At 45.3% G+C, this 72,089-nt stretch overlaps 2 protein-coding genes across 2 annotated transcripts; both read right to left on the bottom strand.

The window, feature by feature from the left end:
• Positions 1-8,832: 8,832 nt before the first annotated feature.
• On the bottom strand, positions 8,833-14,696 carry rgs8 (regulator of G protein signaling 8; the record flags this gene model as incomplete). Its single annotated transcript, XM_080537184.1, has 4 exons — positions 8,833-9,024; positions 9,485-9,651; positions 14,117-14,178; positions 14,590-14,696. 4 exons carry the CDS (start codon positions 14,694-14,696, stop codon positions 8,833-8,835), a joined length of 528 nt encoding a protein of 175 aa, XP_080393310.1.
• Positions 14,697-36,825: 22,129 nt separating this feature from the next.
• Positions 36,826-53,336, bottom strand: LOC308162370 (thiamine transporter 2-like; the record flags this gene model as incomplete). The annotated part of the gene is made up of 5 exons (XM_080536527.1): positions 36,826-36,957; positions 38,258-38,399; positions 39,962-40,154; positions 43,306-44,086; positions 53,175-53,336. 5 exons carry the CDS (start codon positions 53,334-53,336, stop codon positions 36,826-36,828), a joined length of 1,410 nt encoding a protein of 469 aa, XP_080392653.1.
• Between the last annotated feature and the right edge of the window lie 18,753 nt (positions 53,337-72,089).

The raw sequence follows: 72,089 nt of genomic DNA, 5'->3' as shown, positions 1-72,089 counted from the left end.
TTAGAACCAGGATGTCCCATTGAGATGAAATGTGTTTTCCATGGAGGACAAGGCCACATACGAAGGTAGCGACCAGCCTAAAACGCACGACAGTCGTACATTCCAAACATGCCCAGCGCAACAACAATAACAACAACTTCTTTAACATCCGCCTCCATACAGTAGTTGTACACATGTCATCGTGCTATCAGAAAATAGTATTCATTCATATAATTACCAATTCAAAATTAGTCTAATGGAACCCTTTAGAAACGCTGTGACCTTTTGTGTCCAGCTAGACCGGGCGTCAGAGTGTTGTGGTGCAGGTTGCGCAACTTCTCTGGAGTGTTCACCAGCTAAAGAACATTCAATTAGGTGGGATAACCGGATACCACCCCGCCAACCCCCCCCCTCCCCATGCAGACCATAATGTCTGCTTTGTCTGCGGTGCTATCGACCAGTGTTTCAGAGAAGAGACTGAAAACAGGGAGGGAAGGAAGAAAATAAAGAGTTTTCGTGTTTGAGGTAGCAGAGGTTTCCGGAAGCTATACAGTAGATGTATTGTACTGTGCTGTCCTTGAGGGGTTTCCGGCTTCTCCTTAGAGGCTGGGTTGCTGAGGTGATGGAAACCACCCACATCTGTCATACTGTACCACTACTAAGAAAGATTCTTGTTACCGGAAGAGATCAGCGTGAAAGGAGAAAACATGTCACTCTCTATCTCTCAATTGCATCCTAAATGCGGCACTCAAAACTGGGACAATTTAATTGACATACAACATGACGCTTGGATTACGACTGCAGGGTTATTTTCACCTGCGGTGGTTCTCCACAGGGAGCAAGCCGTGCAGACGTATGACATTGGCACATAAATAGACACAGGAAGATGCGTGCTAAGATGGTCTTCGTGGTAATTACCAATTATTTTCAGCTATTGAGAAATCAAATCGTAAGGTATGCTTTGCCGAAGTCTAGGACCATGTTCTAGCAGCAAGTGGCTGACAATTCTGAAAACAATCCTCCCCCCAAAAAGCGAATTTATCCATCTATAAAAGTATGTTAACAACACAGCCCTGTTCTGTGCTGATTCCTTTAGTCATGCACACATGCAGACTAGGTATGACCTTACAGATAACAGTTTCTTAGAAGGCTCTCTAGAAACAAAGTCGACTATTGAGATGAGACTGTGATGCTAGTTTCGTATTCCATGATGTTTTTGTTGATGATTTTCCATGAAATGATCTTACATCATACAGCATGCTCCATTCTTAGACAGACCTTGCAACATACCAGTGTCCAGAGGGGTGTATTTGTACATCAACCCACCTCACGCTACGGAAACAAGAGATAGGCTCCTGCTCCTATGGGCCATTAGGCTCCAGGACCATCGGTTCTCAAGGCTACTTTACATTCTCTGAAACTGTTGTCTTGTACTGTGTAGCAGTGTTAAAACACTGTCATTACACACCAGATACTTCCTCTATTTGCTCATCAAGATTGAGAGGGGACACATTAATTACATTACATTTTCATTAAATGTTCAGACCCCGCTTGTATATGCTTATTTGAAGTATGAATTAACAATGTCTGTATATTTAAACATTAATCCTAAATCATCATAAAAAACTGGGAATGCATTGTATATAAACAAACGTTGAATTTGTATTCATCCCGAGATACTCTTTAAACTTATAGCAGTGGAGTATATACGCATTCACTAATACCAACATAATGAAGTAAAAGGACATTGAATATAACAAAAACTGCGATATGAATACAATCCTGAAAGTCTGGGTCTTTATTAAAGGTTCCGTCGTAGGCTCACTCCGCTTCTGTCCTTGTGTGACACTGAGTTTACCTCAGTACTCACCTGCATTAGGACTAAGAAACCACCTTACCTTACAGTACCTACTGTAATCTAGCCTCACAGTGTCTCCTTCAGCCTGGCTCTCCTCTGAGCTCCTACCAGGCTTTATTCAGCCTATAGCTCTCCTCCGAGCTCCTACAGGGCCTTAATCAGACTATAGCCCTGCTCTGAGCTGGTCTGAGGCCTTAGAAGTGTCTATTTACATTAGGACCCAGCTGAGAGTGACACATTAGACTCTGGGCTGCTCTATTCAGGCTATTTTCAGGCTTTTTCATTTGGCACATAGAAACAAGAGACCTGTCTCAGCGGTAATCCTTGAAGTAAATGTAGGTCAGGGGCCTATTGTTGGGTCGCAGGTTTGTGCTGGGTCACGGCTGAAGAAATAAAAAGGAAAGCACGTTTGGGTCTAAAATAAACATGTCACCCGCAGATGGTGGGTACTCTCCACTGTGTGCTCTGATAATGGACTTTCTGCCTCAAGAAGTAACTATGTCTTCCACTCCTTTCCACAGAATCTCTTACTCAATATTAGCCGTGACATCGCTAGCTGCAAAGTGCTTCAGCCGCGCACACACATGCATGCTATATTTATATCGAGAGTCGATGTTAACCAATGTCAATGTCAAACTTTGAATGTGAAATGCATTTTCTGTTTACGTTCTCTTACTAGATGCAACCTCTCTACTGCTTGACCATTAGCCGTCCTTCACTTACGGTAACATCCAATACTGTGCTGAGTGCTGAGTTCCAATCATAGCAGCGGTTTCCCTGGCAACCTGACGGAATAACAACCCAGTGATGTTGAAGCCATCTGAAGGCCATCATTGACAATAATGCCCGCATGAAATCCTGTTAATCTACCCAGTGTGTGTGTGTGTGTGTGAGTGTGCGTGGGTGTGTGCATGTGCATGTGTATGTGTGTGTGTGTGTGTATGTGTGTGTGTGTGTGTGTGTGCGTGTGTATGTGTATGTGTATGTGTGTGTGTGTGTGTGTCTGTGTGCGCGCGTGTGTGTGTCTGTGTGTGGGCGTTTGCATGTGTGCAAGCCTGTGTGCACATGCACGCGGGCGTCGGTGTGTGTATGTCCCGGAAACCTGGTCCTCTTGGTTCAATGCCACAAGAACAGCCCAGAATGTTTGCCGGTTTTTCCGTTTGTTTGTTTGTTTTCAGAGGCCTTCTGGATGTGACTCAACAGCAAGTGACGGGAAGTGTGGGTTAATATCACTTCTGCTGCAGGATAATGAGAGGAACAGCTGAATGCTTCTTGAAAGTAATTGCACTTCTCAAGGTTAGAGATGAATATGTATATATCTCAATCCTTGAGGTGTCAGTGAGTTTGGAGAGTGCAAACGGCTACAGGCTTACTGCTAAACAAATTGAAAAATGCTCTATGCTGGGATCTTATGACCCCCATTTTGACTGTGCAGAAATTCTATTAGCAGCCATTCGTTTCTTCATTTCATTTAATAAATATGCTGCGGACGTGCGAAACAATCATTATCATTAAATACATTTTTGGCCCGCCACCCCCCCCCCCCCCCTTCTTCGGGGGACTAGTTTTACTTTATTTTTTATTATTATTCAAATTAGAAACCAATGAAAGAAAGAAATGATCATGCAAATAGTAATAGTCACAATCATAGTCACAAGGATAACTAAATGACTTGAAAAACAGAAGGAGGAAGGGGCGAATAAGCCAGCCACCTTGACAACATAGAACAAACAAACAGGCAACAGAGAAGAGAAACAAAAAAACAAAGAATCGTTCAAGAACAGACGCAGACACGTGTATGGAAGCAGACAAACAGCAACACCGACAGACAACAACACGCTGACAGACAAAGAACAAAGACATAGAGAATAAACAATAAAGCCCTGTGTCCACAATATTCTCCAGTCGTTTCTGATCGAGTGCTGTGGTGTGCTTGGTGTTTGAAATGTCTCTTGGTTCTCGGCTCCATGCGGAGTGAGTCTGGGAGTCTCGGGGTCCTCGTCTGTCTGACAGTACCCAGGGGAAGAGGAGGAGATCCAGCCCCGGGGTAAGCAGATGCTGCACGGGCCTGTTAAACAATATTCATTGCACTGTTCCCTCAGGCCAGTCGATCTAACCACTCCGTCTGGGCATCTAGGCTATGACTCAGTTCAATCAAACCCAGTGGTTTTTTTCGCCATTGTCAAAATCGAATCAGAGCGAAAGGGCGACCTTTAATGTTTTGCTTATGTCCAGCAAGTGTTGTTGCTCTGTACTTATCCTTGTGAATGACCGGTTCCTTTTCATGGCCTATCGACAGGGGCTAGGGTTCAGTGGGCTCAGTGGCCCCTGTCATGACGAGTGGTCTGTCTGGTTTATTGGCGGGCACTCAAGTTGTTTCACAGCCAGCCAGCCTGCCTGAGCTTGAATAGGGGCCAATTCATTGATCACCAACGCCCTGTGGTGATAACTACAAGCTGGACAGGGCATGATTGCAGAGTGGTCTCCTGCAATCATGAGCTGAGCTCAGCCTAGGGATATAACTGATTAACTTGGCACTGGTTTGGTGTTTATTTCACACCACAATAGCTTGACCCGTTTAATATATGTTATATATATAACACATATAATATATGTTATATTATAACATATGTATACCTACTGTAACAGGTGCAGTATTTGACAGGGTCTGATGAAAAAGTCCCCGAGTAGGGCAAGGTCATTTTTCCGTTTTCAGCCTTTGACAATAACAATCAATATGTTATTAACATCTCTATGAGATATGTGTTTTTCCTCCTCTACGACTGTTGTTTTTCTCTGAGTGTGACGTGTGAAGTTGACAGTCCATTCAGACCACAGTCATCACAATAACAAAGCGAGGGTAGGTGGTTGTGTTTGCCATTGATTAGGAGGCTAGAGTGAGTCACGTTTGCTTTGTTTTCTTAAAGTAGAAAACATAAATGGTAAATGGACTGACCTATATAACGCCGTATACCAAAGTGCTTTTTCTACAACAGCATGTTTGGATGCTGGATTCTGATTGGCTAGCAACAGTGGTAAATACCCCAACTCCCTTCAGTTCAGCTCAGCTCCAACCGCATTTCTAGTATCAATGCGCCTCCCAATCAATCTGATTAACAACACCTGGCCTAGCCTACAATGCAATCGTTGATCTTGTTTATGTGGCGGAAGGATATATGTATTCTGAAACGATTAATGATTGTAAATAAATGAATTTAATGTTACAACTGTGTATTTTTTATATTATGTGGTACAGGGGTAAATGTCTCCACAACCCCCTTCCTCTCATGGTAAATTGCTTACATAACGGCCTCTCATTCACTAATTCACACAGCTATGGCGGGAAGCTACAAAGCAAGACTCCGGCCCGCTCATTGGGACCAATTTGGGGTTCAGTGTCTTGCCCAAGGACACCTCGACATGTGGCCAGCCGGTGTTCGAACCACCGATCTGCCAACCTTGCGATCATAGATGTCGGCTCTACGTCCTGCACCACAGCCGCCCCTAAAAACATGTTGCCTGGCCGACAGTTTGCTCTGAATATCTGTGTACTGTGGCTGTTGTGATCCAATTGCTTATAAGTAAATACATGTCATTGCAGAGGTGTTATTCACATACAGGTATATACATTTGTTTTTCATAATATATAATCATAATTTATAATATATAAAGTATATTATACGCTTTTATCCAATGCAACTTTATCCAATGCAACATACCAGGCAGATTCCCTGATATGTGAATGATGATTGATCCCCTGATATGTGAAGTTGATATTGACATTTCAGTCATTATACAATTATTTCTTTTCGTGATATATATTTTTATTCTTATTAAGATTTGATCACAAATCAAACACAATACAAACAATAACAAAAAATACAACACAAAACAGCAGAAAAACCAAAAAACTAAAACTCCCCCCCCTTCCTGGGATCCAGGCCATCTGCCCCGCCAGGTGGTTATTCTAGGCCTAACGAGATTGACATCACTAATGTTGACTCCTTCACCCTGTGCATCCGGGCTGTCCATAGTTCTAGGTACGTTAGAACCCAGACTCTACGGAAGAGGGAATGGGCAGGCTTCCAGCGTGTAGCAATTAGTTTTTTCACTGCTGTGCCTGTAAGCCCGGCTAATAACCCTCACATTTGGTCAGAGGTAAACCCAGATTGGATAGGTCGTTCATCCCAATCAAAAGCCGGGTCCAAAGCCGGGATGTCTGCCCTCCATATAGTATCTAATGCCAGGGGTCTGTAAGTATGTTGTGCAAAGAAACAATAAACATTGGAAACTAGGCCACTTGTGCCACTAGCGCTGTAATGAATTGTGTGCAATGGGTGTGGTGCAAGAAAACTTTGCAATGGGACCCACTAGCCTTCAATGCTGACCTGAATTGCAAAGAAAAGAAAAAGGAATAAAATGGTGAATCAAATTCTGTACATATCTCCTGGAAAGTACGCCTCTTTTCCATAAATTATTTTTTATTATATTGAGTGGGTACTTTAAAACTTCAGTTGGTGTTATGAATAAAAACGAAAACTAGATGACACAATCACTTTCACTTTCACTTTTTGACCCCTTCGAGTCACATAATGAGGCGTTCCGAGATTGGGGAGAGAAAGCACAGGAGAAAGCGCAAACAGCAGGGGGCTTAATGGACAGCCCTGCCTCGAAGTCCATCGCTGCTTCCACCATTTTGTGTTGTGTAATAGGTGAATTTAGATGTTCAGCTTCACTGTCAGCGATGCACTCCATGTGGATATTAGACCCCCCCAAAAAAGAAGCTTTCACAAGCAGATTTATCAAAGCCAATCTGAGCTGTACAGCTCCTTGTAGAAAGAGGCGAAGGCTGCGTTCACACTCTTGGGACCAGTCAGAACAGTGCCGTCTTTAGATTTGACACTAAAAATATCAAAGAAATGTTCATTGGCTCGAAGCCTCAGGGCCAACAAATAGCTTGGTCTGGCGGAATCAAAGTAATAGGTCTGCCTAGTTCTATGCATGAGAAATTCTGAACGGCGCCTTAGAATCGAATTAATAACTTTTAATTGGAGAGCAACATAATTGCTGTAACAGCGTTGTAGAGTAGCATCGAGAGCAGCAGACTTCATTTCTAGCGGTTCCAGCATAGCTGCACATTACTTTTTTTGGTTGATGCATATGGGGTGGTGTTGCTTCTAATAAGGCCCTTCACTGCCTCCCACAACATTCTCGGGTCAGGTACTGAACTCTCATTGAACCCCAAAAACTCACAGAAATTGTTCTCAAATTGAGACTTGTATCCTATCGTTTCATCACGCAGGAGTGAAGAGTTAACACTAGAACAGCTGTGCCTTTTTACCTCATAGGGCTGGATCCCTAAAATAACATTCCCCAAAACAAAACTATCACATCATCATCATCATCATCATCATCAAACAGCATCCCATTTGTTATGTGTCTGTGCTCCCATGTGCTGTGTCTACTGAACACAACACTGTCCTATTCAGCCAGCTCTTCACAGCTCTTCACACCCTAAGTGACTCACTGACTCACAACAAGGAAGTAAGAGGAACACAATGGTGGAGTGGGTGAAACCGTTGGGGTCTTGTCCCAGATACTGAAAGGGCACAGATCCCTTATGTTTGAAACACAAAGCATATCAATTTTGTATTGTTTCCTTTTGCTTAGAGTTTAAACTTTAAATTCATCTCAAGGGGTTTTTCTGTGAACAAGGATGATTTTTTTATGACACACACTTTGGATTTAAAAAGGGACATAGGGAATTCCTTCTCTCTCTACGGTGGTGTATGCACTGGTGAGGTATGTATCACTTTTTTGTGAATCACATGAAAACACAAATCATTGGACTCCAAATAATTTATTGTCATACCTGAAAATCTCAATGGATGATTACAAAACACAAAACACAAAGAGCATTTCTAGTCATTTCAGTACTTTGTACATGCAGTTTTCACGTGCGCACATTATGTTATGAACATTGAATTTGGAGAATGCTTTTGGAGATACTCATAGAGTACCATTAAAACGTTTGGACACACTTTCCCATTCAATTGAATGGGGAAGTGTGTCCAAACTATTGACTGGTACTGTATATATTATTGAAACCCAAAGCTTCTTATTTCTAATGTCTTATTCTCTATGTATATTCAATATAATCCTCTATTTACTTCTCCCAAAATATATATATATCTGTTTGTCATGTTAAAATAGATTATTTATAGCATATAACATGCTGTAAAATGTAATAACATTTCCACAAGACAGTTGATGACTTTTAAATAAGTCTGCAGTTACAATACATAAACAGAGGGAATAATACATAAACAACATCAACACCTTATCAAATAACAGTGATCACAGTACACGGTTGTGTTTTTTTTCTTTTCTTGTTTTTTTTTCTGAGTGCAAACTAGCTTAACACAGTTTGAAGAGGGTCAGGGGTGCACTTGCTTCTCTGTAAACACAGCAACTATCTTGATATGTCTAAGAATCCCCTAAAATGGTGGTTTAATAGGTTTTAACAATTGAAGATGAGCAAAAGTACATTTGGAACAACCCAAGCTAACCTAAAATGTGTAAAATCTGCTAAAATTGGGGTAAACTCGGCAATCTTTACCTTAATATTCCTAATACCGGTAGATGCAATAAGAAATAATTTTAAAAAACATGTAATATTACATTTCTCAAAACTTATTTGAATCAAGCTACAATAAATAACATAGTAGAGTATTATTAGTTAGGTATTTTTTGGTCTGTTTTTTGGTCGTAAACTTTTGTGAACAAATTGTGACAGCAGCTGGTGAAAGCGGGAACAGGTCGGTGACCGACCAAGCGTTCAGACTTTTATTCTGCAAAACGATTCCCGCTTCCACCAGCTGCTGTCACGTTTGCCTCACCCCTCTGATCCTTTTATATGTACTGTATGAGAAGTGTTCAGGGTTATAGGGGAAAGGGGTTGATTTTGGACTAAGTTGACTGTACATCTACCGACGTCACACAGACCTCCGTTGGTATAAGTGTGTTTTGTTCAGCAAGTCCTGGTAGATCTTGGATCTGAGGAAACGTGGGTACGAGTCTTTCTCCATGAGACTGTAGATCTTGGCCTGGACCTCATTCATGCTGGAAGGGGTGGGATTCTCCAAGCACTGCTTCATCTCCTCCCTAGTCCGGCAGTCAATGTTTACCTGCAAGTACACAGGGAAGACCAAGGAAACATTGAGGTATCTGAATGATATGATAATGATGATAATGATTGTGTTATAACTGCCATTTAAAATACATCTGTAACCACAGATTTGGAAGACATAGTAATCCATGCAATCAAAGTATATCTATTCATACAGTCTCTCAAACACTGTATCTGAATGCATGTATTTGTTAGTGTAATTCAGGGTTCCCACGGGTCCTTGAAATCCTTGAAAGTTTGTGAATTTGAGAAAAACAAATCAAGGTCTTAAAAGATCTAGATCAGTCTCAAACTATGCCGTGTTGGGTCCTTGAATTTGAGGGAATTGAGTCTTGAAAGTCCTTGAAAGGTGCTTGAATGTTATGTTTCAGAAGGTGTGGGAACCCTGGTAATTGTTAGTCAGTTGATCAACACACACACTAACATACACGCAAACATACACGTAAACATACACGCACCTCTCTTGGCGCCTTCACATCAATGAACTCCTTATAAATCTGGTTGGCTTTGGACACCAGTTTAGCAGGAGTCTTGATTTTTTTATAATCTTCACACACCATCCAGAACTCGATGTTCTCATCACTAAACTCGGTCTTGAGAAATGCCCGGAAGGCGGCCAAGCCATCTAGAACACAAAACATGAATCACACTGTTAGAGAGGGTTAGCACAAATGTTCAAGGCGGTCTATATATCGCACCATGGCACTTACTGAATTTTAATGAATTTTTAATTTTGCCATTTAGCAGACGCTTTTAATCCAAAGCGATTTACAATTACGAATTACAGGGACATTCCCCCTGGAGTAACTGAAGGCTAAGTGCCTTACTCAAGGGCACACTAGTAGTGGTGTGGTTTCAGGTGGGATTTGAACTCACAACCTTCCGATCACAAGTCCAACTCACTAGCCACTAGACCACCACTACCCCTACACCTACTGTATTATGCCTGGAACAGCAGAAGAGAGCCACTTTCCTTGGGACTGATGTGCTTTCCATGCAGAGAGCAGCTGGTCCACATGATAATGTGCTAATAATTGGATGTTTATCATATTACGATATTGTTAAGATGCAGGTCTCCCCTCTTTTTCTCAGAAACAGGAAATGCTCTGGGATTAAACCATAGACAAATCGCCCACGACCCTCCAACGAGTGTTCGGTCTTCATCAATCAAGATAAGTGATCAATTAGCTTGACATCGTTGATAACACAGAGGGAGGTCATGTTTTTGCTATTGTGTGTGCGTGTCATGTTGACATGCTGTCTCCCGTCGTTCTCTTGGCCTGCTATCTGTGTATTTAACATTAACCTAGCTGCAGCAGAGAAGTCCATCAGCTCCTCTCATTAACATGACACAGTCACACTGTGCCCTGGTTTGAGGAAAATCACCAGAAGGACACTCACTGCATGTAGTCAACACACAGCGGTGAACATAAACAACATGTCCTAGTGGCTTACGGAGAAGGGGGTTTTCCACCCAGTGTTTCATTTAGACTATGTCCGAATACGCAGAGTTAATCAAATGAAGGCTTAATGTGTGACGTTTGAGTGACAATTACTTTTAAATTATTTTCAATGTCTCACGTGTTGCAGATACATACTATTGAACAATAAAGAGAAGGGGACTCAATCTATTGTTACAATGGCCTTTTTCAAGGCAAGCCCCATATAATGCAATTCTAATATCTAATCACAATATCACATGGATTGGGTTACAGAAAACACAGGAATACTGACAAATGTGAGGTAATTTGTGATTAACAAAAAGTAATACTCTCAAGAATTGTTGTAGTTTTTTCTTCAAATGAATACACAGTTGCAGTATTGTCTTCTAGGGATAGTGAGGTGGGTTGTTGTAACTCACTCAAACAGACAGGCTTGCCAGCTCAGGGGAAGCAAAGTTGATACAATTAGCTGTGATACAAATGTGTTCTCCATGAAATCCAATAAGAAAACAATCAGAAGGCGAGAACAGAACCAAAGTGTCCTCATGGGAACACACCGTTCTGTTTCTGTCTCTTAGGTAACTGTACCGTGCTATATATGTTCATATCTTTGTTCACCCCTTCAATTGTGGTTAATGAAATTCGCTGACATCTTGTGAGGCCATTTCCTCTCTTTGTGCATTGGGATCTGATGGTTAGAACATTGAATTTGTCTCAAGGATAACAGGATGTGTCTGAGCTTTCATAACTTCATTTCAAGCAAATTGAGCTTGACTTTTAGTTCCAAATGAAGTTCATCCAATTCTTATGTCTTGCTTGAACCCGATGTGTCGCTCTTATACAACATAGTACAAACTGCGACACTTTAAATGAATGTGCAATAACACTATGTGCAATATGACAACCCTCGGGTACATAAGGTTGCAGATAATAGGAAATGTTAGAATAGGTATAGCATAGCATAGAGTACAGCACAGTGTTTTATTTGTACAATATAGTATAGTGGATAGTGTACATAGCCTTTATTTATGTAAACCAGCTCCTTTCCCTTCTTGTTTTTTTTTCTTGTTTTTTTCTTTCCTAGCACCAGGGGAGCCCCCCCTCCCAAATGTCGTTGTTTGGTACCTGTACTATAGCAATGAAAATAAAGACCATTCATTCATTCATTCATTCATTCATTCATTCATAGTACCTGCTTTATACATCGATGTTGTATAACAACTCGTTAGACAACAAGTTGGCCATGTTAGTGGTGGAGTTATTCAACGTGGGAAGAATCCATAGTTGAGACATTCATACATAGCTTGGTTGTAAATATATCCCATTGACATCATATTGCAATTGACCCAAAGGTTAGTGATGCATGCATGCACATCATCCCAAGATTATATTCGACACTCAGAGAGGAAGAGAAATATCACACAGTGATATTAGGAAATAACCACACATCACCATTACACAGGCATTTATTAAATGTTCCCTCTTTGGTAACAATACAACAAGACAACAGAAAAGGGGACATTAAGATAGATTTTTATTGGACATTGGCTGTTGTGACCAAATGTGATCAGTCAGAGGGCCAGTGTCCTACTCTGTGGAGGGAACAGAGCATGTGTGGCCTGTGATGTTGGGTCTTCTGTGTTAAGGGAACACTGACAGGCTTTTCTAAATGACGCATCAGATAGCCTGAGATCTTTTCAACAAATTACAACTGTGTGGGTGTCTGTGTGGGGGGGGGGGTGTGGGTGAGTGTGTGTGGGTGAGTGTGTGTGTGGTCCACAGAGGAGGTCGCAGCCATGTGTGTGACTCACCGTACAATGAGGAGTCCTCTCCAACTACAAAGAGAATGGTGCCCTTAAATAAGTGGTGTGTTTAGAGGGAGACAATACAACAGGAGGCAGTGAGAGCATAAACACTTGTAAACAATGTGTACATGTAAACAAATAAATTATGTAATACGGAGAAATGCAGGTGCAGCTGCTTGGTCGATGCAAATTACTGCAAATTGAACGGCTGCCCACCCCCTGAGTTGTGGAAGGAAAACATTGCATTTTAATCCAAAACATGAGGCAGCCCTCAGCCTTGTTTCGGCCAAGGTGTGTCTATGCAAACATGTTGCCCACTCAGGCTCTCAATAGACATTCGCAGAGTAACATTCCACAGTGGTGTAGTGACACTAAAAATAACAACAACAACAACAACAACAACAACAAATCGTCGAAAGTCGAAAGTGAGCTGACAGTAAAATATTTGTAGTGGGGTTAATGGGGAAACTCAATGTCAGTACCCCAGTAGAGGGGCAAGGCTTCAGGTTTACGGGACCCCTAAAGTGTTCCAGAGACTCTATTCAAACCATTTTTCCTCCTTTGGTTCCTACAGTATGTTGTTTGCGCAGCAAACTCCACTGGGCTTGGAAATAAATATTTCTCCAGCAGAAATAAATATACTCTTCTCTGTTAGCCTACAACATCTTCTAACAAAAAAAGATGGCTGTTGGCAACTATCAATGTGTCATCAATCATAGCCATGACACACAAGTATGTTTTATTCAGAGTTGTTTTGGATCAACATGCAATTGTCTTCTTCCACGACTTCAGGTTAGGGTTATGCAACCCTGGTTCTCTGAAAGAGATGATGGGCAACCTAGTGAGATATCTCCTATACGTAACCCGAGTTTCTCTTTCAGTCAACTTTGTTCGACGTCCCATAATGGGACATTTGCACAACGCCTCGATTGCCAAAGCCCGTACACAAAACCCACATGGAAATGTACCCGGTTCACCCTACGCAATTCCAGCGCTAAAGGGCCGTATGTCCCAAAGAAGGTGCAGTGACATCCCGGTGGTAGAATGCCACTAAAAGTCTGTTCTGACAGGGAGAAATTAGGCTAACAGGAGGGACGGCGTGAAGGAGCATGTCTGGTTGCTGGTGAGACAGTGTGTTCAATGCTCAGAGGAGTGGTGCGATCCATTATCGCCAAAGACATCGTTCCCCTGCTAGGGGGCTTCTACTCTACAGTGAATTCGCTCCCGGAATGAGTCTGCCTCATACATGTGTTGCTCTGGGAGACGACAGATGGTCGCTGCTCCGAAGCAGCGGTTCCCATGGTACGGCCAGCAGCTGCTTCCCTCCATGGTGGTTGACATACATCATCAAGTTCCTGTAGGAACGGATAACGTGCCTGTGGGCTAGCGACTGATATGGTCTAATATGTGACACGGTCTGGTCATTTGGTCCGCAAGTCGGTGTCCGATTTAATGTGTAGCGGGCTTTTCTTTCTAAAAATGTTAATAACTTTTTGTGTTGTTGAAAATCAACGGCACACTCGCTAGTCAACTAACACAGCTTGTTTTGTGAGCCTGCTAACAATCTAAAGCAGTGTTAACTAGGTAGCATGTATTACTCACCGAATCCATTGCGTTGCAGTATTTTGGCTTGACTAGTGACATTCCTATTTGTCCTTCTTGTAACATTGTACATCTCGTACATACAATTGTAATGTTTGTTGTTAATTGTCTGTAATGTTTGTAGTAGACTTGTAGTTGCACTGGTGGCAGCTAATGGGGATCCGATTAAAGAATAAAGAAGTATGATAGACAATCAATGATACAATAAAACATCCTAAACTATAATGGCAGTTTGACTTACATTTGTGGGTCAGAAGAACATCAAAGGAATCTGCCCACCGAACAATCTCATCTGTCGACAACCTAAAAGAGAAAATAAAACAGCAGGAATAAGCCTCCGAAACATTTGATTAGCCACATGGATATGCATTTTACACACGTCTGAGTCTGAAGGTCCAGCATGCTGGGTGACTTCTACATTTAGCTGACTGACCACAACAACTATCTCCTACTGACCTCATAGCAGTCCAACATGCAATGCGAAGGCAATGAACATTTTGATTGGTTTCTGACTTGCTCCCCCTTTCATCAGCTACCATCACATATAAAAAAGCCTTACTCTGGAACAGCTTTGCTTCCATGCTGTATAACTGGGCTCTGCAACAGCCTTAGCCAATAGCCTTAGCCAATAGCCAATAGCCAATAGTCTTAGCCAATAGGCTTAGCCAATAGCCTTAGCCAAAAGCCAATAGCCTTAGCCAATAGCCAACTTACTTGAATAAGCTACACCTGGAAGCGGTATCCTGGGCGAGGGGCAGGAACTCAGTGAAGTCGCTGTAGGATTCAGACTTATTGGACAGGCAGCCTAGTCTGGTTTTCATGGTTCTGGTTCTGGTCCTACAATTGGAGAGATACAGTACAGCGGTGTTACTATCGTCTGTTGGTTATGGCCATTATCACGGCATTGTCAGCATCAACACTGTCAAGATACAACATACAGTACAGGAAGTCACCAAACATTTTGACCAGAGAGTGACGCTATCCACCGCCAGCCTTGTAAATGATTTTAATCTTGCTTTTCTGTGAGCCACTAGCTAGCTGTATTTAGACTTTTTTTTTTTTCTTCTTCTTCTTCTCACTCCGCGAGCATTCAACGACAGCATGGCCCAGGTCGGCAATGGCACTCTATTTAACTGGACTTTAGTTAGTGGATGAGTGGAGATTGTTATTCACTACGGTTGACTGTTATTGAGTGACACATAATGTGTACCTCAGAGAAGACAGCAAAAACAGGACGACATCGTCATTGGCCCAGGAGTACACAGCCTCACACCGCAAACAACGACGGACACTGAATGAATTCAAAAGAGGTCGAATGAGTGAAAATTGCAACCCGTTAGTGATGACACTTCAAAGTGATGATGACGAATGACGATGATGAAAAAACGGCATAATGATCCAAAAATTTAAATACACCATACATGAGGGCACTTTGTGACGGGCAGACCTCCTGGCAGAGCTCAAGCCACCCTTGAGTCCTATCTGTGCACCTGCCCGGTGGTCAGTAATTCCACTTTACTAATCAGGCGTATTAACAACATGGCCAGAGGCTGATCAGTTGCTGTACTCACAGACACACTGATGGCCACTGATAAGGCTCGTAGGCTCTAAGTGATGGAAAGCAGGTGCAGCTCCATATGTAGGAGTCAACATACATACACATCAGCCAGTCGCCAGAAAACAACCATCTGGATAGTGAGCTAACACCAGAAATACTATCTATCTATCTATCTATCCATCCACCCACCCATCCATCTATCCGTCCACCCTGTTAACACTGAGGCATGTCCCTGTAATCTAACCGATAATGAGGCTAGAGTTCAATTTTGATCAGCTGTGCGGTGCACGTGGATGTGCACGTGGAAATACTATTTGCAGTTTCTGACTAGGGACATAGGGATGAAACACATCCACGTGCACCGCACAGGTGATCAAAATTGAACTCTTGAACTCTGCACACAATGGTTACCATGACATTTAACTCACTCGCGCTGTAGAGCTTTAATTGCCATTGACAAAATGCTGCTTTAGAGGTGTATCTGGTACTGGGGGAGTTGAGGTGACACAGAGGTGTCTCTGCTGGTAGGGGTTGAGGTCGTTCAGATGCCTTTTTTCGGTCGGCTATTGGACGACTTGTCGTCTTCCCACAGCATTATATGGCAGTACAGTGCCATCTCTGTGCCGACATAACTTCTCAGTGCAACGATGGCTTAACACGATTATATCTGACTCTTAGCTTCTGCTATGATTACGAAACCTAATGTAGGTAGAGAACAACACTCCTTTGAATGATGATTGAACACAACACACGTCTTTCACTATAGTTTGTTCAAAATTGGGCCAATCAGTGTCATTTCGTAAATGTTTATGGCATTGTTATGCCCCTGCCCAATTTGCTCTTTTGAGGTGGTGTGTCTGAGGAGGCGTGGCCAGGGATGTGCTGCTCCTGCTGATTGGACTAATGGGACACACCTGTGACTGATGATCTCCAAGCCCTTCCAAAGCTGCATGCAACATGGTGAAATGTTTGGTTGCCTATTTTCACAATGCCTACACCTTTTTGTTTAATCTTGGTTGATTACTAGTTTTGGTTGGACTTATTTTGCCTTTGTTGGGGTGGGTTTTGATTTGTTTTCTCTTCTCCAATGTTCATTTCTTTGGTTCTTTGTTTGGCAGGGCGGTGAGTATTGGTTTGCTTCTGTTGTTTCCTGGTCCACCCTGCCATAGAGTATTGAGGTAGTGGGAGATGCCTGTTTGGCTGTTTTGCTTATTCTTATTATTGGATATTTTGTTGATTCAGTGTTTCTTTGTGTAGGTATGAGGGCTGTCCATAAATACATGACCCTTTTTACACTTTCAGTGACTCTGACCTATGTTGTGGCTGGCTTTATGTATATGGCTTTTGTGGAACATTTTGGTTTGGACCCTTTTGTGTCCTTGGCACACTGTCAGCCGTAACACAACACATATTTCACTATAGTTGTCAACATTGGGCCATTCAGTGTCATTTTGTAAATGTTGCATATGTTTGGCAAGCTTCATCATTCGTTACTTGCTATAGTAAAGGAGGTCAATCGCTTAGAAAAAAATGAAATGGGCACACATTGCAGTAGCATTTATAGGCTGGGCTAGGGCGGGGTCATGCAATGCCCTGTGATTGAATAGGTCTTTATGCGTATGACCTTTTCTTTCTTCTTTCAGGACTCAGCTCTCTGCTTGAGGCTACATGTTACACAGTATTTTGAGTCAGTGTAAAGCTTGTCTGTGACTGATTGTTTTGATAGTTTTTTCATGTATTGATGATGACATTGTAATCTCACTCGGGTGTGTCCTCACAGGTGTTACCTATTCAATTAGCCTACCTATCTATTTAATGGCTGTCTTGCTCTGTTTTGTATATATGCAAGACTTGACAAAGGCTACGGCCGAAACCGTTGTCATTAAAACCACATTTTTGCATCTGGAACTAGTGTGGCTTCTACTGCTTTTTAAAAGCTTCATCATTCAGATGTTGCATCAAAATTGTCCCAGTGGTGTCGGAGAAAAAGTGTGTATGAATGGACAGAAAGAATCATAGACCCCACCGGTTTCATTACATACACATTGCTTTAAAAAATAAACGACTTGTAAATGCATTCAGTTCCCTGCAATTAGCTTGTTTGTGTTTGCAGATGATGTGCCTAAAAGGTTTGATTAGCATGTTGAGTTTGCCATTACATAAACAGTATGCAGTATAATATATAGGACAGCCTACGATAACAAGTCAAGTGTTGTGCTAGGAAGTGATGCATAACTTTGTGTACCAATAACATCCTGGGTTATCACCATCCACGCTTTCAATCTTTTTTTCATGCATTTTACTGTCTGTGGGAATAGGGCTACTAGCTAAGCTAACACTTTTCCTGAGAAACAAACATTTGACACATGACAGTGGAGGCGTCATGGCGGATTGTTTTGCTGTGTCTCCTGTAATTGGGAACATTGAAATGTACTATTGTTTATTCTACTGAAAGCACTTTGCTGGCATGAATAGCCTTTCTAATCATGCACACTTAAGACTCCACTTTGATTCCAAGATTCCATCTAGGCACTAACAGGTTGCTATGATGGTGTATATATGGGTTTGTATGAGTGGCTTTGTATGAGTATGTTAATGTGAGTGTCATTGTGAGTGTGTAGGTGTGTGTGTGTGTGTTTGGTGGTTTCAAAACAAAGAAAACAACACCACGGTTGTAACCGAGCATACCTCTACTCAATTGAGATAAATTGGCTCAAAAACAAGCTTGTTATTTTGGCTAGGAAAGATTCTACTGAATACAAGAGTGACTGTTCAAATGGGCTAATGTGTTTCCAAAACATGGACAGCAAGCACTGTACTGTACCCTTTGGTGTGAGCACATCACTCTATTATTCATTGACATTTGATGCATGTGTTCCTGCAACTTTGCAGGATGCTCACATGCTGTGAGGGATTAGTAATGATGGCAGAAGGTCAGACAGGTAACTGTGTATCGTATGTGACACGGTCTGGTCAATTGGTCCAAGTCGGGCATCTGATTTAATGTTCTGACTTTTCTTTCGAAACGTAAACACACTTCAGCGAATCGGTGACACACTCGCTAAGCAATTAACACTTGTTTGTTTTGTGAGCCTGCTAACAATGGAAAGTAGTGTTATAGTAAATTAGGTATCAGTGGAATCCCTTGCATTGCAATATTTTGGCTTGACTAGAGAGTTTTTGTTGTGATTTTCAACGACGTTGAAGTGGATTTCCATTTCCTCAAAATAAAACATTTTGATTGTGTGCCGACTTGTGGCCCATATGACCAGACCGTGTCACATATCATTTTGGGCATGAGTAAAATGTTAGTGTTATGCTTGGGCCAGAGAGGGTTCTGGGGGTCGCATCGTGTTACATGACTTCAAGTGTCTGGTTTGACCTTGGATAAAACAAACAGCATCCTGAGATTCAGGTTGAGACAGGTGATCAATCAATGTTGCTTTACAAAAATGAACAACAACAACAACAACAAAAACTAGACCTGCTGTGTTATCTTTTTAATAATCTAATTTAAAACGAGTTGACATGTGCATTGCACAGCAATCCATCTCGTCGTTCAGTAGCAGATCTGTATCTTTCAGTTTCCGAAAATTCTGCTGCAGGCATTCGAAGCAAACATGTGCCAAGCTATTTATAACATTCCCTGACAAAGCCAAGTAGTCAGGAGGAAGCCGGTTCATGTTCTATTTAGTCATGCAGCAGATAAACTCCTAGAGGGACTTGCTAAAAAAAGCCAAGTTTGCCTCATGAATTTTAAACACAGACAATGCGTGCGATTCCCCTTTTGAAAGAAGCCTGAGAGGTAAGAGGATACTAAAAGTGGAGTGCCTAAACATTCTCTTTGAGGCTGTTTTTTTTGCGCATTGCGGTTTCCCCTTTTTTTTGGTGTCCTCGTTTTTCTGCTAAAAATGGACTTGGGAGTGCAGATCAGTGTGTCTGTCAAGCGCACAGCAAGATGAGAGGGTGGCCCAGAACATCAGTCCAAAATGCACTTGTACTGCGCTGAATTGTTTCAGAATAACACACAGATGGATTAGACATAAATACCTTTCCTCTTGATTGGTTGTTGCAAACAGTGTCCCGCCGTGCAGAGCTCGGTTGCTTTCATCCGATTGTTGCAATGGCGGTAAGTAAAGATTGTGTTGCAACAAAGAGCATTATGTAGGCTATGTGTTGGTGTGTGTGCGTGCGTGTGTGTGTTGGTATCTGTGTGCAGTGATCTTCATGCCATGTGCACTCATCCCTTTCATCTAGCTCTGCAGCAAGCCTGATCAATTCGTCTGTTGATATGGTGTGTGTGTGTGCGTGCGTGCCTGCCTGGATGTGTGTGCGTGCGTGCCTGCCTGGATGTGTGTGCGTGCATGCTTGCCTGGATGTGTGTGTGTGTGTGGGGGGGGTGTGGTGGTATGTGTATCTGAGGCTACCCTCTGAGTCCCCTGGCTGAGAGATGTGGAAGCTTTGGAGGCTCTGCTGCCCACAGACAGGCGTCAGGCCATCTGATGTGCAGCCTCCAGCAGGAAGAGGAAGAGGCGGAAGGGCAGGGGGTGAGGGGAGGGGGTTGTGTTTGGGCTATTTCTGTCCCTCTGTTGCTCTACTCCACTGGCTCTGATCTGTTTGTGCTGGGCAGCCTAGCCCTCACTGTCTCTGTCTGTCTGTCTGTCTGATGAATGTCTGTCTGGTGAATGTCTTCCCAAGGGCCCAAACGTGATCAATGTGATGAGTCACTTCAAACGTGCGCCCCATCAGTCCCCTTCATCCTCTCTCTCTCTCTCTCTCTCTCTCTCTCTCTCTCTCTCTCTCTCTCTCTCTCTCTCTCTCTCTCTCTCTCTCTCTCTCTCTCTCAGACCCCTGGGTTTCTGGCCCTAGCTAATTTTTTGTTACGGATTTGTCCATCCACCGTGTCACCAAGGAAACGGCACCCCCCTAAATGGTTCACCTCACCTTGACAATAAGAAGACAGGACAGACAGGAGAGACCGCAATCCACACTGCGTTTGTTTACTGCCACCAACGTCTTATTAGCATATTTGACCTAATACCTATACATTAATCAAAGTTACTGAACCCCAGATTGAAGTGAATGCACCGTCAGATTAGCGTGGTGGTGTTCTCAGAGGCATCGCTCTTCTTCCTCCAAGTTAATCAAGCTAACTCAAATTGATCACAACCTTCCCTAATCAGAAGCCGTGGATGGACGGGCAGGTCCGCCAGCTGCTGAAGGCATGCGACGCCGCCTTCAGGTCAGGGGACCCACAAGCCTACAGTCTAGCCCGGGCTGATCTGAGAAGGGGCATCAAACTGGCAAAGCACGACCACAAAACCAAGGTTGAGGAGCACATAGTTGACTCTGACCCTCTGCGCATGTGGCAGGGCTTGCAGGCCATTACGGACTACAAACCCAACCACGCCTCCCCCCCGACCCCTCCCTCCCAGACGAGCTGAACAACTTCTACGCTCGATTTGACAGGGACGACCACGAGAGGGCCATCAAAGCCCCCACTCCTACCAACCACCTACCCCTCACACTCTCCCCCACTGATGTGTTTGCTGAACGGTGCAGAACCTATGCACGCAAGGCCGCCGGGCCTGATGGGATCCCCGGACGTGTACTCAGTGTCTGCGCTGAGCAACTGACAGGGGTCCTGACCGAGATCTTCAACTTGTCCCTGGCCCTAGCGAAAGTTCCCACATGCTTCAAGACCACCTCCATCATCCCCGTCCCTAAACATGCCTCTCCAGCGAGCCTCAACGACTACCGACCCGTGGCACTCACCTCCACCATCATGAAGTGCTTCGAGAGGCTAGTCCTGGCTCATCTCAAAACCTGCCTCCCACCCACTTGACCCCTACCAGTTTGCCTACCATCAGAACAGGGGTACGGACGACGCCATCGCCGCAGCACTACACCCTGCCCTCTTCCACCTGGACCAGAGGAACACGTACGTGCGACACGTTCGTTGACTACAGCTCGGCATTTAATGCCATCAAACCCTCCCAGCTGATCCCCAAGCTCCATGACCTTAACATCGACCCCTCCCTCTACAACTGGATATTGGACTTTCTGACCAATAGACCCCAGCATGTCAGACTGGGCAGGCACAAGTCCTCCACTACCATGCTGAACACTGGTCTACCACAGGGCTGCGTGCTGAGCCCTCTTCTCTACTCCCGCTTCACCCGCGACTGCAAACCGGTGCATGGCTCAAACACCATTGTCAAGTTTGCAAGTCGGCCTACAGAGAAGAGGTCCAGCACCTGGCTGAATGGTGTGCTAACAACAATCTGGCATTCAACACCAAAAAGACCAAGGCGATAACTGCACTGCCAAGGACCGGAAATCATTGCAGAGGGTGGTGAAAACAGCTCAACGCATCACCAAGACCCCTCTCCCTTCCATCACAACAGTCTACGAGAAGCAGTGCCTACGGAGAGCACGGAACATCGTCAAAGACACTTCTCACCCCAGCCATGGTCTGTTCACCCCCCTACGTGGTACCCGCACTGGGGCACGCTACCGCAGCCTCCTGGGCAGAATGTAAGGGCAGGCTATAGAAACTGATTTATTTTGTATCCTATACAATGAAACCAGTTCCTCTGCTTGCCTTTCTGTGCCCAACAAACAAATACATTTGAATATATACAATTGCCTTTCTGTGTTCAATAGCTGTCTTGACGTCTAGAATATCAAGACAATGTAATCACTCAGCAGGGGAGAGGCCAGTCTTTGACACCCTAAACATCCTCTCCCCACCATTGTTCCCAAGGGAGGAAGTGAGGGCTAAATTCCCCCATACCCTTCATCCCTCTTCCTCTTCCTCACTGTACAATACCACACCCCTTGTTAGTGATTGGTTTGACCTCACCTGAGGGCTGGATTGTTATCTGAGTGTCTTGACTTTTCTGAGAACATTTTCACTGTTAAATTTGCTCTGACATGCTTGTAAAACCGTTCTCTTGCAAGAGTATATATTAAATACATGTTCCTATACAATTTGAAATGAAGCAGGCTGCCTTTTTGATTTTATTCATAAATTAACTTAATTCATTCTATAACAAGAACCAACAGGACCACCAACAGCTTCTTTCCCTCAGCTGCAAAACTTTTGACTCTAAACTCTACACCGTCTCACTGATCATACAGTTACAGTTGTGTCCTGTGTAGATCATGCTGCACATAGCCCATCCCTGTGCATCATAGCCCACAGCCTGTATTTTTTGTATACTCAGTAGACATATTTATCATATGTATCATAGCACATCTTGCACATTGTATGTATATAATCTCATTGTATGACATGGTATGTCATTGCACACCACACTACCGTTGCACTACTTATCAATGCAATATAATTGCTATTTGTTGCACTTCTGGTTAGATGCACAATCATTTTGTTGCATTTTCTTGTACTATGTAATGACAATAAAGTGAATTCTGGTTAGACGCACAATCATTTTGTTGCATTTTCTTGTACTATGTAATGACAATAAAGTGAATCTAATCTAAAGTTAATCTCCCTCCAGACACTGTGGCCCTGTGGATCTGCTCTGATGCACGTGTCCTTCTCACTGACGCCGCTCACTGCTCACCTTGATACGCATCAGGCAAAGCCGTAGCACAGCTTGCCCCTCAGGCAATAATACCCTCTATTTTTACCCCTCTCTCTTCAAAAAGGTACGCTGATGTAGCGCTGGATTAATGTTCACTCCATGTTCACCCTTAAAGTACCTAGCCATCCACCTCTAACTGTTGTTTCTGCTTCTTGTATTCGTTTTAATCCCTTAATCTTTGGTTACGGTCATTTCAGTTTATTTTCCATTACGGATGCACTGATACCATGTTATTTCAGACCAAGTACAAGTACTTCCATTTGGGTACTTGCCAATGCCAATAATACCATTACAGTTCAAACAATGACTTTGAAAACACGTTTTATTTTCATCAGCTGTTCCTCACTTTCTGACTAACAAATCAAGTATCTGACAGGGTCTGGTGTTTTGTTTCCCTAGTTGGCAAGTTTTTGTTTTTTAAATTCAGAATATGAAAGTGCAGATTCTACATTTTAAAATGATGTGTTATACATTGAAATCTGAAAATAGTTAGATATGCTTATTTGAATGTTGGTACACTTCAAACCAAATACCGTAGAAAATCGCTCTTAATCAAAACAGACGCGTTTGCAATCATCGCGTTGGTAACTAGCTAGCAGTTAACAGGTTAGTATAGGGCAGGCTAACCATGTTAAACATTAGAATCTACAGGCACTGCTTAGACAACCACTTCTTTTCTATCTGTTGCTTCACCTCAAACAGCCTTTAATAGGTGAGTCAGTTTATGCTGCAAACCTCACTCCCAGTAATACAGACACAGATAAGGTCACCCAACGGTTAACTTTTCTCTTTTCAATTTAAAACGTATTTGCCTCAGAGCCATGTAAGATGATGCTCAACGAGCCGAAAGTCAAGAGGGCATTTTCTTTATAAAGAAAATATATGCACTGGGTGTTCATGTTAATCCAGTAGGCACACTCTAATTAAATATCAGCTGAAATCATATGCAGTGCTGTAGATAGTTTATAATTGGATATGTAAATTATTATTAGATTTATTAATAACGGTGCAGCATGTAGTTCTAGGCTTTGCTGCCATCTCTGGCCACACAAAACACTTGACACATAAAATCATTTTCTAATAAAATAAGTACCATGCCACCAGATTTATTTGGACCAAAACAGTTCTCTTCACCAAATAATTCTTGATCACGTGATCTCATTCCTTTATAGCTACCAATTCATTACGACCATTTAACACTATTTACTCTATATACTGGACCTTTAAGATGTATTAGTTTGACAGCGAGACCACTGATGTACTGCTGCAATATACAGTAAGTACATCTAATGTGTAGGACGTAAGGCTCAAGGAATACAGTTACAGGATTCAAAACAATAACAAAATGGCAGCTCTCTTATGTTAAACAAAAGCGAGGGATGAGGCTGGTGAAATGTAATCACTCAAATTTGTAGATTGAGCTATCAATGGACTGTTCATGAAATTGTTTTAGCCATGTATTACAAGCTAAAGCTATGCACTGTTTGTTTACCAATGTATTGTTCACAAACAATGGAATAAAACAAGCTTATATTGTGGGTTTCGATGGGATAAGACAGTTGTACTAAGCTCATGAGGCATTTATAAGCTCTGGCTATATGGCTATACACTATATAATTAATTTAAAAGTAAAATCATTGATGCACCAATCCCAGATTGGCCATTGGGCCTGATGATGATCTAGACCTAGATTAGATGTGATCGTTTGATCTTTTGTTCTTCGGTGTGGGTAGTCAGGGGTCACATTCTTAATCCTACCTGTAGCTTGTTATGTCATTGCTCTGATTTATTTGGAGTATTTGTTTTGCAGACCTCTCGCTAGACAGTACAGAATAAGCTTGACAACAAACATTTGTTTGCATGTTGTTTAATGCATAGATACATGCATAGATAGCTTGACTTAAGAATTATGAATCAGACCATTTTTGTAGTTGTTTTTGTGCGTCCACATTTGCATAATTAACATTGACAGCTAAAACAGTTGAAACCACATCCTTCAGTTTTTTGTTTTCTTTTAACACTGAATTGCATAAACTACATACAGCGGATGCAAGCAAATGCATCTGAATCTCCCTCTGTGAGTAAAGACTATACTCGGCGCCTCAGCCCCCGCGAAATGCACCGTGTCATCACAGACATTCAGAGCCCATGGTTTGAATATGTTTTTCTTATTGTTATAGTTTTTATGAATGTAGCCTACATGTCTCTGGGTTGGTAACCTACATAGCCTCGTAGTACACAGTACCGTAGCCTCGGGGCTAAAACCCAGAGGATGTCAAACAGCTACTTCCCTCAAGCAATCAGGCTCCTGGGGAAATGCACTGGAAGAAAACAAAAGACTGTCTACCTGATTAGTTGAACACTGCCTGACTACTACTTGACTACCTGTACTGTACCATATCTGTATTATATTGTCATAAACCTGTACAGCATTTTGCACTACTGCTTCTATTGTGCGACTACCATCACTTTATCACTCTGTTACGTTATTCTGCTTTATTTTCACTTACTTTACTTATTTAATTCATTCTATTATTGTTGGTTTTGTATCTTGCTGCAATGCCAATGTTGAATAACCTAAGCCTAAGAATGTTACTCTTGTGTACCTGTACATTGAATAAAAAATAAAAGCAATTCTCATTCTGTTGGTAGTCTACACATCTCTAGGTTGGTAGTCTACGGGCCGGTTTCAGAGACAAGGCTTAAGCCTAGTCCTGGACTAAATCACACTTTCAATGTAAAATCTCCATTGAAAATGCTTTTTAGTCTAGGATTAGGCTTAAGCCTTGTCTCTGAAACCGGCCCTATATGTCTCTAGGTTGGTAGTCTACATGTCTCTAGGTTAGTAGTCTACATGTCTCTAGGTTAGTAGTCTACATGTCTCTAGGTTAGTAGTCTACATGTCTCTAGGTTAGTAGTCTACATGTCTAGGTTGGTAGTCTACATGTCTCTAGGTTGGTAGTCTACATGTCTCTAGGTTAGTAGTCTACATGTCTCTAGGTTAGTAGTCTACATGTCTCTAGGTTAGTAGTCTACATGTCTCTAGGTTAGTAGTCTACATGTCTCTAGGTTAGTAGTCTACATGTCTCTAGGTTAGTAGTCTACGTGTCTCTAGGTTAGTAGTCTACGTGTCTCTAGGTTAGTAGTCAACATGTCTCTAGGTTGGTAGTCTACATGTCTCTAGGTTGGTAGTCTACATGTCTCTAGGTTAGTAGTCTACATGTCTCTAGGTTAGTAGTCAACATGTCTCTAGGTTAGTAGTCTACATGTCTCTAGGTTAGTAGTCTACATGTCTAGGTTGGTAGTCAACATGTCTCTAGGTTAGTAGTCAACATGTCTCTAGGTTAGTAGTCTACATGTCTCTAGGTTAGTAGTCTACATGTGTCTAGGTTGGTAGTCTACATGTCTCTAGGTTAGTAGTCTACATGTCTCTAGGTTAGTAGTCAACATGTCTCTAGGTTAGTAGTCAACATGTCTCTAGGTTAGTAGTCTACATGTCTCTAGGTTGGTAGTCTACATGTCTAGGTTAGTAGTCTACATGTCTCTAGGTTAGTAGTCTACATGTCTAGGTTGGTAGTCAACATGTCTCTAGGTTAGTAGTCTACATGTCTCTAGGTTGGTAGTCTACATGTGTCTAGGTTAGTAGTCTACATGTCTCTAGGTTAGTAGTCTACATGTCTCTAGGTTAGTAGTCTACACGTCTCTAGGTTAGTAGTCTACGTGTCTCTAGGTTAGTAGTCTACATGTCTCTAGGTTAGTAGTCTACATGTCTCTAGGTTAGTAGTCTACGTGTCTCTAGGTTGGTAGTCTACATGTCTCTAGGTTAGTAGTCTACATGTCTCTAGGTTAGTAGTCAACATGTCTCTAGGTTAGTAGTCTACATGTCTCTAGGTTAGTAGTCAACATGTCTCTAGGTTAGTAGTCGACATGTCTAGGTTAGTAGTCTACATGTCTCTAGGTTAGTAGTCTACATGTCTCTAGGTTAGTAGTCTACATGTCTCTAGGTTAGTAGTCAACATGTCTCTAGGTTAGTAGTCTACATGTCTCTAGGTTAGTAGTCTACATGTCTCTAGGTTAGTAGTCTACATGTCTCTAGGTTAGTAGTCTACGTGTCTCTAGGTTAGTAGTCTACATATCTCTAGGTTGGTAGTCTACATGTCTCTAGGTTAGTAGTCTACATGTCTCTAGGTTAGTAGTCAACATGTCTCTAGGTTAGTAGTCTACATGTCTCTAGGTTGGTAGTCTACATGTCTCTAGGTTAGTAGTCTACATGTCTCTAGGTTAGTAGTCTACATGTCTCTAGGTTAGTAGTCAACATGTCTCTAGGTTAGTAGTCTACATGTCTAGGTTAGTAGTCTACATGTCTCTATCTGAGACTGAAAGGAACGAAGTTAGCAAGGAAGGGAGAGGCGATGTACTGTAGAGGGACACACACCACACACACACACACACAGTGCTCATGTTTTCTTTGCTGATACTATAAACCTTTTAATAGAATTCATTCAGTAAAGTGGTAGCAATCCAAAAGTTATCCATGCAAATGCAGTGTTAATCAAATAAATTAACTTTAACGAGGCTGTGTAGTATCTGATTTCCTGGAGATGACGTTTGTAAATATATATAAAAAACAAACAAACAAACAATATCCATCTTTTCTCATATAAACATAAACCAAGGACAGAAACATACTGTACCGTAGATGACAAATCAACCGTCTATACTAACTGAGAGACAGAAAGCCAGCGTGCATTCCATCAGTGGTCAAGATGCAGGAGAGGGTCTCGCACGGACGCACACACACACACACACACACACACACACTGACACAGGAATCTACCATCTACGAATATGCCTCCTTTACCTTAAGCCTGGTGTGTGTGAGCGGGGGTGGACACTCTCCTCAGCGTGCCTTTTTGAGGAAGGAGACCGATGTTCATCCAACGGTGGTGTGTGTGTGTGTATCTGTGGAGCTGGTGTGTGTGTGTATCTTTAACGAAGGTGTGTGTGTGTGTGTGTGTGTATCTGTGGCGCTGGTGTGTAACTGTGACTGCAATGGCACTGCTCTGGTGTGTGTGTGTGTGTGTGTGTGTGTGTATGTGGCGATATCTGCTGTTTCTGTTGCCAGAGAGTGGGAACCACACAGCATGCTCACCGGTGTGAATGTGAGGGGGGGGGGGGGGGGGAGCGAGTGAGAGTGAGAGTGAGAGGGAGAGGCAGAGGGAGAGGAGGGTGGAAACAGAGTGAGGGGGGGGGAGTAGGGTATTGTTTGCGCAGGGAACTCTCTGAGGACTACCCTGCCGTAGCAGTTACTGTTATTGTGTTGTCGCTCCGAGGTTCTGTCTGGGATGTTTAACGGACGTATTTATTAATTTGTTTGAGCAGTGCTGGGGGAAAGAGGTTGGGGGGCAAAATAGCGGAGCTGAATGAATAGAAAAATCTACCTTTTCAGATATGCTGAAAAACGACACCTTCCCCCCCCCCCCTCCCCTCCCTGTTCCGCACTGTTCATCAGTTCTTCGCTGAGAGGACGGAAGGGAAGACAAATAGGTGTGAAGGAGAGGAGGGGAGGGGAGGGGAGGGGAGAGGAGGGGGAGAGGAGGGGGAGAGGAGAGGAGAGATACACTGAGGGGAGATCCGTAGTGAGCACGTGTCCTACCCACCATGTACTGTGCACATGTTCAACACGTGATTCGCCAAGTGGTTGCTGCTAGGGCGACGAAGAGGACAGATGCTGCGTAGAGGTCACAGGTTTGTAGGGTGTCGACGGCGACACCGTCTAGATGCTCTAACGCATGCTAAGCCCCGTTTTGTTCGTCTCACATGCAGGAGATAGAGGAAGGAGGAGCACTTCCGAGCATAGGCAACATTCGGATGTGGGCTTTTCAATTCCAGCTCAGCGGCCTTGCGGTTAGAGTGTCCGCCCTCAGAATCGGGAGGTCGTGAGTTCGATCCCCGGCCCGAGTCATACCAAAAGTCTATAAAAATGGTACCCGATGCCTCCCTGCTTGGCACTCAGCATTAAGGGTTGGATTGGGGGGTAAGACCCTGCGACATACCAGCGTCATGTCCAGGGGGTGTACTTGTACATCAAGCCGCCTCACGCTATGGGAACCCTGTAGGGCCATTAGGCTACTTTATTCCAATTCTAACAACAGTATGGCGGTTTTATGCTGCAGAGCAGACACCCTTCCGCTCATAAACAGAACAACACGGGGCAGAGAGCCAGGGTTGTCTCTTTGTTTCTTCCAGGTGGAGCTGAAAACACGTGACACACCGAATCCGACGAAGCTCTTCGACACTAGAAAGGAAGTAGTCCCCCAAAGGCACTCTGATAAGAACATTGGAAATATCCACGCACAAGGTCGACACTTTTGTGAGGTTGCGGCTCTAGAGCCAGCGAATAGCCTCAGTGTCTCTCGCAGCCTTTCATACCGTAGCTCCCCTCTGAGACGTTTCCCTCGCTCTCTCTCTCTCTCTCTCTCTCTCTCTCTCTCTCTCTCTGCCTCTCACTCTCTCTCTCTGCTGGAGATGACTAATGGACACAGAAAACCTCCCCGGCGATCACTTGTGTCAACACGCTTTTCTGTTAAAGATATTTTCCTGTACTGATGGTGAGGAGAGCTTGTGTAATGATGGACTCCTAGGAAGTATATTGCTCACTCTCTCTCTCTCTCTCTCTCTCTCTCTCTCTCTCTCTCTCTCTCTCTCTCTCTCTGTCTCACGTGGCTGCTGTCTGCTGTACCTGCACATGTCTCATCTCTCTCACGCTCTGAGCTTATGAGCTTGGTCCTTCCAGGCACAATGGCCTTAGAAACCTGGTCCTGTGTCCTGGAGATAAGCCTGACCAGTAGCAACATCTACAGGCAAGTCTATAATAAGACAAGAAGGTAAACAAAGAACACGTTTATTCGATGACATTATAAAGGCCACGGTGGACAAAGAGGTAATTGTAGGGTCTCTCTAAATGGCATATAGATGCCCCCATTATAGACACCCCCGCCCCACCGCCAGTCAATGGCAATGTCACATCCCTGGTCAACGTGATCACTCTTTAACCTTAGCACTACTTTACAATACTACCTTTGCACATCCTGTATGTATGTATGTATGAAGGGATGCACATGGTCAGCAACAATACTCAAATAGGCTGTAGCATTCAAGTGATGACTTGGTATTAACAGGCACAAAGTGTGCCATGAAAACATTCCCAACACGATTACACCACCTCCACCAGCTTGGCCTGTTGACAGGTGTGCAGGCGTTCCTAATAAAGTGTTCAGTGAGTGTGCATATATATATATATATATATATATACAGGGAGACATACTACCGTGATACCATCATCTGAAGAAGCATTTAATATATTTTTGATCAGCACCGGTATTGTACAACCAAAGGTATCAAAGAAAACAATTTGTGGTGAATATGTCTCTTAATAGAGAAGAAACTCTCACCACAAAGGGAGCTAAAGCATCTCCAAACAGTCCACCACATTTGCATAATCTTCTTTCTTCTATAAAGCTCTCAAAGCATGGCATACCCTCCCCTCCACTCTGAAACACTGTTGTAGCCTCCAAGCCTTCTCTTCCCAAGAGTCAAGGCCAAGAGTTGGATCAAGGTCTGTCAAATCTGTTCACATAGTTTTGTAACCTACAGGTAGATGACAGTACAGTGACATTTTAATTTACTCATATAATTTATTTTCCCCAAACTCTGTGCAATAACTATCAATAACTAATAACTACTCTGTACAATATTTAATCAACCTTTATACTCTATGAAATGGAAATGTTTCCAATCTTTTTTTATGGTCAAAATCGCCAGATTTGAGGAACTCTGCTACAAATACAGGGAGAGACGAGAGGTGAGGCAGTGACAAGCTGAGACTCACCTGATTGCACGACCCCTCTGAAACCGGATGGAGCGCGGGCAATGAACGCGAGGGGGGGCGCAGCAATGAAAAAACACCAGGGGCGGCAGCTTCACGTCTGCCTCACTGAGGGGCGTGTATTGAGCCTACAGAATTGACGCTGGCTGTCCCTCAATGTTAGCTAGCTCCTGCAAAAAACGTCAAGCACTGCAAAAATGGAAATAAGCGCTATATCTGACCTTAACAATGACTCCAAATTGGACTTTCAATCAAAATAGGGAGTGAAAAATAATGCCCTGAGCTTACAGACTTACTTCAAACGAAGGGACAGAAAATAACACTTGTTTCAAATGGACTGGTACTGCAACTTGTCCTGGCTGTCAACGGATAGCTAGCCATAACACTGTAGCGGGAACATAAATGTTTTTTTGCTCATTTACTTTTAATTTTAATTAACTTTAATTAATTTCCAAGTAAAGGTAAGACCATGCATTTGCCTATAAATCATGAATCGAATATATGACTAACCTTTATGCGTGTTTTACCTGTGTGCAAAGAATGCTGATATGAAATATGGAGCATACAGTCACCAATAGTATTGGGCAACCTGCCAATTGAATGCGGGAATTGAAGCTACCTCTATCAGGTTCATGTGTGTGTACATCTGGCTCTGATACTAGCCATTGCCTCCACAACCATAGACCTCACCACACGTCACAGTTGCTAAGATAACATGGGGGGTAGTGGTGGTCTAGTGGATAGTGAGTTGGACTTGTGATCGGAAGGTTGTGAGTTCAAATCCCACCTGAAACCAAACCACTACTAGTGTGCCCTTGAGTAAGGCACTTAGCCCTCAGTTACTCCAGGGGGAATGTCCCTGTAATTCGTAATTGTAAGTCGCTTCGTCAATTTATGCAGTAACTAATCGTGTGTTTAATCATGTCATTGATGTCATTTTTATGATGTGATAATAATGGCATCGGAACATAATGGCACAGATGACTGCAGACATGCTTTACACAAGGTGAGGGTTTATGGTTCCATAATATATTGCTGTAGGTTAAACGTGTCCCCCTGAACAATATCGCTGGATTTAAAATTGAGTTCATCATTCGTGTGTTATCTCCCCTGATGATTATGTGGTGTTGTACCTGGTTACAGAGGCTTGTGTGTTATGGCTTCTTTGCTAATCTGTCTGGCCTGGATTGAGGGACTGATGTTGCATTATGATTTTTTTTACATGAACGCCCTAGATTTCAACCTAGATTTCAACCTATTTTAGTACACCAGGCCCATCCTTACTCATGTGGAATATGTAAATCCGTCTCTAAGCGGTTCTGACAAACCTATAAATAATACAGGGAATGAGGGCTACGGAGAAGAGGCTTACTAACGTTTTTGGCGTGGCACAAACAAACAATCGAGATGGATTTTCTTTTTTTTCAGATCCGCCCAAGCGATCTGCACTCAGGTAGATGAGTTGATCTCCTATTATGGGACGGAAGAGAGAGGAGAGCTCCCCATTTAATCAGACTCAGTGGTAGATTTGCTCCCCGAGGCTCTCAAATCTCATCCCCCGGGTGGGCGACCGGTTTACCGAACGATACAGCCCATCCAGCTGTTCTTTTGGAACGGCTCTGCCGGAGGGATTTAAGACAATACACGTTTTTTTTCCCTCTCTGTGTCCATTTTCTGCAGGCTTCTCTGTCTTACAGTACAGGACTGGATATCCGAACGATTATATATAATACAGAGCTTGCCTGAGTTAATTCACAAATTCAAAAAAAAAAAAAACATGAATCTGTTTCAACTTTCTCCCGCCTTGGGTGTTACGTGAGGGTGTTTGAGAGGAGACGGGTGACACAGACACACCACGACAGCTGGAGAAGAAGCACAGATGGCTACATCGTGACTGTACAAACAGATATACATGAGAGAGAGAGAGAGAGAGAGAGATAGCGGGGGGAGACAGAGACAGAGAGAGAGAGGAGGGGGAGACAGAGAGAGAGAGAGAGAGAGATGGAGAGAGAGGGGGGTGGAGAGAGAGAGAGAGAGATAGCGGGGGGGAGACAGAGAGAGAGAGATAGAGAGAGAGAGGAGGGGGAGACAGAGACAGAGAGAGAGAGAGATGGAGAGAGAGGGGGGTGGAGAGAGAGAGAGAGAGGAGGGGGAGACAGAGAGAGAGAGAGACAGAGCGAGAGAAAGAGAGAGAGAGATAGCGGGGGGGAGACAGAGAGAGAGAGAGGAGGGGGAGACAGAGAGAGAGAGATGGAGAGAGAGGGGGGTAGAGAGAGAGAGATAGTGGGGGAGAGACAGAGAGAGAGAGAGAGGGGAGAGAGAGAGAGAGAGTTGCGATACCGTAGGTGGCTTAAATAAAACATGAGGACTATGTAAACCACTTTTTCTCTGCGCTTAACTCTCTGAGCCTGATCATATTCAGAGCGGCCTCCTCTCACGACTCTCTCCCCTCTGTTATTAGCTTAGTCACTGCCCCCCCCCGCGCGCCTTTGTTCTCAGATGATAACCCCTTGACATTTCAGAGATCTCACCCTGGCATTAAACCACTACCAGGCCGGGAACGGGTACAATATATCAGGGGTGGGCGTGGGTGCTAGGCTACGATCTGCAGGGCTGGGTGGATCCATGGTAGTCAGCACTCGTCCGTGGGTTCCTTTGGGGGTGTGGGTGGGGGGGGGGTAATGTGAAATACGTATGCGTGGAGGCAAGAGAAGACCCTACGTGCGTCAAAGTAATGGACCAACCATTGGGTGTAAGATGCCAATCTGATCGCCCACACACTGTTTTATTCATTAGGGTTAGGGAAGACTGGAGAAGCCCCCCTCCCCCCCCTCCGAATCCTCAATTTAGCAGAGGAATCCCCAAATATGGTCTTATCTTACCTCGTAAATATTGATTTTACTGGCAGTGTGTGTGTGTGGGGGGGGGGGGGGGGATCCTGTGTTTTCAGAGAAGGGGTAGATATAAATCGTTGTTTTGTTCCGTTCCGTGCGGATATGTATACATACGCCCTAATGCCATTCCTTTTTTGGGGAAGAAGGTTGTGAAGGTTGGGAACACTTGATACGGCGTACTTTTATTTTCGGGACTTCGAGTGGCCTCTGAGGTTTGCCACCGTGCAGGAGTTGTTGAAGGGCGAGTGTGTCGTCGTGACAATACACTTTCTCAACCCTGAGAGATTAATTCATGGTATGTCGAGATGAATACAGTATATAGATAAAAATGTATTATGTGATAAATGCCATCTAAGAGTTTTTAAGACTCACAGTAGACTGTCACACAATACCACAAAAGATGTTGGAAAACTACAGAGAACGGTAGAGAATGGCGCTTGTGGGTTCGATTCCCACTGGGACCGTATATACTGCAAAATGTACTGCATGCACTCACTGCAATGTAAGTTGCTTTGGATAACCGATGCTTCTCGAGCCTAATGGCTCATAGGGCAAGAGCCTATCTCCTGTTTCCGTAGCGTGAGGCAGCTCGGTGTACAAGTACACCCCCTGGACATGACGCTGGTATGTCGCAGGGTCTTACCCCCTAAACCAACCCTTAATGCTGAATGCCAAGCAGGAAGGCTTCGGATATCGTTTTTTGGGGGGTATGACTCGGCCGGGGATCAAACTCTCAACCTCCCAATCTCAGGGCAGACACTCTAACCGCAAGGCCACTGAGCTTTGGATAAAAGCAACCATCTAAATGGCATATATTATCATGATTATTCCATCTAATAGACCACTGGCTGTAAAGTAGGTGGGTTGATGGCTGCTGTGGCACACAGTCCTCTGGAGGTGACTGATGATGACAGGTGAGGACGTCATCGTCACAGCCAAGCAGAGGAGGAGTGTGTGGGGGGAGCAGGCTGTGTTTGCACTGGGAGCTGGTGATAAGAGACAAAGCTTCTGCTTTTTTCTTCCTGCCTTGGCTGGACATGGTGGGTGCTTGTCCTAACTTAACCGGAGCACACACACACACACCCTGATATCCACACAGAGGGGATGGGTGGGAATTTGAATGTGATACCTAAACACAACACAGGAAGACAAGTCACATTTAGCGTAGCAGACTGAAAGTAGCAGCAACAATCTAGAGAATATACATGCAACAATAATGGACCCAACCATTATTATGACCATTGCATGTACAGCAACTCAACAATTTCACTGACAAAATGTATTATTATTATTATTATTATTATTATTATACATAGGTAGACATACATAATTGCGCAAAACAGACGACATCAACACATTACTTCCCACGCGACAGCTTCCACCTTATTAAGACTTCCTCCCTCCATTCAAGACTGCTGATGAGTCGATTACACTAATTAAGTGTTGTCGATCAGACACGACCGTACATAGCGTCTACACACTTAACGTTCGGGATGAACTAAACCGTAATGAGTTCACCGTCGAGGTTAGGGTTAGTGGGTTGGGGTTATTGGGTTGCTTGTTTCACGTAGGACAAAACAAGTGGAGTGACAAGAATGAGAATGTTGTGATCATGCAGCTCATGAGGAGGCCGACCTCCCGGTAGGGACTGGCTATACTGAATCCTCTCTTACTGGGAAAGGCTGCTTTATGGCTGATGGAGTCATTAGCTGTTCTGATGAGGCTAGATAGACAGATACACACATATACACACACGTATAAGCATGCACACGCATCTAAACACACAAATACAAACACATGCATGCACACGCACACACACACACACACACACACACACACACACACCTAAACACACAAATACAAACACATGCACGCACACCTACACCCACACACACAGACACAGACACAGACACACCCACACACACACACAGTGTGTCATAGTAGTGTGTCATTGTCAAAGTTGTCACTCCTTCCACTTCTTTACTTTAGAGGACGAGGAACTGTTACCAGGCAACTAACCGTTGTAGAGATTCAATAGAAGAACGGCACAGTCCTTTGTCAGAAACCATCAAGTGGGACACTCATAATAGCAGTGTGAGGACCGTCTGGGTCGTACCCTATTCATGGTATGGGTTATGTAACCGAGAGGGATTGGGAAACTATGTTTCTGTTGGCCTTCACATCCGTAAACAGGCTTGCAATTACTCTCAGACAGAGAGAGAGAGAGAGAGAGAGAGAGAGAATGGTGCAAAGTGGTCAATTTCTGTTATTGCAGATACTATTCTATTTCTAAAAAAGAAAGAAAGGGAGAAATATAATTCTATTTTGTACCCTACCGGCAGCTACTATAATCATCATAGTTCTTGGTAAAACATTAAGCACTTTGAGCTGCAATGTTTGCAGGAAAAGAGCTATACCAATAAAGGCTATTATTATTATCAAAGTAATGACATTGTTGTTGTTAGCAGAAATGTTGCGCAACAGCATAGCCTATCAGTGAGCCTTTTCAGACGAGGGCTATCTCTATTACATCTGTTAGTGTACCTATTGCAGTATTAATAGCCTGCCGAGAGTTACATTAGAATACATATCAGGTTTTTCTAACATATCAGGTTTTTCTGCAGCAGGCTAGCCCCGTGTGATGAAACCGTATCATGTGACCCTGCATATTCTATATCTGCAGTCGTTGCCCAGCACACACGTTTTACATGGATTTTATTCAGAAATGGCTGCAAAGTGACACTGCCAATTGGTGCCATTACAGAAGACTGGAGGATGAACACTGGCCCTGTTTGTACTAGTATGGGTATAGTGCTCTCTAGTGGTTCCTACAGGAATTACACTCTGTGATACTGCTGCAAAAGTTCAGTCATTTTCCACATCCGTACTGAACACCCAGGGGTTAACAATGTCTCAGACAGCATCATTGGTGAGACATGCACGCTGATTGAGTCCTCCATTCGTCTGAGTCCTCCATTCTGACGTGAGATTTGGGGCGGGTCACTTCTCTCTGATAGTGTCCCCTGGCGTGCTCTCCTCTAGTCGCCTGTGTTTCATGTGAAGCACGGTGTACAGTCCTCTGATCAGGAACAGCAATGCGATGGCCACAAAGAAAGACGCATAGATGAAGAACTGAAAGAAAAGTGTAGAAGATATTTCTTAGTTAGAGAGGCAATTGTCTCATGCATGTGTGGCAAAATGGTAGGCTTGTATCTACAGGAAGAACAAATATTTGGAGACTCATGGAGCTTTCCATGCCCATGGCAATACTCTAATAAGCTATGAATACTCTGATCTGTGAAGTGAGTTGTGAGGTAATAGTGAGTTGTGAGGTAATAGTGAGTTGTGAGGTAATAGTGAGCTGTGAGGTAATAGTGAGTTGTGAGGTAATAGTGAGTTGTGAGGTAATAGTGAGTTGTGAGGTAATAGTGAGCTGTGAGGTAATAGTGAGGTGTGAGGTAATAGTGAGCTGTGAGGTGAGTGTTACATGTAAGGTGATGGTGAGTTGTGAGGTAATAGTGAGGTGATGGTGAGTTGTGAGGTGATAGTGAGCTGTGAGGTGATGGTGAGTTGTGAGGTAATAGTGAGCTGTGAGGTGAGTGTGAGTTGTGAGGTAATAGTGAGTTGTGAGGTGATGGTGAGTTGTGAGGTGATAGTGAGCTGTGAAGTAATAGTGAGCTATGAGGTGAGTGTTACCTGTGAGGTGATTGTGAGGTGAGTTGTGAGGTGAGTGTTACCTGTGAGATGATGGTGAGTTGTGAGGTGAGTGTTACCTGTGAGATGATGGTGAGTTGTGAGGTGAGTGTTACATGTGAGGTGATGGTGAGTTGTGAGGTGAGTGTTACATGTGAGATGATGGTGAGTTGTGAGGTGAGTGTTACCTGTGAGATGATGGTGAGTTGTGAGGTGAGTGTTACATGTGAGGTGATGGTGAGTTGTGAGGTGAGTGTTACCTGTGAGGTGATGGTGAGTTGTGAGGTGAGTGTTACCTGTGAGATGATGGTGAGTTGTGAGGTAAGTGTTACATGTGAGATGATGGTGAGTTGTGAGGTGAGTGTTACCTGTGAGGTGATGGTGAGTTGTGAGGTGAGTGTTACATGTGAGGTGATGGTGAGTTGTGAGGTGAGTGTTACCTGTGAGGTGATGGTGAGTTGTGAGGTGAGTGTTACATGTGAGGTGATGGTGAGTTGTGAGGTGAGTGTTACCTGTGAGATGATGGTGAGTTGTGAGGTGAGTGTTACCTGTGAGGTGATGGTGAGTTGAGTGTTACCTGTGAGGTGATGGTGAGTTGTGAGGTGATGGTGAGTTGTGAGGTGAGTGTTACATGTGAGGTGATGGTGAGTTGTGAGGTGAGTGTTACCTGTGAGGTGATGGTGAGTTGTGAGGTGAGTGTTACATGTGAGGTGATGGTGAGTTGTGAGGTGAGTGTTACCTGTGAGGTAATGGTGAGTTGCAGGCTCTTGGTGTTGATCACTATGGCTGTGAGGAGACTCTGTAGCACCAGGCCCAGAAAGCTGTTCACCCCAAACACCAAGGCATAGCGCTCCCTGCTCAGGTTTCTGGCTATCTGAAAACTGAGATAGGCGGGAAGAAAGACAACCAGTACATACAGTACCCTGCGTAAGTAATGGGACAGTGAAGCTGTCAATGTTTTCTTCTCTTGGCTCGACGCTCCAAAAGTTTGGATTGCTGGTATAAAGCTTTTATTTGATGGTGTTTCTGTTTCACCATTCAGAAATGATAACACTTTGGATTTGCATAGTCTCACAGTTTCAGGTTACCCAAAAGTAATGGGACAATTGGTTTCTGGTAAGTCTGGTGTGTTCCCTTACATCATTGGTGCAGGCTTAAGAGAGCTGTCGCTGTCTAGTGTTGATTCTAGGCTTTGCGTTTGCCTTTGGAGTCTGCTTTTGGTGTCTGCCAACATGAGGACCAAAGCGGTGTCAATGAATGTCAAGAAAGACATTATTATGTATTATAAGGCTGAAAGAATATCAGAAACATAGCCGAAAACGTTAGGCTTGCCAAAATCAACAGTTGGAGGAACATCATTAAAAAAAACTAAAAAACACTTCTGATCTGAGCTATCGCTAACAGGCTGATAGGCCAAGGCAGAATTCTACAGTGGATGAATGAGGAATGCTCATCATTTAAAAAAATCCCAAACCAGCTGTCCCACTGATCAGGAACACTCTCCAGGAGGGAGGCATGAACGTGTCAGAGGCTACCATCTGGGTGCGGCTGTGGTGCAGGAGGTAGAGCCGCCGTCTAATGATCGCAAGGTTGGCAGATCGGCGCTTCAAGCCCCGGCTGGCCACATGTCGAAGTGTCCTTGGGCAAGACACTGAACCCCAAATTGCTCCCAGTGAGCGGGCCAGCAGCTTGCATGGTAGCTTGCCGCCATTGGTGTGTGAATGGGTGAGAGGCCATTGTAAAGCGCTTTGGATAAAGGCGCTATATACAGTAAGTGCAGTCCATTTATCTGCAGAACACGTCACCAGCTGAACCACAGAGGTTTCACTGCAAGGTGCAAACCACTAGTTATACGGACAGAGCATCGCCAGAGAAGATACCCGACCGAGGGGTTGCAGGTGTCAGACAGTTATTGCATGCTGCAGGACTGTTGACCAAATACTAAACACGAGTGCTTCATTTGGACATTTGATGAATCTGTTCCATCCCGTTTGGGTACGTTGAAACAGGGGGACTGCGTAAAACACTTTGTATTTTCTGAATAGTGAAACCAATAATCAAATAAAAGCTGAGAATCTACTATTTTAACCACATTATTTGATATCAAATGCAGACTTGAGTGGAGTGAAACATTTTTTCACTGTTCCATCCCTCACACAGGGCACTGTAGATTGACGGTTTAGCAATTCTAAAACCGTGGTGCTCAGTGACAAATAACGTAAAAAGGAGTGCTTTGAAACAGATTGATCTGATGGGTTAATTAATCCATTCATTGGTTGGTGTTTGCTTCACTGGTTTGCTAGGTACATTTGATTGCTTTATGGATCGGATGGTCAATCAATGGGTTGTTTTACTCATTGACGACTTGATTCGTTGCTGAATTACTTACACATGTACACTCAGTGGGGCGGTTGCTATAACGTGGAAGTGATTTTTTACGTACGTGCAGATGGTGATGAGCTGCATGTAGACAGCTTTAAAGAGTGCGTAGCAGCTGTAGCAGACCCAGATGTTACTGGTCAGGGCCATCAGGTAGAGAGACCCGGCGATCACAGCAGAGAACCCCCCCAGGAGCAGCTCCCCCCAGACGGACCAGTCCAGGGCCACATGACCCACAGCTATGGAGGCTGCTGCCCCTAGAGGACACAGTAGGACATTCATGGGTTTCCATTTTCAAGTTTCAAGTTGTAACTTCATTGTTACGTCACATTACACAAGAAAGGTACAAATATTATGCTCCGCTTCCTGACATTGCAGCACAAGACAATAAGACAATAGGCATAGTTCAAGATAAAAAGTGACAATAGTATAGGATATAAGTGACAAATAAGACAGGATGCAATTAGCAGTATCCAGACAACTAGCAGACAATAAAGCACTAGGCATAATTCAATAAAAAAAAAGTGACAATAGTACAGGCTTAAGTGACAAATACGACAGTATACAGTTAGCAGTACAGCTAGTCATAAAATAGATAGTTCAAGTAGTATGGTGATGCCAACTAGACACACTCTACACCTGTAGGGACACAACTTCCTTAACCAGGTACATAGGGATGTAGTGTTAAAACAAAATGGTGGTGGTAAACCCTGAACACCATGGTCTGAATAGATGAGTCAACCATTATTCACACCAATAAAAAAAAGGTGGGTAAACTGAGTTATACTAGGGGTTCACCCTCCACTAGGCTACGACATAGTACATTAACACAGTCCATCACTTCAACCGCAAATCAGAGAACATACGCTAGTTTGTCTATAGTCCGCCACGGGGTGGTCTTTTGAGAAGTTGATACATTAACAAAGAGACACTCCTCTGGCCCCGATAACACACATTCGGAGGCATGGAAGCCTGCCCACCTACCCTCTCAGTCTAATGGAACATTGCCATGTGCCTTGTTTTAATCCTTTCACTTAAAGGCTATATTTCATCGGCCCATCCCACCACGGTGGATCAATACTAATAGCGTGGCATAAGCACCACTGGCCCGCTCTCCGTATTAGGGACGCATTTAATCAATCCTGCTTCCCCTGATGAGAGTTACGAGGCCTAATGGAAGAGATCTCTTTCCGCGGGACGGGCGAGGACCCCGCTATCAGAAGTGGGTCACAAGACCTAGCCGCTAATAGCCTAGCATTGGCGCTAATCCCTCTATGAGGGTTAGATAATGACATCAATTGAAATCAAATACGCGGGGGCACATGCCTGGTAATTATTGCGGACGGACAGTGCCTTAATCCTGGCAGGCCTTATGAAGAAGGAAATGGAAGATAGAGAGCCAGCCATCTATCTGTAGTACTGCCCGCGTTGAACTACAATAGTTGGGCCTATTTTATATGGGCAATGTTCATTTGACGGTATATGCAATTATTCCGACGAACCATTTGACACATTAGCCATCTGGGCAAAGAAACCTTGATTATGTGTCGGGCGGGAAGCATTTACAATTGTAAGACATGAAGGTGGGAGGTAATTTGCACAGAGTAATTGCTTGTGGTTCCCAGGGAATACAGGAATGTTTTTGCACTGTAATCGATGGAAATGCCTTCACCAGTGGCTAGTTACAGCTGGTCAGATCCATCGGGAGAGAAAAGGAGGCTATTAGACAGTCTAATTAATGCTGCTGTTGCGGTCTGCTGTGTATTGGGGGTTGTAAAATAGTGGTAGTGGAGTCACTTTTACCTACCTTTTAGAGGAAGGTTACAGTGTACTGGCTACACCTAAACACCTCTAGAATTGAAACTGGATGAAGATGAACAATACGATTAGACGCTGTCCCGTACTATGCTGTGCTAAAGGTTAATAACATTTAGATTCTTTGAAATTCTTCTCACTATCTTTTATTATCTGTCATAAAGACAGGTTTTGTTACTCTAAGTGTGATACATGATATTGTTTAATAATGAACGGTTCTTATAGATGTTAATATCATATAGCAGGGGTATCCAATTACAATTCAACAAGGTCCAGTTAGAGAAGATTTCCTCAAGCAAAGGTCCGGAACATCATAACGTCTAGCTTGCGTTATGATTCAGTAGCCTAGTAGTCCTATCAACGTCTGTATACTATCAACAACTGACTGTGAAATCAAGTACAGTTCAATAATATTTCAACAATATGTATTGTACATGTTCACATTGAACTGGAGGGGTTATAAATAATAAGTACTCTAATAATACATAAATACATTAAATGTTCTTTTCTCATTTCAGACAAAATAAGGGCAGACATAATACACCTTTTTGAAAAATGTGCATCTTAAAATAAATTGCTTAATAAATCAAAAGTGTAGCTCGAGCTTCTCTTTCTCTTCTTCTTTTGTTAACTCCATTTCACATCTTAAGACTCCCAACCGATGTTGTAATAAACAATCTCAACACTTCTACAACAATCTCTTTGAACAATTGAAAGAGTTTTAACACCTCCTTTTCTTTCGTTCCCTCTTACATCCCACTCCCCCACTTTCTCTTGTTCAGTGAGATAAACGAGCTCTAGCTTGTCCTGCCAGGAGTTTAAATCTCGTCTGGAATGGTGTCTGTCAGGGCCATTCTCATACACATGTCTAGGTGCACATTGGTGAGCCTGGAACGATGTTTGGTTTTAATAATGGACATAGTGGAGAAAGCTGCCTCACAGCTGCATGTGGACATTCACATCACCGCTTTTCATAATCGCCACGGTCTCGGAAAACATAACATATGAGACATACTGGTGAATGATGAACAAGTAAGTCCGTTTGTCTGTCCGTTCTTGATTAAAAAGCTCTGTTTTCGCTGTCTCCTTTTCTCTTTTTAGAGCACGCCATGTGAAATTACGTTTCTCTGACTCCCTTATTTCTCGGACTGTCGTGTCTCGTCTCGTCTTTCCCCTGTGTGTGTGTGTGTGTGTGTGTGTGTGTGTGTGTGTGTGTGTGTGTGTGATAAACACAGAGAGATACCTAGTCTCTCTCTCTCTCTCACTCACTGCTTACCGGAATGCACATGGGCTGAGTAGCATCACGTGACACGATTTCCAATGCATGCAATAAGTCTGTGAGGAACCTCTACACCCGCCAGCCAAAATCCCTTGCACTCGCAAGACAAAAGGTACAATTCTCAATCATTTATCGATTATAGGCCCAGGTCCGGATAGGGTGGCGTCTGGTTCCGGACCTGGACCGAGGTCCGCCTATTAGTGACCTCTGTCATATAGCCTACCTTATTTATTAGAAAGGTAGAAGAACGGGTACACGGTTCAATCCCAGAAGTTTCTAGGCCCACAATAGATGGAGTGGTTGTGTTCCCGTACCTGAAAGGGTGGCGACAGCTTCCACACCTCCGTTGTAGGCCGTGGAGTTGTCATGGGGATCTTTGGACGCCCACAGGATCTGCACGTATTCCTTGACCTGATAGAACCCGCAGTGCCCCATCGCCGACCACACGCAGAAGAACAACACCGCCGCCGAGGAATAACACTCCTTCCAGTCGCACGCCAGCCCTCTCAGCGCCCCGGCGACCTCTCTCCCAGCCCTCCGGCTCCTCTTCCCCCAGGAGAGAGCCCCGCCGGTCTCTCCTCCGTCCGAACCGGAGGACGTACCCTCCGCACCCGGGGGGCGGCGTCCGTTGTCCGCGTGGCACTCCCGGAAAAGCAGGCTCTTCTGAGGCATGGGCAGGAGAAACGAGGCCAGCAGCGCCACGCAGAGGGAGACGAGGGTAATGACGTTCAGGCAGTAGAGGGAAACGTTGGCGAAGGACAACAGGAGTTGGCCCAACGCGGTGCCCGCCGCGTACCCCAGAAGTACCGCCCCTCTGGCGTAGCTGGCGACCCTCTGGTAGTACCGCGGGTGGACCATGCTGTAGAGGTAGGAGAAGTAGGCCACGTCGGCCGCCGTGCCCACGCTGATGACGAATGTGGCGCACTGCGCGGAGGCCACGCCGGGGCCGCACAGGAACAGTAGGTAGGCCAGGAGGTAGGTGAGCGCCTGGAGGACGATTACCGGCTTGTACCTCAGGATGTCTGTCACCAGGAAGACAGGGATGAGGAGGAAGAGGCTGGAGTAGGCCCACACGGGAATCACCTGCCTTGAAAGCTGCGGCGGGGAGAAACGAAAAGAGTTTGGTCAGTTTAGCAGGTCAGCAGACTGCTTTCCACCCCCCCCCCCCCCGCACCAACCTACGGACCTTCGGGGACAAAGCCTTCAGTGTGGCAGCACCCATCCTCTGGAACTCTCTCCCCACAGTGATTCGCAATGCCCCTACCCTGGTCACTTTGAAATCAGCCCTCAAAACTCATCTGTTCACCAAGGCCTTTGACCCCTGGTATAGTTTTGTCGCTATCACTGTCTCTTTGTTTTTTTTTCTGTTGTGTCGAAAACATCAGTCACCCTGTTCCTCTGCAATAGACCTGCAGGTTGTATGACTGCTCTGTTGCCTCGCTTCGGGTACTCTAATGGATGTTCCCAGGTAATCATTTTTTCGATTATATTGTCCTCTACTGCTGAGCACCAAAACCTTAAACTTGGCTGAAGCGGGTTGGACTTCACGTTTGGAACCTTGATAATGTTACTAGGACCAATCTTAGGCTCGCTTGAAAAGACATTCATGAAGCATGAGAAGAAAAACTGCAACTTTTATTTCCCTCAGATTTCACTACTTGACTGAGTGTGGACTAACCTGACATTTAGGCATCGAGGTTGGCGCACTAACAACAGCACACTGGCATTCTGAGTCTTTGGCTTTAATCCAAGTGTTCAGTAAACAACACGCATACCTGCACTCTGCAGTAGGGGTGGGCATCGACGATCGATAATTGATCGATAAGGATCTTGGTCGATCACAAAATAAAACATTTGGTCGATCACAAATTTATTTTATTTTTTTATTTTTTTGTGATCGACCAAATTTTTTATTTTGTGATCGACCAAGATCCTTATCGATCAATTATCGATCGTCGATGCCCACCCCTACTCTGCAGTCATGCCTCATTCACCTCACACATGTAGGATATTTACTTTACGAATTCGGTTTAAATAGATCACGAGTAAAACTTCTGAGTCACAGACTTTATTTAAACAAAAGTTACATACAGCTTATAGCATTACTCATAGAAGGTCAGCCGTGGGAAAGAGCCGCTGGGAAAGAGAAAGAGCTTTCTTTAGCTCACAAATGTATACATACCCCCAATGATATGCTAATACAAGTATATGACAGGGCACCTATACAGTCCTATCACATTACTTAGAGATGGTCAAGGTGTGAAAGGGGGTTAGGTTACAGACAGTATCACTCAGGTTAAAGGGCAGGGGGCAGGTCACAGGAAGGGAGGCCATCTTGACCATGTGAGGACAAAGACATGGGCCAACTGTGACCATGTGGTCTAGGACAATGGAATGCTAATTCATAAACCCCCCCTTGTTAGTAGAATTAATAGAAGCAATATCACACAGATTCTTGTACAGGATATCCTCACTTGTCAGTAAAAACACACTGAGGACCCTATCAGGAGCTCTCATTCAATGTCACTTCGACTATGCCGTAACATCATTGTAACCAGGGAGTAGCTAAAGGACTGTAGAATTTAGGAAGGGCTGGTTATCTAACTAACTCGGAGCTAAATCGGCAGTGTAGGAGGATACAGGCAGGGGGCGCCAGCAACCCTTTAGACTAGCAGTACTAGCATTAGCATTAGCATTAGAATTAGCATTAGCATTAGCATTAGCATTAGCTAACAGACAACTAAACACACAGTAATGTAGCAAAGATGAACAAACACATTTATTTAGACAAATGATATATACATCCCCGTATATACTCCCTCCCAGCCGGCCACACACACACTCAATCACTCACTCACACGCAGGGCCTGGCCTGAAAAGGCTTAGAGTCCCGGACTGAAAGGAGCGCGTTGAGGCCTGGTTGGAGCTCGCATGTGCTTCGAGGAAGGCAGCAGACAAAGGGGGGGGGTGACGTAGCAACTCGAAGGGAAAGGGGCTTCTTCGTAGTCCACGACGAGGTGTGAATGGCTCAGGTCCGGTGGTCCACGGTCGGTCGCAATCCACCTCGTGAAGGCGACGGCTCTGTCCAGCTTGGGTCTCGCTTGGTCCAACGTTAGCAGCCGGCTGCTAGCAAGGCTGGCTAACGGGGACACAGCTAAACTGGGCTAGCGCTGCCAACTCAACGAACTCCGAACTCCCGCGGTGCTGCGGGTAGCCCGTGATTCACTACTAACAGTCAATGCCAAAGGCAGGTCTCCTCCGACACTCAGAGTCTCCCGTTCTCCTTGTGGACTGTTGAGAGATGTTGAATTGCTGCTGTAAGGTTTGCCCTCTGTCACAGTGGTAAACTCAATAATCACTCTTCAGGTCTTCAGCTTCAGCACGGTGTGCGTTTTACTGACTCCGCCATCTTAGATCGACTTCTCGTTTCTCCTTCTCATGTCACTCTCGTTACTCTCATCACTCTCGTCGCTATATATACACCAACCGAACATACATCCGGTCACGTACGCCAATCAGACATCCGGTCACGTACGCCACTCAAAACCACGCCCACTAAACTGGCGCTTACACAATACTAAACAAATCTAAGACAGAACTTATACAATTACAATAACAATACATACACCTTCATGAAAACGTACATGAACAGTATGGAAAATAATAAAGGAAATAACAGGGGCAAAATAGGGCTGATTCGGGGAAACTAACTGGCTCTAAATTGTGGGCCTTCATAACAGCCGCCCCATGAAACCCTCGGTTTCATTTAACTATGGAAGGCACACTGGCTAGGCTGCTCTAGCAGCGTGAGGTATGAGGTGATAGTGTCCTTGGTAATTTAAGGGAGTTTCTCCGCGGCAGAACGGACATGCCGGTGTCGTCCATGAACCTCTGCGGGGTCTTGATGACCCGCGAGGACCGGGCGCTGACCACCGGCATGATGAAGTGCTTTATGTGTTTGGCGAACTTTGACTTGCCCGGCTGGGCGTCGAGGGAGTCCGACGTCATGTCTTCGTCGTCCACGGTGTCCTCTTTCACGTCCTGCAATAACAGTTGTTGAGTCAGGTCCATTTCCACCTGCTTCGACAACGTTTTACGCCGGGATCTGGGTCTTTTCGACCCGAGGAATTTAAGGCTTGAGTTGGGGACCTGTTTCATGTTTTCGCTAACATCGTCTTCGACGCCGTCCGGACTTGCCCCGCCTTCGGGCGATATAGCCTGACGTCTTAACCTTTTCTCTCTCGGTTTCTGCTTCTGTTTGCACCACTTTCCTTGTAAGTTCCTTCGCCTTTTCTTGCCGTGTTTGAACGGACTTTTACGGATGCGTGGTTTCGTGTCTTCGGCTACGGGGTCGTCCAACAACACCACAACTCCGCTGCTCTCCGTTGGCTCCGCCTCTAGCTCCGGCTCTGGCTCCTCCTCCTTCACCTTCAGTTGGGTGTAGGCCATGGCCACAGGTGCAGGCAGAGCTAGCTCCAACTCAGCGGTCAGCGGAGTATCGTCCGGCTCTGGCACCGCCGGCGTCTTCCTCCTTTGAGCTGACCTCTTCCTCACCGACAAGCTAGTAGATCTTCTCCTGCTGGGTTTCGAGACAGGGCTGGTAGATCTTCTCCTGTTAGGTTTGGAGACAGGGCTGGTAGATGTTCTTTTCACGCCCTGGACCTCGATACGCACTGTCTTTGCTTTAAGGAGGTCTATGGCGTAGACGTCCTCCTTTGACCGTTCGTAGAGCTTCTCATTCTTGTAGGGCGCAACGTCTAGCGTCCTGGTCTTCTGGACGTTGTCTAGTAGCGCCGCATTCATGGAGTCCACCCTGGTGTGAAGGCAGTTGATGGTCTGCACTTCTTCGGTTCGGACATGGAGGCATGACGTAGCTCTCCCGTCTCTATCTCTCCACTCGGTAGCGCCTTGGAGGGCCCACCCAAGCGCAGTCTTAACAGCCATCGGGCAGCCTCGTGGTCCTCTCAGCGGAGGACGGAGCGACACGATCAGTGCAGCGTTGTCCGAGCCGATGAGAAGGGTTGGCTCCGCTCCTTCTATCGGATGTAGGTCTACTCGCCGTAGGTGGGAATATCTTGCGCGTAATCTCTCCAGGGGGTAGTCGTAGCGGGAGAGCGCTAGCTGGTCTGCGGTGAAGACATTCTGAAGCCGATATCTGTTCGACGGCCGCCCCGCCGGGGAGATAGAGAAGTTGATTCTCGCCCCGGTGACCTCTTTAAGGTCGCGACGTATCGTGCGCAGAGTCATCTTCTCCTCAGTCCCTTGGAGCCCCAACTGGCGCACTGCCTCCTGGAGAAGGATGGTCCGCTCCGACCCGTCGTCTAGAACGGCGTACGTGTCGTACACAGCGTTGTTGTGGTGAAGTCGGACCTTCACCACCTTCAGTAGGACCTTGGAGCCGCTGCTCTGGGTTGGGTCTAGGTAGTAGACAGGTGTTTCCTCTTCCGGTGCGCTACCGGACCTAGGGCTTCTGGTGCCCTCCGTGGACCTGGCGAGGGAGACCTCGTGTAGGATGTTGAGGTGGACCTCCTCACAGCGGTTGCACTTTCTCCTCAAGGTGCAGTTCTTAGCCAGATGGTCGCGCCCACAGTTCCAGCACCTCTTGTTCTCCTCGAGCCACCTCTGCTTGGCCTCGGTACTCAGGTTGTTGAAGTCACTGCACTCATTGAACCAGTGCTCGCTGGTGCAGTACGGACATGGCGGTGGACCTCTCCGTCCCTTTTGAGGGGGTTGAGAGGAATCCTTTCCCTCAGGTCGGGTGGTCCTCTCTCTCCGAGGCTCCTCCTCCGTGTGCAGCACTCCTACTGGGCGTCCTCTGTTCGAGCTCGGCCCGTCCCAGCGGTCTCCCTTCTCCCTCTCCTTCTTCGGCTCAGCGTAACCCATGGCGTCTACGTTGGTGTCATGCACTTCCTCCAGTAGGAACACCGCGAAGGCAGCCATGCTCAGACCCAACTTCCCGGGGTTACGAACGCGCTGCTGTCGCCGGAACCTCTCCTGCCGGAAGCGTGGGATCTTGCGGAGCAGCCGCTCTACGTTGGAGGTGCTGTTGATCTCGCTGGCGCCAGCTGGGCCCTGCGTCTTCAGCATTCCAACCAAGGTGTGCACGCGGAGCGCGAAGTCATCTAGCGCCCGTTCATCCTTGATGGGGGCCTGCTGTTCGAGGGCTTGCAGTTCAGCAAGGGCGTGGTTCCAGGGACGACCGTAGCGGGCATCCAAGTCGGCGAGCGCTCTGGTGTAAGGTGTCGGTGCGGAGGCATGGGCCAGAACCATGTTGTGGGCTCTGGGGTTCCTCACATGCTGAAGGAGAATCGCATATTTGTAGGACTCTGAGCAGGAGTCGTCCAAGAGCGTGTCTAGGCAGATGCGTAGTTCCACATACTGGCTCCTGTCCTCGTCCTTGAAGAAGGGGAACTTGGGTCCCTCCACCTGGGGAAACATCCTGTAGTGGATGATCGGGGCTGGAGTGACGGTCTGGGTGTCCGGCCTGCATGCATTTTGGTTCACTGGAGGACCTAGGGGTGTGCTACGCTCTTGGGGAATGGCTCCCCTCCCGGGCAGCGACGCTGGCTCCCTCTGGGCCGCGTAGCGGTCGGGTCCCTGGTCCTCTTCCTTCAAGGTGGTCAGCTGGGCCTGTAGTTGGACAGTCATGGCGGGGGTCATGGAGCCATCGGCGGGGGGTTCAGGAGATGGCACTCGAGAGGGCCGTGCGGATGATGCTCTGGAGCTACGGGCCGACGGAGCTCTGCTGATGCACACGTCGCGCATGGTCTGCATCATGGCGTCCATCTTCTCCGCGTGCAGTTGCTCTCTCTCCATCTGTCTCTCCGCCGCGCGTTCCGCCCCCTCCATCTGGAGGCGCTCGCGCTCGAACTGGATGCGTTCCCTCTCTAATGCCTCCTGGCGCTGTCTCTCCGCCGCACGTTCCCTCTCTAACGCCTCCTGGCGCTGTCTCTCCGCCGCACGTTCCGCTCCGTCCATCTGGAGGCGTTCACGTTCTAGCGCCTCCTGGCGCTGCCTCTCCGCCGCGCGTTCCGCCCCCTCCATCTGGAGGCGTTCACGCTCGAACTGGAGGCGTTCCCGCTCTAACGCCATCTCGGCCTGTTGGCGCATACATTCTGACAGCGCGGCACTACTCCCTCTGGAGTGCATGCTATCCGCCCCAGAGGCAGAACTGCCCACGGAAACCCTGGACCGGGAGGAAGCCACTAAACGGCAGGAGCTAGGTCTCGAGCGCGCCGTACTGGGAGGCAGATCGTTAAGGCTGAGGCCCTCCCTCTTCCGCCCGCAGGCGCTGTCGGACCGGGCCTCTCCTTCCTGCTCTTCCGTTTCTACGGCAAAACCCTGCTGTTCTGCCATCTCATCCTCAGGCTGGTGCTCTTTGATGGCTGTCTCGGTGCTAGCCACCCGCGCGCCGGCGGACACCTCGGCCTCTCCGACCACTGTATCCCGTGGAGTGCGCTCCTCACTACCACTCAGTGAGCTTTCGAGCTCAAGCTCATACTCCTGTAACCTCGGAGGCAACCGCGGGACTCTCTGTGGTCGTGGCTCTGGCTCAGGGGGCGGAGAAGGGGGGGTAACTGTCTTGTCTGGTTGGCTGCGCTCAGCCATGCTATCACTACACAACCTATCCGGCTCGAAGGACCAATTGTAACCAGGGAGTAGCTAAAGGACTGTAGAATTTAGGAAGGGCTGGTTATCTAACTAACTCGGAGCTAAATCGGCAGTGTAGGAGGATACAGGCAGGGGGCGCCAGCAACCCTTTAGACTAGCAGTACTAGCATTAGCATTAGCATTAGAATTAGCATTAGCATTAGCATTAGCATTAGCTAACAGACAACTAAACACACAGTAATGTAGCAAAGATGAACAAACACATTTATTTAGACAAATGATATATACATCCCCGTATATACTCCCTCCCAGCCGGCCACACACACACTCAATCACTCACTCACACGCAGGGCCTGGCCTGAAAAGGCTTAGAGTCCCGGACTGAAAGGAGCGCGTTGAGGCCTGGTTGGAGCTCGCATGTGCTTCGAGGAAGGCAGCAGACAAAGGGGGGGGGTGACGTAGCAACTCGAAGGGAAAGGGGCTTCTTCGTAGTCCACGACGAGGTGTGAATGGCTCAGGTCCGGTGGTCCACGGTCGGTCGCAATCCACCTCGTGAAGGCGACGGCTCTGTCCAGCTTGGGTCTCGCTTGGTCCAACGTTAGCAGCCGGCTGCTAGCAAGGCTGGCTAACGGGGACACAGCTAAACTGGGCTAGCGCTGCCAACTCAACGAACTCCGAACTCCCGCGGTGCTGCGGGTAGCCCGTGATTCACTACTAACAGTCAATGCCAAAGGCAGGTCTCCTCCGACACTCAGAGTCTCCCGTTCTCCTTGTGGACTGTTGAGAGATGTTGAATTGCTGCTGTAAGGTTTGCCCTCTGTCACAGTGGTAAACTCAATAATCACTCTTCAGGTCTTCAGCTTCAGCACGGTGTGCGTTTTACTGACTCCGCCATCTTAGATCGACTTCTCGTTTCTCCTTCTCATGTCACTCTCGTTACTCTCATCACTCTCGTCGCTATATATACACCAACCGAACATACATCCGGTCACGTACGCCAATCATACATCCGGTCACGTACGCCACTCAAAACCACGCCCACTAAACTGGCGCTTACACAATACTAAACAAATCTAAGACAGAACTTATACAATTACAATAACAATACATACACCTTCATGAAAACGTACATGAACAGTATGGAAAATAATAAAGGAAATAACAGGGGCAAAATAGGGCTGATTCGGGGAAACTAACTGGCTCTAAATTGTGGGCCTTCATAACAATCATGGTACTATAGAACCACAAAGGCCCATAAAACAAGACTCCAGACAGCCCAAAATAAACTGGTTAGGCTTCTGCTAGGCCTCAACCCTAGGACACATCTAACCGCTGCTCATTTTTTGAGCCTTGATTGGCTACGAGTAGTTGACAGAGTGCAGCAGCTTGCACTGGGCCTGGTCTTCAAGATACGCTACACCACAAAGACACCCAAGTACCTGTCAACATACTTCCAAAAAGTGAACAACGTCCACACATACAATACCAGAGGAAGCTCCACGATCCACGTTAAACCGCGTTGCACCACAAACAAGGGGTTAAACTCGTTTGCAAACTATGCAGTAAAAATGTGGAACGCCCTTCCTATAATCTTAAAGGAGTGCAAAACACTGCCCACCTTCAAAACCACTCTCAAAAAACATTTACAGGAGGCTGCAATCCGTAACTGGACCCTCTAAATCAAAAATCAGATTAAAAGACCCGAACTACCCACTGTACATACTTTGTGTTTTGTCCCCCGCCCCCACCTGTGGTGTATGTCCCCACCTGTCCTACCCGCTGTACATACCTAATGTTTTGTTGTATTGTTCTTCCCATGATGGATGTATATTTATCTTGTAGATAGTACTAGTTATTTGTCTGTATTATCTTGTAGATAGTACTAGTTTTTTTTTGTCTGTCTTACATGTAACGATGAATTGAGAATCAAGGACCCCAATTGAAATAAGCCAGTGGCTTTCTTGGGTTTTTATCCTGTTAGTTGACCTTGTATGTAATATGTACTTTCATGGAACTACTTCTGCAAATCTTCTAATAAAGTTTTCAATCAATCAAAAACACACGAGAGGGAGTGCTGTTATACTGAATATCAGAGGCCGCAGGCCGAGTACCGAAGACGATCACAGCCGTGCTGATATTCAGTATAACAGCACGACCTTGAGTGTGATATTGCTTTTATACAACAGTTCTACCGCGCCATTTATTAGTTAACAGTAATAAGCGACAACAGATTATGATTTGTTTGTTTACTTAATCACTTATTTTGCCTCCGCCAACAAAAAATAGTTCTGCAACTGAACTTCAAATGGACTGTTGCCTAGTAACCCGAACACAAACATCCGCAGGCTAGCTACTTTGTATTAACGGTCATTTAATAGAACACCTGTGCGGCGGAGTGATACATATAGTTAAAAGTCCCAGTGCTGTTAATACTGTATATCGGCACTCATGGAATGCCTCTTGTCCAATCAAATGACTTGGTCGGAACTATTGTATAAAGAACTATACAGGTCTATGTGTGTGTGTAGAAATATACCACACACACACAAACACAAAGTGTCCGGTCCGGTACCTGTTGAGTGGTGAGGTTCTTGTATGGTCCGGTGAGGTAGTCGGTAAGGAAAGGCTCGGAGGGTATCATCATGACGCAGAAGCCGTAGACGCAGAGCAGTGCGGTGGGGCCCACCCAGCCTCCGTGGTGGAGCCCACACTTCCAGCTCCGGCAGAGGCTCATTGTCTCTCTCCTCCGGCTCCCCCAGGGACGTCTCACCGCGCCGGGGTTGAGCTGAGTCTAATTCGAGGTTGTTGTAATCTGACTGCGATATGGAGGCGGAGATAAGCCCAAGGTGAGATCGACTGTGAAGTCACCTGCTCCCATTGTTGTTTTCCCCGTGAAGTTTGTTCTCAGCGAGCAGCTAGACTGTGTGTCTGTCTGCAGAGCCAACATGAAAAATGAGGTGCTGAACCCCCAGGGTGAGTATTGTAATATAAATATATCACCGTCTTTCTACGTGGTAAAAAACGCTCCAGACGCAATGTGACATATAAGGGATAGGGGTAGGTTGTGTGTGTATTAGATGTTTATGTATGTCACGTTTTGTGTCTACGTGTAAGTATATGCATGTGGATGAGTGAGAGAGTGTGTGTGTGTGTGTGTGTGTGTGCGTGTGTGTGTGTGTGTGCGTGTGTGTGTGTGTGAGTGTTTGTGCTTGTGTGCGAATAATTCAGGTGAGAGAGAGGGCAGGGGGGGCGAGAAAGAGAGAGAGAGAGAAAGAAAGAGAGTGAGAGAGTGTGTGTGTGTGTGTGTGTGTGTGTGTGTGTGCGTGGCCTACATGTTAAGTGTTACGTTTTGGTATAATGTTCTAGATTAAGAATTGGGTTGGATCCATGTGCGGTGCAGCTCAGATTAACGGAGGTCCACACAAGAGTAAAATAAAGGTTCTCTTTACTGAGATAATAACGTTTCAACAAACAAGACACGAATACCAGTCAAAAACAAAGGTGAGCAATCAAGGGCTCCGAAACGCAAGTAAATAATGATAGCAACACAAAACAAAACTTGCGACTAAGTTCGAGGAAAAATAAAGGAGAGCAAAACCCGCCTCCATAAACAGTCACAGCAAGGGCTAAACAAACACACTATATAAAGTCAATGTACCTGGGAAGGAACAGGCAGTAAAGTCCTCCGGGACAGGTTATACAAAGTCAACAAGGGATAGGATATTCCCTAGGGTAGCAAAGGGTTCTCAACACGTAGACAACAATGAACAACTGACAAGGGAACATGGGACACACCTATATACACAGACAAACACTCACAGGTGAAAATCATCAGATAATTCGTCCAGGGCTGGAGCACTGTCGCTCTTCGACCAGTAGAGGCGATGGGGAGTCCTCTTCGCTGACCCCCCTCGTAACAGTTAAGCATCTCTTTCAGCTGGGTGAGATGTTATAGACCAGGTAAGCCCCTGACTGATTGGTCTCTGAGTTCTATACGACCCTGATAGTGCAGACCAACAACAACAGGTTCTCTAGGCTGTGATTACACACCGCGCAATCTCATTAAAGGCTCCAAAACAACTCATGCGCTCGGTAGAGCCGCTCATGTCCTCGAAGACGATTTTGATAATACTCCTCTCATACGCCTCAGGATCAAAAAACATTTCATTCTGATTTACTCCAGTAATGCACTGTTTGTCAGCCGGTTTATCTGTGACATTTTCAATTGCGTAAGACACTGTGTAAGCAAAATGAAAAGCCATTAGAGTTTAAATTGCTTGTCGTTGAGGCGGCGACACACCTGTCATAGAGGCCAATTCGCACGTTTACATATGGACCCCGATTTATTCCAGTCGGTAACCAATGAGAGGAGGATCAGACTGTAACAGCAAAATGTCAAGCGGCTTGTGTTGTTACTGTAGGGCAGGGGAGGGGTGGGGGGCGGCGGCTGGTGGAGGCATAAGAGAATGGGCTCATTGTAATACACGGAACGGAATGAGGAATGGCGGAAATCCTCCGATTTCTGCCTCCACCAGCCTCCCCCTGCCATAGGGTGTCAATCAAGCTCACCGTGCCTGTGCTTGGACTTTCCCTTCCAACGGATTTGACTTGCCGGGGGGGTGTTATATACCTCTCTCTATCTCTTTTAGAATAAACAGCAGGGTATTCTCGCCGTTCTGTATTCTGTTCTGGATCTGTTTCCCTGGTAAGGCTGGCTGGCTGGGGAAGGCCAAGGATTACAGACTCCGTCTCCACAGGAGGTAAACAAGATGGCAAGGTTCTACAGCATCTGGTTCACCCACTCCTAGAGGCATAGTTTATCTCAAGATTACAGTGCTCCTTCGACCGACAAAACAAGGCCTGCTGAGAAATCGTTCACCCGTCTAAAAGCGGTAGGATTTCTACTACCAGTGGATTCTGAGAAACAGTTGGGTTTTTTATTCCAAAACCTTGCAACAAACAGCATTTTCAATCACAGTTTTACAGTCTTGCTACTTTTTTTCTTTCCCCACACATTGGCCTACTGTTGGTACCCCTCCACCTGCCAGATTGACTGAAACCAGACCCAACCGATTCCTCAGCTCAGGCCCAAACCACCCCCGCGTTTCTCCCGTTCCTGTATCCCCGCTGCTATGGCATACGCACGGGCATGCTGGAGACTGCAGCATGCCTTTGAAACAAACAACGGGTGATATAGTTAGGCTATAATGTTGTTGTGGCAGCCAGATTGCCATGTCTGAGGCAGGAGTTGGCTGGCTTCCCCCCGCTGAACAGCACTGAGCTGCACCGATAAGAAACTTGAGAAAAGAAACGGGAAGAAAAAAAACAACAACATGTTTTTGCACTTTTAACTCAGGCTTGTGCAGTTTATAGAACTAGGATTATTCTTAGAACCTAGAGCCTCTGTTGTCATTACAAAGGCTAGCTGGGGGGGGGACCAAAACAGACAATGCAAGGTATTGTGAAATTATATGCATAACAATAGCCTGAAAGAGAAGCCAACTTCCGACTCTAAACATCATTACGTTGTAGGCAGATCACAGTGGATGAATACCAGTTTGTCTTCTCCTTCTCCTTCTTTTGATCAAGCGGGGCAACTAAACATGTCTTGTTGTGAGAATCAGCCCAAATCCCCAGTAATACAACCTACGCCAGTGCTGTTGAGTGCTTAACAAGTCCAAGATGGCGGACTCGATGTTAAAACAACATAACCATCCATCATGACGAGAGCCTTATCGATCTGGACAGAGAATGTTGGGTCTAAGAGGCTTAGCAAACAGGAAAAAAAAGCAGTTTTTTTTAGAAAGCCCTTTAAGCCTGCACTGCTCTCCCCATCTCTTGTCAAAACGATATCACATCCTCTATGACAGCCTACGTCCACTAGAGGGAGCTCCTGGTTCATAGCCGTTACCCCCGGTCCACGTGATCCAAAATGCAGTTGACAGATGTTTTGACGGCTGTGACAATCAGCCAACAAACTTGTAGAAGAGGATAAAGGAGAAGGGAAGAAAAGGAAGACTGACAGGCAACAGACGGTCGCCTGCCAGCTGCCCATCGTGTGCCATCTGGCACGGCTAATTAATTGGACAATGACCACTTGAATAAGATTTTCCCCTTTTTCTTAAATAACTCATCTCTCACTTAGCACGTCGTGTGTGTTTTGATCTCCCTCGGGGCGCCGGGGTTTCTATATCTCCTTCTTCTTCTTGATGTGAGATGTCAAGATTGACAGTGTGATATTGCATGTCAGGATTAAGGAACCCCCCCCCAAAAATAAATGAATGTCTTCTCACGGAATCGTAGTAGACACGGCGCGTCGACGGGTTTGCCATACGGGGGAGGGGGGGGGGCTTGGGCAAATGACAAACCTAAGCATCCGCCACTGCAGGAGGATTCCATCTAAGCTCTTTTGACATTTAGTTTGATGTCGCACGGGGTCCGTTAGCATTTACTGTGACTGAAGCGCGGGTAAAGTAAGGAGTGTGGTAAAGCCACCCATATCTGGGAGGGCTCTGCTGTAGGCCTACTCGTGGTATTTATCTGACCTGTGACCTCCAATCCAACATTCACCAGGCAGACCATGAGACTCGTGCTGTTGACTGTCTTCTTTTTTTTCCGCCGGAGCGGCTGCAGAACATCCGGAGTGATCGATGGCCGTAAAGCCGGGGGAGATTGGGTTTGATTAATAGGGCACTAACTGCCGACCACGAGAGGAAATCACAGCGGAGAGACCTGCCAGTCACACGGAAAAAAACAAAACAGGACTGGGTAGCCCTACTGTTCGTTCTGCCGTTTTACTGTCGAGAGACATAGATAGAGAGGCTAGTGGAGGATGGTGGAGGTAGAAATCGGAGGTCATTGTCTAATGGATGGAACGCAATGAGGAACGGTGTCAAAAACGGTGTGATTGATACCATTCCTCAATTCATGAATCCATGCGTTACAATGAGCCCGTCCTCCGATTTCTACCTCCGCCAGCCTCCCCCCTGCATAGAGGTTTTCGTACGTTTGTTCTGGCTGTTAGGGAGACTCAGGAAACCTCTAGCGCTGGACATAGCGAGACTCCATTAGAAGAAGCGCCATGAAAAGAGACACACTGGAATAACAATAGTCAAACCAATTACTACCTGTGAATAGGCAATTACTTCCTGTGAATTCCTCCAGCAAATTGTCTTCCTTTGAGAAATGTCGTCACCTGTCGGATGAACAGCTGTTGGAACGAAAGACCGAGATGGAGAAGGAAAAAAAAAAGAAAAGTGTCGAAATCAAAATGTCACCAAAACATCGATATCTCAAAGCCTGTGTGCAGCCTGTAGCCATTCTCCCCCAACAACCGCACTGATTGAACCCTCAAACTTAATGTCAGTCTTTAGCTTTCCCAGCTAATACAACGCACTTAGCCGAGTGGACAGCCGTCAACACTGTACCCCTTTGCCTTGGCATTTAAAGTTTCCCCTAATGGATAAATTAATTGGAAAAACAGATTTGATTTGGTAATAGTCATGCCATTTAGAACATATCTATTAGAAGTCATGCATTAAAACTAATTAGGGCTCGTTAGGTTGGGCTCAGCGGCCTCAGCTGCAATCCATCAAGGTCGGCGCCGTGATGATGTCATAGTTGAAGGGCTTTTGGAGTGATGAGTGTCAGCGGGTCCTCGAGTGCGCCTGCCGGATGGCAAAACGTTCCGAATGTTCCGGCGTTCCATCAGAGATGAGTTGTGTCTGTGTGAGAGCTGTCATATCAGCACCCACTTCACATGTTGTACTGTGAGAGAGGGAGAGAGAGAGTCCTGCTCCAATTTAATATCCCAGATCTGTGAGGCATGGCTGTTAGATCGTCATTCATTCCCACTCTCTCTGCCTGTCTCATACATACAGGGATCAACGGCGATAGTAATAGCCTTTTTCCCTTTTTTCTGCTTCTTCTTCTTCTTCTTTCTGCCCGTCATCCCTTCTCTCTCCTTTCATCCCAAATTCCTCCCCCATTCCTTATTCAATTTCGATCTCTTTCGCCTTTGTTTCTCTCGGTCTCCCACCCACTTTCTCTCTTTTTCTCTCTCTCTCTGTCTCTCTCTCTCTCTCTCTCTCTCTCTCTCTCTCTCTCTCTGTCGTTTATCTCTGTCTCTCAGCTAGAAGGGACAGATCCAGGATAGAGGGATGGATGGATGGGGGGAGGGAAAGGAGGGTTAGGAGATCAAGCGTAGCTCGGTGAAGCGGGCATGTTTCCTCTCCTTGGTTCTCCACACTCAACGCTCGGCATTCACGTCAACAACACCGGGGATGGGCCCTTCATCCCACCTCTCCGACAAACTCATCCCAATCCCTCGCTCCCTTCATGTCGGGGACTCTTCTGCTGCTTCTCTCACGAGCTTTGAATCCGCCATAAGGGTCAGTGGCTTCCAAAAGCCCTCCTCTCTCCAATCAACCGGAGGGCAACCGGTTTGACCTTTTCCATTACGATGGTAGTTGCACTTGTATTAATTCTTACAGTGGCTCATTAGCATTCTGGACGCACAGAGACAACAGAAATGCACCATCTCTTTCCCCCCCCCCCCCCCTTCTCTCCTTTGTATTTTTTATTTTTTTTTGTGCCAATGCTAATTTCACTTTAAGTCCTGATAATACATGTTAATGGGAAGCATTTAATACGAGTCCGCAAGACATAATCAATGATGCTTCCACGGCAACACAAACCACCACTCAGAGTTTGATTTCCGCATTCATTATTGTAATTAAAGTGAAATGCGCAGTGAATCTCTCTAAGGTCAAAATGGTCCACAGGCGCATATATTCATAATAATAATATATATTTTTAAATACAGTCATTAATCGTATGCTGGTCTAAAAGGCTGTGTCCTTAACAGCTACCGTAGTTTTCCGATGACATTACTGGCTAAGTTTACCAGTCTACAGTTATCTCTGTATTTACCATGTGCATTAGCAGCCACTTAGGGAGGGCTTAATCATTTGGAAATAGACTGCTGAAAGCCTCAAATGACCCTGTCTTTATCAGCATACTCTGCAGGAGTCCAACAGGCTGGTCGAATAAACATTTATTCCAATTAGAGCTAAAAGTTACAGCCTGCCAATCTGTTCAGTCAGAAACCCCAATCTGTCGCAAACAAATTGATAAACACATAAGTAGGCCTACGGTTCAACCCCAACTCAGCCACACGTAGCGTCCTTCTCCTTCCAACTCTTAAGCCCCTCATGTCACGCCGTCACCCTCCGTCGCCTCCTCGGTTCACGACACTGACAACATTCTCCCCTATCCCCGTTGTTTTGGTCGTGAAACCGTAGGACAGAGAACAACAACAACAACAACAACAACAACAACAACGACAAGAGGCGAGAGAGAGAGAGACCAGGCGATCCTACAGATTCTGCCAAGTGCGCTGTGCCGTGTGCCGTGACCCTGCTAGAATCAGTGTGAAACACAAAGGTAGCTGATAGTCTAAAGATAGCGTCGGGGCTATCACCTTTCTCTTTCCCCTGCGCTGGGCTCTGAGCAGCCCCAGGTCCTATTGAGTTGGAGGACAGGCTCCGTCTCTCCTCTCCTCCCCTCCTCCTCCACCTGGCTAAGCCCACTGTCAGGGTGGAACCACTCTCGCAGCAGCTCTGGCTTGTAATTGCCTCACCAGACTGGTCACTGAGCGCAGGCCTATTAGGAGAGCACCGGAGTGGAACATAACATTTTCAGTTTCAATTAAGTCTATGAGAGCATACATAATGCATTTGAGACGTTAGCCCCCCTTTGGAGGGAATGGTTTAAATGGGTGCGCTTGTGTGTGTGTGCATGTGTGCACATGTGTGCACGTGTGTGCGCGCGTGTGTGTGTGTGTGTGTGTGCGCACACATGCACGCACGCACGCATGCGTGCACGCACACACACACACACACGCACACGCACACACACACATGCACAGTAGTCTATTGTATCAGCATCCGCTTAAAGAGACCAATGCCGTTGGATCAAAGCATCTGTAATTGTGAGTATCCACAATCCACCTAGAAAAATGTAAATGCTTGAATGAGCCTGAAAGCAATTTCCTCTTCTTTATATGAAAACCCATGCCTTTTGACTGCCTAGTGCCAAAGTGAATATCCATTTGAATGACATTGCTTGGGGGCCGTTCGGTATAGACGAGGAAGTACAACTCGAGTCGGTGTTGATTCTTCTTCATAACATTGTGCAGATTCTTTACGACTATCGTGTCGCCTCGAAACCTGTCATTTTTTCACGCCGGTCATCCCAATGACTGATGCGCTGGAATTAGAAATGCTGTTCAGGTGTTATTAAGAGGTGGTGCTGGACATAAAGTTTTATGGACTGGTGTTATGGCGTGTTATGATTAAATCCTTTGCCTCTACCGGGCCCCCGCCCGCCTCTGCTGTGCCCCTGTGAGCGTCCGTTCCCCCTCCTCCCTGTAGGCATTTGCTGCACCGCGCACGGAGCTGCCAGCCAGCCAGCCGTATCTCTGCCATCTCTTAGGCTTTGCCAGTCAGCTATCTTCTCCCAGGGTTCTCTCTGAACTACGTGGCTGCCCCTGCAACACCCCTCCGCTCGGCGTGTCCGTCCCTGTCAGCCGAAAAAGCCTCTGCCGCCTTCCCCCTCACCGCGTCTGTCAGTGGCTGCGGCAGAGCAGGAGTACACTTCCTTCTCCTCCTCGCTCTTCATCTTTTTTCCCCTGTACTGTTACTCTGCTTGTCTCTCTTTCTTTCATAATATTTTCCCTTTTTTCTTTTCTTTTTTTCCCCTTTCTTTGCCTTTTCCCCCAAAAAATAATATATATTATATGACTACCTGACTACTACTTGACTACATGTACTGTATCATATCTGTATCATATTGCATATTGTATCATATTACATTTCATCCTATTGTAACCTGTACAGCATCTTTGCACTACCGATTCTACTGCAGTACGACTGTCGTACGATCACTTTATCACTTTACAACTTTATTCTACTTTATTATTACTTACTTTACTTATTTTACTTCATCCTATTATTGTGATTTTGTATCCTGCTGCAATGCCAATCTTGAAAAAGCCCTCAGCCAAATAATTGGATGTTATAAAAGCAATCCTGATTCTCTGATTCTGATTCCTTCTATCTGTTTCTTTTCTTCTTTTCTTCTTTCATTTGCTACCTCTTTCTAGCTGTGTTCCTGTTCCTTTTACCTCTCTGATATGGATAAGGAGGAGCTATAATTCTCCCTGGCACTGTTGTCTCATTTTAATAGGGAGCATCTATCTGCTCTATGGGAAAATAAAGAGATATCAGCCGTCAAATGGGGCGGACACAGATGGACGCAATTAGATATCGTCCGACGTTTCCTATGATCGTCCCACAGAGATCTGGTGGACGACGGTGTCTTGTCGTATGTTGCTCTTATCCCCCGGACAGACAGACAGACAGACAGACAGACTCTCCTCTCTCCAGCAGGCCTGTCCTCTCAGGCAGAATGAGCTATTGTTATTTGTGTTCGCCTGACTCGTCTGTTGGTTTGGGTCAATCGCAAAAACACAGTCAAGACGACATGTTGAAGGATGTTGTCGTTGCCCCCCCCCCCCCCCCCACCGCGGGGGCCCGCGGTGACCTGATGTCATGTTAAGAACCTCCGGAGGGACGACTCACTTAAGCTTCGGCTCCGCGAGTTGAACATCTTCCCCCTGCGGGGACGTCAGTCAGACTCTGGCGACCTTGTACGTGTGTGCCGCGTGTTAGTTCCAACTCGTCCACTGATAGCTGTCGTTGACTTCCTTCAAACTACACACACGGCCCCGGTCCGTACCGTCGAGTGTCTTGTATCCCGTCGAAGGATTACGGAGAAACAATTAGGCTAAACTGGGCTCTTCCCTCCCCTCTGCCAAGTCCTGTTTAACAGGAGGCCTTTTAATTGACTTGACGACACATCGCCACCGCCATTCATTTATCTTCCCCGAGAGTAGGTGGACTTAAGGATACACCTGAGAATCTCTGGCTATGTAAATAAATAATTACTCACTAACGCGATTAAACAGTGACATTGGCCAACGCGCTGGCTGTAAGGTTACAAATTGTGTTTATAGAGCTTGGGATGCTACAGATGCTTAAGAGTTCTCAGAGGAGTCGGACAATTACTTTTTGCCTGTTTAACCCGTTTCATTAATTGATTTGTTGTTAGGCTCAGGAGGGCGGGGATATATTACACCCCAGATATAAGTCCCCGGCAGCCTTGTGAAAGCTGGGTTTCGATCAACACTGTCATTGATTTCATTGTCTGTACACACACGTTCACACGCACGCACGCACACGCACGCACACACACACATGCAGGCATGGACGCACACACACACACACACACGCACACATGCACACACACACACACACACGCACGCACGCACGCACACACACACACACACACACACACACACACACACACACACACACACACACACACACACACACACACACACAGGCCTGATGATAACTGTGCATTCTCATGACTTCAGCACATAAACACATTTCTGGCCTTTGAAAATCCTATAGTGAGTTTCTATAGCGATGCAGTTTCCGCACTTACACATTTAACACGCTCCATGCAAAGAGGAGTGAGTAAAGCAGTCCGATTATATGCAATAACACAAAGCAATGAATAATTGATTCCTTTACCGAGAGTAGTGGAAGGAAAGGTTACTATGGCAACCCCCCCCAAAAAAGAAGCTCTATTTATTCCGGCCCGGTCTAAACCACTGCACAGGGTATATGAGTGATAATACTGCTGTGATAAGGCTGTGTAGCTAATTCATGCCGACCTTTCACTGTGGAGGGGCCCTCCTGCCATGCTATCTCCATACTGCCCTGGTGTTATTGTTGAACGTCTCTTACCTGCAGAGTGTTTCTGTTCTGCTCCGGTAGGCATCGTACGGACCCAGACTCTGCTGACCCTGCAGCCCGGCAGACCAGAGGTGATGTGTCCATTATTCATCCCCTCACTGATTCTCTCATTAAAGCTGTAAGAGCTGTGTTTGCGTGTGTGTGTGTGTGCTCGTGTGTGTGTGTGTGCCTGTGTGTGTGTGTGTGTGTGTGTGTGTGTGTGTGTGTGTGTGTGTGTGTGTGTGTGTGTGCTCGTGCGTGTGTGTGCGGGTGCGTGTGTGTGTCAGGGAGGTCTTGTCTCAGTGGAGGCATTTCCTAACCCACAGATCCTGACTCAACTAGATACTCTACACGTGTTGCTTCAGAGTGATGTCAACCAGGATTAGACCAAAGGACATACGTGTACTGTATGTGACAGCAGCTGGTGAAACCGGGAACAAGTCGCCAACCAATCAAAATATTCTGATGGATTCTGAAAAATGTAAAGAAACGTCAACGTTGTTGAAAACCAATGATACACTCGCTAGTCAAGCCAAATGATTGCAACGCGATGGATTCGGTGAGTAATCCCCACTGCTACCTAGTTAACTAGAACACTACTTTACATTGTTAGCAGGCTCACAAAACAAGCTGTGTTAGTTGACTAGCGAGTGTGTCATTGATTTTCAACAAGGCTGAAATGTATTTAAATGCTTCAGAATAAACGTCGGAACATTAAATCGGCTGCCGACTGGTTCCCGGTTTCACCAGCGGCTGTCACATATGAAATGGCATCAAAATCGGTGGCCAAACGGATGAGAAATAAAGGACGTAATAGAAACATTCTGCCACAGCATTTTAGCTATTATTAATAGCTCCCTGGCCACTGGATCAGTGCTTGTTTTAAGTATGCTCTCATGTCTGGAACCATCCATTTTAAACAATTTGAAAACAATTTCTAAACTCCCTGTTTTATCAAACATTTTAGATAATGTTGTTTATAATCCACAGACATCTGGGTAGAAATACTGTATTTGAAAAGTTCCAATCTGGTTTACGCTCCTGTCATAGCACTGAAGCTGTTCAGCTGATTCAGATCAGTGTTTTAATTTTAATTGAATTCAATTTTAATTCTCCTTGATCTTAGTGCAGCCTTTGATATAATCGATCATACTATTTTAATAAACTGCCTTAGATAGTATATAGGGATTACAGAAACTGCCGTAAAAGCTTCTCATCATACATACTGGTCTAGGAAACTGTATCTCTTCCTCAACCCAAGTGAACTTCTTTACAATTGAATGATAGTAAATCTGAGGTATTCATATGTGGCCCTCCTATCTCCATGGTAGCAACAGTCTTGGCTGTCTGTCTGCCAACATGAAATCTTCAGCTCGTAACCTAGGGGTGATTTTTTTCGCTGACCTCAATTTCGAGAAACAGTTGTCACAGTCATGTTTTTATCAGTTGAGAAACAGCTTTTCTTGTCATTTGCTGATCTAGAGAAAGTCATCCATGCATGAATCTAATCTAATTCAAAATGATTGCAACTCCCTTGCATGGTTACTGATATTCCAAAATGCAGCAGCTAGACTGTTAACAAGAACTAGGAAAATAGACTACATAACCTCAATGTTAGCCTCCCCTACACTGGTTGCCTATAGTTTTAGAATTGATTTTCAGACGGATAACTTTTTATGGATAACTTTTAAGGCTCATCTGGGTCTGGAACTGGATTATATTTCTGACCTTTTAATCCCTTACGAAGCCTCAGGGCAGCCTTAGATCCTCAGACAGGGCCTTTCTGGCCCTTCCAGGGTGTAGACTGAAGACTAAAGGTGACTGTGGCTTTGTAATTATGGCCCTTTGCCTCGAGAATGACCTGCCTGAGGATGTTAGCCTGATCAGTATTCTCTTTAAAATCTCTTCTTGAAACTCGTTTTTATAGACTAGCTTTTAATTGATGCTGCCCTTATTAATTTTTAATGTGTTGTGTTTTACTGTTTCTACTTGTATATCTGTTTTTATTTGCACGTCTGTTTTATCTGTTTATCGGTAAAGCACTTTGTAACATTGTTTTAAAAAGGTGCTATACAATTAAAGTTTATTAGTATTGTTATTGATTAGAACATCTATTTACGATTGACCCAACAATCAACATTTTGGCTGACCTCACAACATTTTGCTGCCTTTATTATTGTATGTCCTCAATGTCAACAGTTTATTTGTTTGATGTAGACGCTCCGACATTCACAGAAGTACAACAGTATAGCACAGTTTGTAAAATGTCTTTTTTTATTTACTTTTTTATTCCTTTATCCCTTGGAGAAAGAGTGAGCTTACATGCAGTCTAATGAGCTCTTGGATGACAGAAACTATCACCTTTATTGATTTGATCGTTTTGTTTGATGAGAAAAACAAGCTGTTAACACCATAGGCTAGATATCCAATACAACAGTAGCCATGCCTGTTTGTTATTATTACATAGGCTAGATATCCAATAAAAAGATAGCCATGCCTGTTTTTATTACAGGTGGTTCCAGGTCAAGGGTTAGTGGTGACGTTAGCCAGCTAGCGTTTGCAAATGTCATGTGAAAATATATTACAGATTTGTAATCCACGCAAATCCTGTTTCATTTTGATTACTGTTTATTATAGAGACAATAATGAAAAGGAAGGAAGGGAATATTGCCAGTTTTTTTCCAAAGGAAGAAACTAAATATTCAGCAGGATGGAGAGAGGGGGGAGAAGATGAAGGACAGGAGGAGAACAGAGAGAGGGAAGGTGATGAAGGTGATGGACCCTCGGAGGAAGGGCAGGACGTTAGAGGAGAGGAGGAAGAAATGAGTGGAGAAGAAATACATGAGAGAGATGAAGAGGAGAAACAGAATGATGGAGACAGAGATTTGGAGGGAGAGGGACAGAAAGACGATGGTGAGAGAGACTGACAGACAGACAGACAGACAGACAGACAACAGAGAGACAGACAGACAGGCAGGCAGGCAGGCAGGCAGGCAGGCAGACTACAAGTGGACCCGCTGGTAGTTCATTGTTTTAACAAATTCAATTTCCAAGTTTAATTAGTAAGGTGAACAGATATGCCATACTTGATCAGCAAATGTTGTTGGCTGAATCATATGCCGTAGCAGATTGCTACTTTGCTCATAATTAGGCTCACACTATTGCTGGAATTAATGTGCGATACATTGCATAGGACTATTATAGGCCCTAGAAAGGCAAACTACACTAACTACACATTTGGTCAAAATTGAGTTATGACTGAAATCAGACTTCTGGGTTTTATATTGTAAAGAAACTATCCAGGTTCAATCTTTCTCCCATTCTAAGAAAATGCAGTTTTAAATTGTTAGTTAGGGCCAGTTAAATTACAGTTAGGGCCAGTCAAAAAACTTTTAATCCAAGTTTCATTGTTAGTGTAATTACTCTAGTTGGCCTAATTGTGGTTCTTGTGTATTAGAAACATTTTCTTTGTTGCTTTATTGAGTATGTCCTATATTGAGTATGTGTGGAACTGAGGGGTATAGGATAGCGTAAATATTATATTTCCAAACTAATTGCGGGTGTGTGAATGAGTGTGGTGGTGGTATGGGGGACTAGGCTAAGGGGTGTAGGATAGTTACATGTGTAATAATAGTGTATTACAGTATATTTCTAAAGTAATTGTGGGTCGGTGAATGGGTGGCGTGTGGGGCTAAGGGGCATTGGATAGTTAAAACTTGAATGACAGTATATGTTTGACCCCCCCTGCCCTGCCCGAGAAATCCTTTGCCACCCCTCTGCGACCCCGTTCAACATCATAGAACCGCCACTGGTATCACATCACTGGTGAGCTCGCCAGTCATCGAAATAATTGACGAAAGTTGAACCAGTGGCTATTGTTTGTGTACAGTGGCATGTTTGTTTTTCCGTATCCAACCAAAGATGAAATTAGATGACAAGATTTGTCACTCCCATTATTCACTTTTCAAGTCTCCCGGAAAGTTTTCCCGAAAAACAAGTGAACCATTTCCTCACCTCATTTTGCTATAACATATTGGGTCTGACAGACATTGACATGACACCCAGAATGCACTGGATGATGACGAATGGAAACAAACATGGCTGCACACCTAGCGAGTAATTAGCTTAGGATCAGTACAACCTTCAAAATAGTATTTTGAAAAACATCATGTGTCCATTACAATGTATGCAAGACTCGGAATACCACTAGTATTCGAAAACATTAATAATACAATAACGAAGAAAGAAATCACCACACAAACCATATTATCTGAGTGGTTTGTTATATTGATACAAGTGGCCTGTGCCTGTAGGTACAATCCTTTCTGTCAGACCTTATCTCTGACACACAACTCAATGTTATTGTACACACTCAGAGCCACTCAGTGTTGTTGTATGTAGCTAGCATGCTAAGCTAAGCTAAAAGTAGGCTGACAGGAGTTAGAGGGAATTGAGGTGGTCAGCAGTCGTATCTGGAGGGCTGCCAGCCATTTCACCCCTCGCCCCGGCCCTGCTGTTGTCTCTGATGAGTCCCAGTCTGGAGCGGGGACGTGGGGAGAATAATTCACGAAGGGGGGGGGCTGCCTAAAATGTTGTGAGGGGGGGTGAAGGGGCTTTGTACCCACCTTCCCCCCCTTTCAACCCAAAGAAAATGCTGCATAGCATCTGATAAACAAGCAATTCAGCTGACTTTTGATGAGAGAATAACATAATAGTTAGTGCGAGTGAAAAGCGTAGCATCCAACAGCAGCCACACAATTTAACCAGTGGCCCTAGATCATCAACAGTGTTACACACATACACTAAACTTCCTAAATTCACAAATACACCCTAACTACATTCACAACATCAATACCAAAAACCCAATTCTGAAATGCAATATATTGTGACATTAGCAATAAAGGTTGGTAGTAGGCATTGCAAATACAGTTAATGCGCAATGTAATATATAAATATCTGCAACACGTCCTAGGTACTGAAGAAGCATTAGATAATAAGATTCCAATAAAAAGTCAATAGCAAACATATTGGTGAGTATGCGGGGATGGATGGAGCAGTCTTTCACCACCCTCTGTAGAGCCTCGCGGTCCTGAGTGATGTAATTGCCATCCCAGGCAGTGATGCAGCCAGACAGGATGCTCTCAGGGGGTGCACCTATAGGAGTTGATGGGAATCTTAGGTGACATGCCAAATTTTCTTCAGCCCTGCCTGAGGAAGAAGAGACAGTCTGGGCGAAAGAGAAATGCAGACTGGCAAAAACAAGGGTGTACACAAAGTATGAGAAACGTCTCTGAATGCAGCACAATCGCGGTGACAACCTCATCTGCATAGGTTTGACAAGGTGGCACGCAGCCTAAAATAAATAGGCTTGATTTTTTTCGCTACGTGAAGTCGTTGCTGGAGCTCAGCCTCGCCTTGGCTCTCGTCGTGACCCTACGGCTGGATTCTGGCCCAGTTTAATCCAACTGCCTACTTCAAGTATTTTTTATTTATCTGTTCTTAGATATGACGCAATCACATAAAGTTACGGGACCAACTGAGAGCTGAAGTCAGCCAGGCGATACGGTACGTCCCCCAAGCGAATCTGAACATTAACACATAACTAACTAGCTAACGTTATCTACCGTGTAGTCTTTATTCTGACAATCTGTGGCTAGCCGTAGGCCATATTTTTTTTTCATATCCAATACATGCAAGATACAGTTAGGCTATACAAGCTAGACCAAGCTAATTAGCCTACAGAGGCTTGTAGCCAACCCGCAGCACACAGAGCAGACATGGGGGAAATTGGAACACAGGGTTGGGGAGAGTCGTGGGCACACCAGGAATAGCACAGATAGGATTACATTTTGCCAACAGTGTGAATCTCTTCTGGCCTGGGGGACAAAGTTGTACCTGGGCCACATCATCCGGATGCCGGTAGAAAACAGACGTGGTGCCAGATCGGGTCCGACATCTCTCTGCTGACTGGGTAGCGTTAAAAGCCCGCTGTTATGAAGTCTACCTTTTCATGAAGTGTAGTTAAGATGTCATTTTGTGTTTTGTTGTTTAGAGAATGAAGATATCATTTTTGACGAGGATCCACCATGGATCAAAACAGTGTTACCATTAAGCAGTCCCTCCCTCCACGATTTAGCAATTATGCGATTGAATAACTACATGTAAAATCAACCGTTCCTTGTGTACTTTGCTGGGGCTTGCAATTTGAACCAATCACCATAATTTTACTCATAGAGGTGTGAATGGAGAATTAGTGTGTATCTATCTTGTCTACCACACTTTGCTTGGAGTTCAATGGGTTTATTTGGCGTGTTACTGTACATTCTACCTCTCCTACTGTTACAATTGCACTCAGGTCATCAAACTTTTTGGATTCAAATCAATACTGTGATCCAAGAATCCTCTTAAGAGTTCTCCTCCTTTATGAATTGATTAGTAGACAGTACTACTTACTACTAAGTACGTTTCTGATATAAACAAATGACTGTTCTAGGTTTGAGTGGTCTCTGACTAATGGAGTTAATTACAAGAAATATTACATATGCCCCTGGTCTCCCGTACGCTGCAGTTCCTTCTTTCCGCATCATCTCTTTACAATCCCGCTGATTAAAAGGCTTCCTCAAAACCTCCAGGTTAATTCCAGGTCTTTAGAGGTGCTTAGCGTCGTAGAATGATGCGATGTTTACTTGTTGCCAGCTGTCAGACACGAGAGAATGGAAAAAGCAGCACTATTCAGTGAGAGGAAGACGGGGACCTTTCTGATATCAATCTGAGGCGGGCACTCAGCAGACACACAAGAGCTCTGTTGCCGTTCATTAATCTGCCTTTTATTAAACAAAACAAGCCACCAGCAATGCCTAAAAGGAGCATAGATAATCTAGACAGGGAAGACAGACTGTTTACCCTGCTCGCCCTCTCTCTCTCTGCCTTATTCAGCATGGTAATGGGAAAAGCTCCTGAAATCTGAAAAAGACTGATTGAAAATATCCACCTTGGAAAAAAAATCCTGTATAGGTCTAATGGTCTTTGAGCTATTACGGTGGGTTTGGAAAGCAAAGGAAGCTTCTGGCAAGAGCATTGAAAAGTACGGAGGTCGGCGTCGAGGGCGAGGTGAGTAAGCTCGCGTCTGGGATTTAATAACGTCTGTTTGGCGTGGGCTTTCATAAAAGAACGACAGGTAATTTGGGGTCGTCGTCTACGTCGTTTTTTTGTGAGAGAAAACAACAGCCCATAAAAATGACGTCTGCATGGCATTTATACTTTCATAGAACGACGGACACTTTGGGGTTATAATTTACTAGCTCGGCCCCGAGAGGGGGATTCAGTAACACTACCGTAGTGTGGAGGAGAGTATAACAATGACAATGGGGTGTCGAGCAGAAAAAAAAAGACTCCTTAATAGGGCGCTGCTCGCCCTGGGGACAACACAGACGCCTTATTGGTCATCCATTCACGAGACAGCGCCGCTTTCTCCCCACCGCCAATCAGCCAATTAAAGCTCCATAACACGCCGGCCTTGTGGCTGTGAGTGGTCTTTACAAGCCTGCATCCTCGGGCAGGGTAGGCAACCCCTGTCACACAATCATAACAATGATGAATATGACCGTGCGTTTTATGACGCCTCCACCGCCGTAACCCGGTAATGCGAGGGCCGGGTCGTTCACCAACCGTAAGAGCGGAATAGGACGACCCCTTCCTAAGGCACCGTGAAATGATGCTGAAATACCATAACGAGAGGGAGCTAGCGAACGAGAGCAGCGTTAATCTCTCAGAGGTGAACATTTATTAGAGTTGGGGAGAGAACAGGAGCTTAATTGAGCTTCTCGCCCAGTGCTAACGAAGCCCTAGGCGGAGACCGAGCAGCTAGTGGAATTGACCAGAGGGGCGAAGAGGGGAAAAAGGGAAGCTATATACTGTACATATTTCATACACTGCCATCCTAGCCAAAGTAGTTTATTGAGTAGCATAAGTCCATTATATCCTGCAATTATAAATCTGCCCCACCGGATAAAAGCGGATTCAGGCCCTGCATTAGTTACTTGGCTCCCGTCCCGTCTCCCTTTGATCATTGCTAAGCACAAATTATTCTCTGGCACATTATCTACTCTCCGCATGATGTTGATCGTTTAGTACACTCTGCAATTTTAATGCGGGGCTAGAAACCTGACCCTGGCGTCGCCCTCGTTTTAGCTGGTGACTTACTGCGACGTTTAATGACAACACGCTGTGTACCCCCACATCGCATTCCATGAATGATACATAGGAGAGTACCATGTCCATACCGCCACTCCATGCAGAGGTCCCGCGCTAATCTCTATGGAAAACTCATGTCGTTAGCGACGCAACGGTGTACGCAGGTTCAGAAGACCAGCGTCCGGGGGGGGGTTTCGTCCCACAAGCAACCAGGACATCGCTCACACGAGACCTGACACTATTCTCTCACCGCTGGTCTTTAGCTTTGGCTAACATTCGTGGCCAACTGTGGCTTACGTCCCAAATGACTCCAAATATATACAGTACCTTTACAAGCATTTACTATATTTATTACTTGACCTCTCTCCTTCTCTGTTTTTCTTTTAAGCTTTCGAACCAAGAGTACTACACCAAGCGTAGGGAATACCCAG

This window comes from Nansenia antarctica, assembly GCF_963989245.1.
Source record: "Nansenia antarctica genome assembly, chromosome: 7".
Taxonomy (NCBI): domain Eukaryota; kingdom Metazoa; phylum Chordata; class Actinopteri; order Argentiniformes; family Microstomatidae; genus Nansenia; species Nansenia antarctica.
The sequence above is the reverse complement of the archived record's forward strand: the minus strand, read 5'-3'. Positions and strand labels throughout refer to the sequence as shown.